Genomic DNA, 72,089 nt, shown 5'->3' with positions numbered 1-72,089 from the left:
TTCCACTATTTGTGAACTGTTGAATTAAGGGTGATTTTTACCAATGAAACCTGTCATGAGAACTGTAGTTTTTATGGCTTTAAGCCAGTATCAGAGTATACATTTGCTGTACATTGATTATTTTGAGCATGGTAACTCTGGTGTTATTAGAATAGATCTGATACAAATCATCTGATGTCAGCAATTTTTCAGTCAGATATCAGTTACCTAGTTTGGTTAAATGCTGCTATGGACTCTTTGCTTTACTTTATTATACTTTACAGCAGTGCATGCATACATAATTCAACAAACCATTAGTGATTTTGTTTTGAATTTTTGGTAATTTGCTCTGTACTTGTTGACTAGTTCATTATTGTGATTATATTTTTTTTAAATCAAAAGTTTATGGTGTTTATCTTGAAATTGTGTCTTTATATAGATATTGGCTATTGTGTTAACACCTAAACTTATTTGGACTAAAGCACTAACTACTCTTGGTGCACAGAGTAAGAAGGCTGTTATGGCATTGTACAGACGTCAAAAGAAGTTGAAAATAAACCATGTCAAGATTACTTGTGATATTTAATGCTGTGATTGTTCCTTCAGTATGTAATGGTGCAGAAGCATAGGGGGCCTCATACTGTAAAATTATTGAAGACGTATAGCATAAAATGTGTAAACGATTTCTCAAAACAGCAAACAATGTTATGGTTTGGGGCGAATGTGGCAGAACCCCTCTCGAACTTGTGCACACCACAGGCGCTATAAGGTATTGGTGCAGGCTACTGTATTTGGATGAATGCAAACTGCCTCGCCAATGCCGTACCTCAAATTAAATATATTCTTTTTAGACTCATTCATATTTAGAATATTCTGATTTGAATATGTGCGGTTAGCACAAGATGTGAAGATATTTATTCGCCTGATTCCTTCTATTAACATCGTTTTTAATCACTGTTAGATGTGGAAAAGAATCTTACACTCCATATCCCTGTACACCTAAGACTACCCATGGCTCTTTTCAGATGTAGTAGGTTTAAACTGCCAGTCGATTTTGGAAGATACACTGAATGACTGTAAATATTGTATATTAAGGGGAAGATATTTTGTTAAAGATGAGTTTCATATGCATGTATTGCTTGTATGTGAGCATTACTCAGCCATAAGAATTATGTATGGGTCTTAAACAATTATATATTAAGTCCCACACTGTAACATTTTTTATCAGATCGATGCTCATGCTGTTGATCTCTGGATTGCCTGGTCCAGACTCGATTATTTACAGACCGCCGCCATAAAGCTTGAATACAGCCGAGTGCAGCCTTAAACAACAAACCAACCAACATCTTTTATCGAAATTCTTTAATCTGATAACTTCGACAGACAGACAAGACAACTTTGATGTTGTATATAACTCATGTCTATATTTATATTAAACAGCTGAGGGAATTGTAATAGATTGCTTCATTGGCATGCGTGTTTCATGCAATCAAAGATAGTCTGTATTAAACTGTCTGTTTATTGTGATTGTAATACCAACAGGTTTCAAAACTGAATGTACCCCATTTCCCACCCCCCCTCCAACCCCAGATATAGCTACAGTGTTATTATGTAATAGGAAATGGACACATTATGAAATTTTAATAACTGTTTTTAACTAAACATGTCTTTAACGAACATGAGCCCCATCTGGGAGTATTGTGTATCAGTGTGTTTTATTAGTCGGCTCTTTCAAAACAAGCTAAAACACACACAGTTATGAATATTTCATTATGTGTCCCTTTTCCTATTATATACAAAACTGTAGCTATGTATGGGGTGGGGAATGGGGTACATGCAATGTTATATATTTAAAGGTCCGATGAGTAGTTAACTTCCCTGTAGAATCACGCAGATGTTGCCATACTATGACTATTTTAAAACTTTTTAAGATCAATGCCTATTGCATCACCGTGATCAGCCCAATTCAAAATGGAAGAACAGATATGGATCTTATATTGAAATGATATATCATGCCCAATGAATACAAATAATAAATAGGCCATATTCTTCTAACATTATTCCATTTTGAAAGCACATACATTGTTAAAAAAACATAGTTGAATGAATCATTTATGTGTTTCAAATGTATTAGAAATAATTATTATTAATTATATAAAGTGGTAACAACCATTTTCTAGTTACTATTACTGGGCGTTCAGTTTATTTCCAACACACAAAACAGGAGAAATGGGGGCCAAATTATCGAATTACACGTCATCATATTTGCTAAAATAAAGATGCTAACTATATTCAATCAGTGTGGTCGTTCAGATCCATGTTTTATGTGTACGATTTTGTGGCACTAGCGAGCTGACACGAAATATCAAAGCACATGTCGGTGATGAAAATACAGTCTGTGTCATTGTTTACATATCGCCCATGTAGCGACGATTTTCGTGTCTCGAAACTGAAAGTAACGATGGGTGTTGTTCTGGTGACGTATACTTTGCCATAGTATCGATGAAAATGCTATGAAAAAATTCTAACCACCCGTTCTCGAATTTTTCTACAGTGAATGTATGGCGATTCTCCCTGCAGTGAAGGCCGCCATTCGGCAGTGGTTGCCTGGGTCAGTGTCGGAGCGTTAGCGCAGGCGCAACAGACCCAGGGACCCAGGCTGAGACATTCCTTCCCAAACTCAGAATTGAACCCAGGAAATGGTGTCAAAAACGCAACCTGATTTTGGGAAATGGTATGGTGTTCTCCATGTTTTCCATGTAACTCATGCTGCACATGCTGTTCACAAGGACCAACCCTATAAAATGCACCCCCAAACCTGGTTGAAACATTCACATTACAATGTCAGCAGGATGTCGCGACTCATGACAGATCAGAGGAACCAGGCGCTAGGAAGACTTGAAGCTGGCCACACTGCACAAGCTGCTGCCAGTCACTTCCAGGTCAATGTTCGGACCATCTACAGGCTGCAGCAACTTTTCCAGGCCACCAACACCACAAATAGTCGCCCCCGTACTGGCAGACCAAGGGTGGCCACAAGTTGACAATACCGCCATGTTGTGCGACAGCATGTACAGAATCCCTTCATGCAGGCATCCGAAACAGCACGCCAGACAGTGGGAACACACAGGAGACCAATCAGTACTGATACAGTAAGCCGACGTCTTAACAGCGGGAATCTCCATTGCCATAGACCTTACCGTGGACCTATCCTCACCCTTGTCATCGGTGTGAACGTCTACAGTTTGCTCTACAACACCAAAACTGGCGATACAGGCAATGGAGAACTATTCTGTTCACAGATGAGAGTCGGTACTGCCTATCAACTGCAGATGGCAGAACAAGAATATGGAGACGACATGGCCAGCGTTACTCAGACCAATGTGTTATGGAAAGAGACTCATGGGGAGGTGCAAGCATCATGGTATGGGATGGAATAGGCCTGAACTGGAGAGTGGGTTCTGTGGTGTTCCAGAACCTTGGTCGAGGGAGAGGAAGCGGCATCACAGCAGTGCGCTACATCAACCAAGCTCTCAGACCCCACGTCATACCACATTTCTCACGTCACCGGAACAACATTTTCCAGCATGATAATGCCCGGGCCCATACTGCCAGAGCTACACAGGACTTCCTACAGCAGAACTGTGTCAACATTATGCAGTGGCCAGCCCTTAGTCCTGATTTAAACCCAATTGAACATCTTTGGGATTAATTTCAGAAGAGACTGAATAATGTCATACCAAGGCCGAACACAGCTGAGTTATTGCGCCAGGCCTTTCTCAGAGTGAGGTTCCAGGTGCCAATGGCCTTCATCAATCGATTGGTGCACTCTATGCATAGACGCTGTGCTGCAGTTATTGCCGCTCGTGGTGGTCACACTACATAAGTCAAGGGTATGAATGGACTGCAAACGTTCACGTAATGTCTTGAAATTGTGCTGGGTTATTCATTGATGTGTCAAGATATTGTACACAAAAAATGTTTTTGATCTGCTTATTATGTGCATTTTTGTAATGATTTGATTACAGTGCCTATCTAATTTTGAATTCATACTGACGTTTTTTTGCTGCTGAGTATAGAATGAAATGCTGAAAGAGTAGAGGGTAAACAAGTGGAAAAGTAAATTAAGAAGATGAGGTGAGACATGTACAACTCCTAACTAGCTTGATAAATGATTATGGTCATATGATGACGGATGGGAAAGTATCCTAGAGTATCCTAGAGTATCCGGTAAATCAGGTGCCAAGTTCAAGCTGTATTGCTTTGATGAGTATGATTACCGTATGTTATGGAGATGCTAATACACCCTTATGTTGCAGGGTACCTGGGATGATGATGTGTGCCACTGGGCTGTTGATGTTGTGTACTAGTGGGAAGTGATTACAGGACTAGTGTGTTGGCCACTTGAGTGGGGAAAGTAAGACTACCAACCGGTACACCTGTGGAGGTGTTTCCACGACCAATGAGATGTTGTGGGAGGTGTTTCCACGACCAATGAGATGTACACCTGTGGAGGTGTTTCCACGACCAATGAGAGTGTGGGAGGTGTTTCCACGACCAATGAGATGTACACCTGTGGGAGGTGTTTCCACGACCAATGAGATGTACACCTGTGGGAGGTGTTTCCACGACCAATGAGATGTACACCTGTGGGAGGTGTTTCCACGACCAATGAGATGTACACCTGTGGGAGGTGTTTCCACGAGATGTACACCTGATGTACACCTGTGGGAGGTGTTTCCACGACCAATGAGATGTACACCTGTAGGAGGTGTTTCCACGACCAATGAGATGTACACCTGTGGGGAGGTGTTTCCAACGACCAATGAGATGTACACCTGTGGGAGGTGTTTTGTACACCTGTGGGAGGTGTTTCCACGACCAATGAGATGTACACCTGTGGGAGGTGTTTCCACGACCAATGAGATGTACACCTGTGGGGAGGTGTTTCCACGACCAATGAGATGTACACCTGTGGGAGGTGTTTCCACGACCAATGAGATGAGATGTACACCTGTCCACGACCAATGAGGAGGTGTTTCCACGACCAATGAGATGTACACCTGTGGGAGGTGTTTCCACGACCAATGAGATGTACACCTGTGGGAGGTGTTTCCACGACCAATGAGATGTACACCTGTGGGAGGTGTTTCCACGACCAATGAGATGTACACCTGTGGGAGGTGTTTCCACGACCAATGAGATGTACACCTGTGGGAGGTGTTTCCACGACCAATGAGATGTACACCTGTGGGAGGTGTTTCCACGACCAATGAGATGCACACCTGTGGGAGGTGTTTCCACGACCAATGAGATGTACACCTGTGTGTTTCCACGACCAATGAGATGTACACCTGTGGGAGATGTTTCCACGACCAATGAGATGTACACCTGTGGGAGGTGTTTCCACGACCAATGGGAGGTGTTTCCACGACCAATGAGATGTACACCTGTGGGAGGTGTTTCCACGACCAATGAGATGTACACCTGTGTGTGGGAGGTGTTTCCACGACCAATGAGATGTACACCTGTGTGTGGGAGGTGTTTCCACGACCAATGAGATGTACACCTGTGGGAGGTGTTTCCACGACCAATGAGATGTACACCTGTGTGTGGGAAGTGGGAATATTCCCATGACCGACAGGCCGACCTGAGAGTATCAGCAGTATCTTATTATTGTGAATTTCTGCTTGCATTAATAAATGTGTATGTATAAGTTTATTGTGCTCTGTTCTGATTCAGGTGACACTTGGGGAATATCATCACTGGCCACATTGATACTTGTGCAATTGGTGGATGTTGGAGTATATAGGTGGGACAGAATGTAGTACCAGCCAAGATTCAAGAATTATTACCTTAAGTATAAGGACATCACATAGAAACAAACCACACTGATGAGTTCATAAAATGTTATTAGTGAGCACACTGGGCCTCATATTGGGTGATGTTATGACTGCTTACATATGGTTGGGGATGGATGGCTTGGACATTGCTTTGTTTGTGATAAGCTGACCAATATTGTAGATCTAAGTCATCACAAGGATATTATAAAAAGTATGTCAATACGTTTTGTACAATGGAGATGTTGTAGACACAAGGCATAGGCGGATCCAGGTGTGTGTGTGTGTGTGTGTGTGTGTGTGTGCGTGCGTGCGTGCGTGTGTGTGTGTGTGCGTGTGTGTGCGTGCGCCCCTCCGCCCCCCTTTCTCCTGAAAGTTTATTAAATGACCATTGAATCTCGGGTGAAAATGAAGTGTGCACCCTCCCTTTTCTCAATAGCGTGTAACCCTCCCTCCCTCCCTCCCCTCCCTTTCTCATAAAGCTGTATCCGCCCCTGCAAGGCATTTCAGTATTCTGTAGAGTTGGATGATTGGCTCTGTCAGCTATGTGGCTGGAGGTGACCTGTGCCTTGTGTAGTGCTGATGATGCTCATACTGACATGTTTCTGCTTGAAGCATATAGCACACATTAGTATACTTGAACTGTGGAAACATTTCAGCAAATTAAGAGGAAAGTGTTTTGTTAGGTCAGTTTAATAAGTTGTGACTCTGCGTATCTGTGAATGCCAACTGTGCCATAATGGAGTTGGGCATCACTATGTTTCATTAGTCCTGAGACATGGCAAACTTAAAAATAATTCTGACTCAGTACCCAGATTTGTACATAAGGGTGGGATTTGTTCAGTGAAATTGAGGATGAAGGTTTAATGCTGTTGTTCCAGGGTTGGCTGGTTGGATTGAAGTTTAATGTTACACTAAGCAATATTAGAGCTACTGCATTTAATACTGGAGGCTGTATGAGTATACATGTCACATGACAGATTCACTGACAGAGTTATGTTAGCCAAAAGTAAAACTGTTGAAACTTAAGTTAGGTGTTTATTCTTTGAGAAACAAATTATGGATGTGCCTCTGTTTAAATTATGTAAATTCATGTTATAAAGTTTAATGTAATTTGACAAAAATGGGAACATCATTTTGCCATAAATAAGGTAGTTTATATTAACATGATGTGATGATATATGAATGGTAAAGAATGATGTATGACAAAATCTGAGAGAAAATGGAAATTCATGAACAATTACTTACTTTTGTAATTAAATGTCAAAAGCTTGACTACGTACATACCAGAAGCAGTATGCGAAATAGCCTCTGGCCCACTAGCCCCTGGCTAGTAAAAATCCAGGTGGGCCAGTAAATGTACAATCATTGGCCCGACTGGCTGATGAATGTTCATGGGGTGATTTTGTAAATATATCACTGTCTCCGACTTGTTAAGATATAAAAAACTTCAAAATCATGCAAGATTATGGCCTGATAAAAATGTTCATCATATTAGCAGCTGAATGATGAAACCCATGTCTACATTCAAATTTCGGACTTGTAAATTATTTTGTTGGCTAGTAACTCTCAGGCACAGCTAGCCCGACTGGCTAGCAAAATTTGGAAACAATTTCGCACACTGACCAGAAGCAAACTTCATGGCACACTATGCACTGTTACCCACTGTGAGTGAGTGAGTGAGTTAATATTTAACGTCACACCGGCAATAGCTCAGCCATATCAGGATGAAAACAATTTATACAATAAAGCATTCTCTTCCCACAGAGGTTACTTGTCATATCATCCTACGAACCTCTATTCAAATACGGCCATATTTCCCGGTTCTCGTAAAATCCCCTAGCGGTAAAAGATCGCAACACGAATTATCTCCCTTCTTTCTATCCAATCAGAACACGTGTTACATCGACTTAGATTCAACTTGACTAACACAAGACAATGCGGGGCCACAAATATCCCCCAACTGCCGGGGAATTGTGTTGATGTTACACACAAGACATTTAATGGCTAGCTTGTCTGTTGTCAACGAGGGCGATGGAGACGCCTCTGATCCGCCATAACATGACTGAGTTCTGTCTAGAAGAAACGTTTGCGCATTGCGCAGGGGAAGAAATTTAGTTTTTCTCGAAGCATACGGAAATTACCGAGGCCTTGCGAATGATCACTTTTGAAACAACGTCGCTGATTGCACAACTAACTCTGATTGCCTCCAATCACGAGTCTTGAACGCTCACACCATGAAAGGGCCTTATTAGAACAGAGGTTACGTAGGAAGATATGACAGGAGTAACCTCTGTGGGAAGAGAATGACAATAAAGATGAAAACATTATGAAGATCTGTTTGATTGGCATTTAGAAGTTGGTGACTAATAAGAAAGTAAGAGAATTTATGGATAACAACTTCTTTATTATATATGATGCGACGTTTCGGTATGGATTCTTATACCGTTGTCAAGCAAGAGTGACAACGGTATAAGAATCCATACCGAAACGTCGCATCATATATAATAAAGAAGTTGTTATCCATAAATTCTCTTACTTTCTTAACATTATGAAGAGTAAAATTAGTCAACAATGGACAGTAAAAATAATACAGTATCACAGATATGAATATAACTAGCACGTAAAACTAAAACATTTTGATGAAAGAAGACACTACAATATAAAACACGGGCTATAGATTATTACCCACTGTATTAAGTCAGCAAGACAGACATACAATGCATGTAAATTCAGGATAATATATAACAATATAGCAAAGTTGACTGTTGTATGGTTTTAGCTTTGTGTATTTGCCTATTGCTTTGTTATTTAAAGAATTCATACAACAAACAAATTGCAAGGTTGGTATGGGGGGAACCATGATGTATAGGCAGGGCTCCAGACAAGAGCCGTATCGGCGTTTGTACAGATATAAAATAATCACGATACGGTAGGAAATAATTTAGAAAACATAGCAGATACGTACCACAGCAATGGTGTACGGTCTTAGAATCATTTACAGACGTGACCCGTGAAGATACGGGGTGGAATAGGTCTTCAGCAACCCATGTGCTTGCCATAAAAAGGCGACTATCTTGTCGTAAGAGGCGACTAACGGGATCGGGTGGCCAGTTTCGCTGACTTGGTTGACACATGTCATCGGTTCCCAATTGCGCAGATCGATGCTCACGCTGTTGATCACTGGATTGTCTGGTCCAGACTCGATTATTTACAGACCGCCGCCATATAGCTGGAATATTGCTGAGTGCGGCGTAAAACTGAACTCACTCACTCATTTACAGACGTATTTATCTGAAAAAGTATTGTTTTATTGTTTATTGACCTGTTTACACAAGAGTAGCAATGTTGTGGTGCATATATGAAACGAAACACAAGATTACTGATACTCCATTAAATTCCATTCAGTACTCTAAATGTACTCTTATTGTTTTCCTGTACTTCTATATTGAAAGAATAAGGAGTACGTACTTCTGATCATGAAACATTATCTGGAGCCCTGTATAGGTTGATAGTTTTTCTAAGCTATAAGCTGGCTATTGTGAACTAGTGATGGATTTTACACACACTATTCACAGATAAGTAAATTAACTGTAAAATATACTAAATTCAATATCTTCCTCTTACTCTTTGATGAAGTACTACCTTTAGAAACATACAGATATGTCAGTAAAATTGTTTTGATTTAATGATAGAGTACAGGGTAATGACAACAATTGACATATATAACAGGTGAAAACATAACAATAGGTTCCTGGCAGGCTGCTTTTTCTCCTTCAGTGAAGGATCTTGGCGTATGGCTAGAGTTTGATGTGTCCATGGATGTTCATATCGACAGACTGTGTAAAGCTTGCTAATTCATTTGCGCAGGATTGGAAACATACAGAAGTACATCACAAAACAAAGTGCGAAGATTCTACTCAGATGTATAATTTCCTACTGCAGTGGACTGCTTGTAGGTAATAACAGGGTTCAGCTTAAAAGCAGGGCTCCAGATAAAGGGTCATATCGGCGTATGTATGGATAAAAAATATGCATGATATAGTAGGAAATAATTTAGAAAACGTAGCAGATATGCACCACGACCATGGTGTACGGTATTAGAATTATTTTTCTGAAAAAGTATTGTTTTATTGTTTATTGACCTGTTTACACAAGAGTAGCAATGTTGTGGTGCATACATGAAACGAAACACAAGACTACTGATTCGCCATTAAATTCCATTTAGTACTCTAAATGTAAAAGTTTTTACCGTACTCCTGTATTGAAAAATTAAGGAGTACGTACTCCTCATGTTGAACCCTGTTAAAGAGTACAGAAAATACAGAATACTGCTACCTGCATCATTTCGTTATTAGTGCCGTGCTCATATGACCTCACTGGCTACAAAGGAAAGTTAAGTAGAGGAAGGGATACAACTCATGTGATCACACAAAACGTATTGACTGATAAATACAAGTTTGCACACCTTTAAAAACGTATTCATTCATTCTTCTAATAGGAAGTGATGTACATTTTCACAAGTATTGCCACAGTAACAAGAAGCAGCATCTGTCCTGTTGAAACGATGCAGATCATAATTTAACTGACTAGTCATATATCTCAACTTTGTGTGTATGATATTTAATTTTCTAATTCCAAACGAGTAATATGGTGGATCTACAGGTTGCTCGCACTTTAAGTACGACTTGAAACTTTGTAATGAAGGTCGATTTCTTTCGATATCAGAAATATTATTCCACATTCTTACAGTTGATGGAAAAAAGGAATCATATGAAAGTCTTAACCTTGCAGAAGGTAGAATAATATTGTTAGCATTCCTAAGGTTATATTATTTTTTGTTTGTTCATAAATATCTGTTCTCATGTTACATCTTGTTGTCACTATATCCTGGTACATCTCACCTGCTTATTCTTATATTTTGGTTCTAATGTAAATAATACCATCTCTCCAATTATATTTAACTACAATTCCTTCACTTTACAATTTGTCAGTATCATATGTGTGTTTGCTTTTGAATTCTCGGATTTACTTTATTGCTCTACTATATTCTCAATAAGCAATTTACACGTGAGTTATAATTTCTTCTGTTAAAAATCAGTGGTCTATAGTGACAGTGGAAATATTATGTTTGGGTGACCAATGTTTTCCACAATATAAAAACAAGCGGCAGTTATACTGGACTGATACAACACAACACGATTGTTTTATGAGATTAATAATTCTAACATTCACCCCCTAACTCCCCTTCCCGGCTAGCCCTAGACTAACAACTAGTCTCCGAAATGAACATATTTTGCTGAAAAAAGTTCATAGTAAAAAAATATAAAATATAATGAAAAGGAGCCCTGAGACTTTCTTCATTTTCAGAAGCTGAGGAAATCTAGACTTGCCACATTTTCTAGACTTGTGTGGGCTTTCTTGGATATATTTGCTTCAGGGTCTGTACGAGAGACTAGGCTAGCCCTTACCGCGACGCCTACGTGCGCAGTGCTTCTGATAGTAACCATACGCCCTGTCCCGTCAACACCTTAAAGCCTACTGATGACACCACATCTGTAATCTGAAACCTCATCTCCAAATAAACTCCAGTTGCTGCTGTCCGGCAATATATTCAGTGCGACAGACAGAAATTAGGCGAGCTATAAACGTGAAGCGTCACGAAAGAAATAGCTTGAAATATGGACGGCACATTTGGGAGCGGGGCATTTTTTGGATGGAAATACTTGAAAATACGGGTTGGAAATAACATTATTGTCTTCCTCAACCATTTGGCCATCTAATCAAGTAATACAAGTCACTGGCTATCCCCTCTTCAAGGCTAATGTGGATAGGTGCCCTACATGATGCCCTACATGATGGGGCGTTTTCTATGCAAAGCGTCACGAAAGAAATAGCTTGAAAAATGGACGGCACATTTGGGAGCGGGGCATTTTTCGCATCTGGAAATGTTTAGTGTCAAGCTGTCTGTTACATCTGCTGAGTTGTTGGTCATGATTCTTCGGACATTCGCATCATTAGTGAAATAGCCAAGGGGTCGTTGTTGGCACGGGTACTGATATTTACCCTGGCCATAATGAGAATACAGAAACGTACCCTAGGACGATTCCATTCCCATTGTGTCGTATTCTTGATCGGAACTATCATGCTGTTGTATTAGATACATTTGATTGCGTTATGTAAGTAATGAGAATACACAGTAACGGATATTTCGCGATGCATATGAATACCACTCGCAATCAGTTGAACGGGAATAAGTACATGCGGTTTCGGTTTTGGATTGCGGAATATGGACACGCCCGCCTTTTAGGGTACCGGGTACGTTTCTGTATTTTGATTTTTTTTAAGGTAAATATCTGTATACAGAAACGTACCTGGGGTACGTATCTGTAGTACCTGTGCCGACAACGCCCCTTCAGCCAAACTATGACACGGCGTAAAACCTTAGGTGGGGTGGGGTATATGGGTTCTTGGGCTGGGTTGTGAACTAGTATGGGTTCATGGCTTATGTATTCTGTCCGAAGCTGGGTTTGAGTTGACTTACAAGCACATGTAAACATAGTCTCTCGTACGGACCCTGAAGCAAATATCCAAGAAAGCCCACGCAAGTCTAGAAAATGTGGCAAGTCTAGATTTCCACAGCTATGAACTTTTGTTTCAGTAAAATATGTTCATTTCAGAGACTAGTTGTTAGTCTAATGTAAACATAGTTGTGTAGGATACAGATAGATATTTATCACAGGCTGCCAGAGCTGTCACTATTAATTACTTATTATAAATGTTGTTTACGAATTCCATCTGATAAGACCCCAGCCAAGTCTCCAGCCAAAGACCCCAGCCCCAGCCTATGACACTAGCAACATGAACTGTGGCATGCATCATTAAATCAGCCGACAGGAGACGTGCTAAGAAATAGCCAAAATGGTTAGTTGTCTTAAACAATTACTTTTCGACAGAACACCGCTTGTAACATTACCATTTAGTTAAACATGACCAGGGCAACGACGTACATTTCGCAATAGTGTCTCCCTGAGCAGCAGACTTTTATGGAGGACAGGGAAATATACAATACAACACCAGATCATGTCCAAAAAAAATATTCCTTGCAAGGTATGTACTAATTGTTGTTATTGTCGTGTAAGGCAGTTAGATTTTCTTTCTTCAAGTCAGTGAACAATTATGCACAATGTCACGGCTTTGCAATGTATATGGGTCGGTTTCCGTATATTATTATTGTCAGAATATTGTTGTTTTCATCATTCATATAATTTATACAGCTATACAAACTGAATGTATTTCTACACGAGGAGGGTCAAAACAAGGCATTCGTTAACACTGACTTTATATTTACTTAGTGAGACTCGGGTCTGTTAGTAACCCTTACTATCATAGTAACCTAATAATATATACCATTCAACAAAAGTTGGATATTGGATTTACAAGGTTGATAGAATGCAAATGATGAAGCTTTTACATAAGATACTCACAATTACTTCTCCGGAAGTGTAGCAGTTTATGTAATGCTATATTTGCACTTTACAACTATGGCCGATTCTGGCGTAAGTCATGAGGTGTGATATTGTAATGGTGCATTTGGATAATTTTATTCTGGAAACCCATTTGTCAAAACAATTCCGACCTGTGGCAAAATTAAATATGCTATTTCAATGTAATAAATAGCAAGCTTATATACCAGGGACAGGCCTATGAGCGAGGATGCTTCTCCTTGCTTAAAACTCATATTTCAGTGGCTGTGCCACATAACTGTTAGTGTTCAAGGTGTTTTTACTTCATTCAACAAATTCATAGTGGTAATATGTCTCCCAATGGTCATGTATTTTGGCCAATATGCGATTTTTTCAACACATTTTCCTTTCCTAAAAACGTACTTCTTGTTTATGCTAAATTACGACAAAAGGCTTAACAAAAGGTATCACCACCAACACTTCAACATTTATAATACTAAATGGAGCTCTCATTATGTTTCAAGCTATATGATCGTTTTGTTTATCAAATACATACCGTGTGATCCAACACGTCGGACGTCATGACAAGAAAGTGTAAAGAAGCGTTCAATAACGCGTTACAATTTTCCTTCAACAAGGTATGAAATCGTTAGATTGTGTTGTAAGTCTCACAAAAATGTTATTTCAATAGGCGTCCGTATTTAATTATGTGTTTCTCATCGCCTGACTGTTCCAACAATGGGGCGGGCGGGCGGGCAAAATTTTTAAAAAAGGCCAAAACAAAATGCTAGTCAATATTCAAATATGACTGAATACTCAAAAAATGCATTGGGAATCGCGGCAAAGACAATAAAGGTTTGCCCTAAAATTCCCTACCAGTGTGAATGTTCACTGGTAGAGAACTTGGTAGTCTCTCGTACAGACCCTGAAGCAAATATATCCAAGAAAGCCTACACAAGTCTAGAAAATGTGGCAAGTCTAGATTTCCTCAGCTTCTGAAAATGAAGAAAGTCTCAGGGCTCCTTTTCATTATATATATATGTTATTTTTTTTTACTATGAATTTTTTTCAGTAAAATATGTTCATTTCAGAGACTAGTTGTTAGTCTAAGAACTTGGTTACAGCAGGGATACTCTACAACAGGGATAGGTCACTCGCTTGCTTCTTGACCATTTGTACTAATTAGCGTGTGCCTCGTCATGCTCCAACGCACACAGTGACTTGGTTCATTCCCAGCGCAACTTCGGCTGCGTTTAACAGTACTTCAGCCAGTTTATTCTATCAGTCGGAATTGTACAATGAATGAATGAATGAATGAATAAATGAATTAAGAGCAAGAATTATATGTGAATGAATGAAAGAAATAAATAAAAAGAACAAAAGAAAGAAATACATATGTGAATGAATGAAAGAATACATGATACACCACGGCCATCCCTCCCCAAACATGTTAAAGAACGCAAAACTATCCCTAGAAAACATGTGCTACCATCAGCTGTCCTTTTTGTTTTTAAATCTACTTTTGAGACATGTTTTACATTAGTCAGATATCGTATTGCATGTGTGGAATGCCATGGACATTGACAGAGTGTTAACTGACACTGTCACACATCCCTCAAAAAAACAGAAAGTTTAGAACTATCACAAATCGTTGTAAACACCTTTCCAGTTTTGTCAAATACTAAGATCAACATGAAAGACAGACATGTTAGAACTATAACACTCAAGCATCACAAGCATCAATGGCGGATCAGAACAGATCGGCGATATGTCATATTTTGCGCACACCTCAAATACACCCTAACAAATTGTTTTAGTTATAAAGCTATCACTACTACTTGCAAACACATTTCAACTAAAGGCATATTTCCCTTCTAAAAATTAAACGAACATGTGAAAGAATTTTTTAACGATAGAATTTAGTCTTTCTTCGCTGTGTACCGAGAACTGAAGCACGTGACCTACAACTAGACTAACAACTAGTCTACTAGATTTCCGGTGACAAGCGAATACCCAAGAACCAGTTCTGGTGCCAAATTGCGCGACCGCCAAATATCACCTTACTAGACCCGACCAAGTGTACTACCATGCTTGACTGTCATAGCTGGTGATAGTCGGAATAATTGGATCAGTTGGGGACGATAAGATCGAAAAAATTATTATTCCTTCAAGGATTATCGGTTCCTTACTGACAACCGACAACCATGAGTCAATTCGAAAACATATGAGTACCTTTCTTTAGCTATAATATATTTTTGACAACCAGTGCAGTTCTATCGCTAAAGGTGTTATTCTCAGTATCGCGGACAGTGTTTGTCACAAAACATATTTCGGGAATCAATAACATGGTTAACGTAAAATGCATTTGAGTAATCTGTATTTATATTGAATTAATTAAACTATTAATTAATATACTGCTATTCATAAAACAGCCATCTGTTACCAACTTTATCAAGTTGATGTTCTATTCATATTTGGCCACATTGACTCTGTCATTTCCCTTTTCAATTAAAGTATGTAATTCCAAATTAGAATATTTGTGCTTGTTTAATTTGTTATTTATTTTCTAAATACATTTGTTATTCTGCAGCAATATTTTGTAACTATTTCAATCTTAAAACTACGCTTCCGCCATAGTGGCTACACTGGTCACGTGACGAGCCGAGGCATACGCTAAGGGGCATCGAGGAGTGACCACTCCCCGTTATATAGTCTCCCTGGTTACAGTGAGGGTGGAGTCAGTTCTCCAGTCTATATAACATTTTTAAGGAGTACCTGCAAGTGATCACGATTTCAAGTCACAATATCATTACCTCCCGAAATGGAACTCATTGACAATGCTTAACTCACGTTGTCTGTATAAAACATTTATTTTCAGAATAAGACAATTTAGCCAATATACATGATGATTGTGATGATGATTGTGATCTACACATTGTTGTAGATAATAATTATTGATGACTATCTGTCAATCATAAATAGACGTCAAAATGAAAAGAGTTGTCTCATGTAACACAATGTGCGAATAAACACTACAGGCTTGAGGAACAGACTGTAGTGTCACATCCCTGTTCAGGTGGCGATACATGGCTAGTTCAATCCCATAAGTGGATTCATTACATTGGTTTTTACTGAACTATGTATTTCCGGAATATTGAAGTCAATCTAAGCTTGGAGAAAAATATGCCCAAAAAGAAGGTATGACAGGTCTGCCTTACAACAATATTTATGCCAGGAGATTTTCATCCAAAGTGAACCGATTCTGCAAAATTTATATTTGAAGTAATTCACGCAATATTTAACCCTTCATGGTGGAATTAAAAGCATGGGGCAAATATGACCACATTGTTCTTGACCACTAATGATGTTCCAGTCAACATTGAATATCTACATGGAACAGATGAGAGACGAAATATAAAAATTTTACATTGAGTGTAAATCACCTCGAATTATAGCTTCAAGCATTCAGATGATCTTTAGACACCACAGATACATTAATAGAAACGTCCAATTCCGATTGATGAACAAGATTTTACAAATTGTGTCCCTTCAATTCCATTGTTGGGATTGTGAATTCTCTGTGACAAGGAATAAATTTTCCGTTACATCAATTTCATAATCGCAAATTTTCTGTCACTATAGAGCTATTCAGTGTATTAGATATTTGTATTCTTTTCGCTGATCAAACAGCACATGCTTCTTAATGTGGGCAATACACCCAATCATAACTGTGACTTTGCATGCTACAATAATTCATTCAATCATTTTTTCTAAAATATATCCGTTCATTATAAAGAAATTATGAAAATCTTAATTTATTACTTTACATGATTGTCAAGGGTTTTCAGAGTAATAAAGCTACATTCGTTCATGAAGGAACATAGCATTGAGGTAAACGTTGAATTAATTCCCTTATAAAGTTGATTTTGGACGTTGATTATTGTACCTTACCCTCGCCTTGCAGATACTATAATCACAGAGACTCTCACAAATCATAACGTTTCTGCCCCAAAGCTCACAAAGACTCCACTCTCACTGTAACCAAGTTCCGTACAAGTGATACACGATATTGTGGAGTTGACCGCCATATTTGTGCGTGAAAATCACCAACTCCTAACGCTATCGGATCATAAATATTAGTGGATGCCAATCCTAAATCGTGACAGCGAGTAAAGATGAAAGAGTTGCTTTACGTTGCATGTGACCTTTAAGAGTAACAAGGGCTATACGATAAGTCATATAAAGATATAGAGTGGTGAAATATCTCATTCAACTGTCATACCTCTTGATTTATAGGTGAGTTAGATCAAAGACTGTTAACAGTTTTAGAATATATACTGGCCACATAAAGAAACTGTGCTTTGTAAAAATATTATCCCAGTTGAAAAGTACGATAACAAAGGTACACATAAACGTTAATGGAGGGATCATGAGACCATAACAAATCGGGAGAATTTCAATTGAAAAGTCAATCACAATGACGTCACGAGTCCACAAGCGGGACAGGGGTCAAACGACCATGTCACAAGCTCAATAACGGGTATGTCCACCATTGGCATTGAGAACAGAACATCGACGACGCGAAGAGCTTATCAAACGTGGAAGGCTTGTGAGATGTCACGCCAGATTCTCTCAACCTCTGTTGCAAGGTCAAGGACGTTATCTGGCGGATGAGGAAGACGGCGTAGACGTCGATCCATCTCGTCCCAAACATGCTCTATCGGGGAATTATCCGGTGAATTTGCAGGCCAAGACAGTAAGTCAACGTTGTGGTGTTGCAAGAAATCCATAGCAACCCTTGCCGTATGAGGGCGGGCATTGTCCTGCTGGAATGTTAACCCAGGGCCATGACGTTGCAGAAAAGGAATTGCCACAGGTCGAAGAATCTCATCCCTGTAGCCCACACCAGTTAAGTTGCCCTGAACAATCACCAAAAGAGTTCTTTGGCATGCTCCTATTCCACCCCAAATCATCACGGAACTACCACCAAAGCGATTCCTCTCCAAGACACAGGCCTGTGCATAACGTTTCCTACGTCTGTAGGCACGTTGACGTCCATCACTATGGGAAATGTTGAACCTGGACTCATCTGTAAAAACAACATTTCTCCACCAAAACAAGGGTCTGCGGACATGATTTCGGCACCACATTCGGCGAGCTTGTCCATGACGTTGTGTCAGGATAGGCCGTAGGGCGGGACGTCGTGGTCTGATCCCGTGATGACGTAAACGTTGTCGAACTGTGTTTGGGTGGATACGGCGAAGTCCTGGATTGTGGCGAAGATGGGTCACCCTTATCCATATGTCCTGTCTTGGCGTTGTTACACGTGGACGTCCAGAACGTGACCGATCGATGACGTCATTTGTGTTCTTGTAGCGTCTCACCAGTGCAGAAATGGCGTTCCGGTGGCAGTGGAAACGTGCAGCCACTTGTCGTTGAGACATTCCCCCCACGGACCATCCGAATGGCCTCATGACGTTGTGCAGGCGTGAGGCTTGGCATGCTATGCGTTTCAATAGCTGTTTAATTTTTTGAACAATCGCAAGGGCAGGGGTTGAGCTTTCCAAAGTGACAGTATTGTGTGGCATTCATTTCCTGTTTCTCTTTCCCGGAATGCACGTGCAACAACGTAGTGCACGTCTCAAGGACGAACCCACTGACGTCACGGAACGTGGCACGTGCATGCATGTTGGATACATGTCACTTATTTCTGAGTTTGAATCCTTATGTGTCTACACAGGTTTGATAAGTTTAGATTTTAAATTTTTGTATGCACAGTTTCTTTATGTGCCTAGTATATTTGAATGAGTAATATTACAAACAGCTTGAAGAAAAGGCGGCTGCCCCCCTCATTAACGGTGTGGTAATATATACTGTATATATACACAGAGGGCCGACAGTGGCCAAATTTAAGGGCATGTGTACGTGTGCGTGTGAGTGTGCATGTGCATGAATGTGTTTTACAGACATTGATTTCAGTTCAAACTGCTTACACTGGTGCAGAAACAGATCAATATTGCCAATAATTTCGGTATTCCCTTAACTGTATTCATTTCTTGAATGGTATATGTTGTCTTTATTTTGCTTCTTCTAGGCATGGACGGTGTAATACAAACGTGAGTATTATAATCTACAGTAGTGATATGATTATGATATCACTGTGTAATTTCAGTAGTGTTACGATATTTCCTAAAGGCTTGTCCCATACAAATATTATCATACGATTCCTAAGTTAATGGATGGTAACATGCGCATTTTCTTATATGAACACATAAACGCAAAAAGGCTTGACATTAACGTCACCGAGAATACTTTACAGTCTCCTTGTTACAATGTTGATGTCAAACCTTCTATATTGCTCTACAGAATGAAAACATATGGCACACAAAAGATCTGAAGACATGTGTGAGTTTATTGGTGAATGTTGACGGGAGCTACCAATGTAAACTCTGTCCGGAATCAAGCTCACGGCGTCACAATGTCAGGGAAGGTCATATACACAGGCATACACGAAATGCTGTCAAAATTGGTGGTATGTACAAGTTAATATTGTTGGGTTGTTTAAACTAGTAATGGTATCTCAGTATTCATTCGGTTCTAAAGGTATCTATAACATAACCTCAAAGCCACAATGCTGATATGTTTTTTGACATAACTGTTGATACTCTAGTAATTTGTGTCTTTGCAGATGTTTGGGTGTTAAACTGTTTTTTGGAATGCATTCCAAAACAAGACAGGGGACATTACCACTGCCCATGTGGTAAAGTTTTCCGAAGAAAGTTCTCTCTTGTTCGACATAGGAACACCGTTTGCCCAATTGCTCAGGCAAAATCTGCAAATGTTCAAGAGAAAATGACTTCTTCCCAATCACAGAGCATCCAAAAAGTACAGCGAGACCAAGATCCGAAAGAGACATGTTTCATCTGTAATGCCCTGATCTCGAAAAAGAATATCAAAAGACATGCAAAGAAACACAATGCGCGGGATGACTTGATACACCATCGTGGGATTTGCGTTGATAAACAGCGCGGTCTGTTCATGATAAGCAAGTCAAGAACTGGTCCAGACTACCCACTGCATGTGCAAATGAACACTGTAACTCAACAGATGCAATGTGAACATGAACACTGCAATTTAGGTTTGGGTGTTGCAGCAAGAGGCAATGTAGGTACTTATCAGTGCCCCCATTTGCAATCAGTTATGTTTGCAAGTGCATGTCCCAAAGAAGTGCGTCTTCAGTCAGACTATGCAGAAAATCTTTGTCAACAGAAGGTAATAAATTCAGCGAGCATGGAAATTGCCAAGAAGCTCGTTAATACGGCCGAGAAACACAAAAGCCCTGTTGTCGTTTTATGGGAGCAGAAACACTCTGTAAACTGCCTTTATTTCTCTGTTTATGATGAAACGAAGGAATATTGGGCTAAACTCGGTCGCGCTGTAGTAACATTCACAAAGGAAAGAGGACAGCTAAATTGTGTTTGTTGCAAAACCACCAGATCTTGCGTACACAAGAATCTTGTCAAATGGTATTTGGCACAAGAACACCCAGAGTTGCTGAGCAGTACTGCTGAGAACAACACGGATATCACCGTGTGAAACTCTGGTCTGTTTTGAGTATCTCTTTTATCTAATTGTTCAACAGTAAAACAAATGGCAGGGACCTAGCACTCATGAAGAGTGAGTGATTGAGTGAGTTTGGGTTTACACTGCATTCAGTAATATTCCATATATGGCGGCGGTCTGTAAATAAGTCGAGTCTGGACCAGACAATCCAGTGGTCAACAGCATGAGCATCTACGCAATTGGGATACGATGACATGTGTCAACCAAGTCAGCAAGCCTGACCACCCGACCCCGTTAGTCGCCTTCTCATGAAGAACCAAATTCTAAAGGCACAGCATCTCGGAATTAAACCTGTTTACCTTCGTGATGTGATTGAGACATCCAAGATGAAATCTAGTGAGGATGATCTTGTATGTAGAAATACCCAGAACATCTTCAAGCGTAAGACAGATGCTGGCCTTTTCACTTCCATTGAACAGTTTGTTTAAAAAAAGGTGGTTATCTATATCCTCTTCCCATATTATACAAATGGAAACTTTTGAATTTGGCAGATAAGTTCAAATTCATAAATAATTTTGTTGGTGTTCCACACAGATCTTGCACCTTGGTCATCTAGTGTCCAAGTGACATTGTGGGCTGCAAGTTTCCCAACAGTAAAATGTTAGGCAGTAGGGGCACTTGACTGGCCCACATGAGGTGATGACAGCATGGAGATAGGACAGGGCTTAACAGGAAGGCCAATAAATATGCCTTTCACTTATAGCGTTATCTGATGGTTGTATGATGTGACTTCTAATTGATAATGACCCCAGCACGTGTAGCCTCAATGCAGATGTTCTTAGTCTCTGAATCTCTGGTCTCCCTAGGGCTCCTTTTCAATATAAATGGGCTTGTTTGTTACTATCAAAATTATATATATTCAGAGACTAAGCCTTAGTCTATACTGCTGAGAACAACACGGATATAGGCAGCGTAGATAAAGGGGTATCAGTTGACCATTACTCAAGCGAGGAACCAATACCATCATAACCATGGAAACCCGACCCTTACGAGCATCGGGAAGCAGGTTGTGCGAGGCATATCCACCGTCTGGACGTGGTGCACGCTTAATGGTAAATTACCTAACGTCTCAGAAGAAAATACCACCAGAATTCAAACTTCCGGAAAATACACAGTTAGGACCTGTAGAAAACTTGGCACCAATCGAAACACAATGTGCAATGTGTGGAAATGAAGACCTTGACCAGTATCTGGTAACCAGAAAAGGGAAAATATATGATAAAGATCATGTGTACACAGGTATGTATGCTGAAGTGAAATACTGAATTATGCAAACTATTAATGTTACCTCTAAACCACAAATAACAATACAATTATAAGAAGCCAGTAATTTTTCGACGGACGGTGTCGGTTGGGTGATGTGAGGCGATTATGCCTGGAAACCGTGCATTCTGGACTAAATAGAAATGATGTGAAGGATGTGAAGGTTCTCAGATTACATAAAATGTGGTCATATAAGTGTTATCAACCTTAAACAAATAATACATTTCCCGTTTTGCTGATAAAACGATATTTTTAACTAATAATTCTTAAAAACACATGATACATGTTTAACGAAGTGAAGAACATTGCAAAAGTTTTTCATTTCACGCAAGAAGTCGGCGCGAGATTTCTGTTGACAGCTGGTGAGATACGGGCGGGTCGAGTTACCTCCAGCCGCAGCCTGAGAATACAATGACGGAGACTGGCCGCCAGCCTAGGTAACCCAACCCTCCACAGGTTCTCGGTGACTGGCTCTTCACAGTGACTCCCGGCACACGGCACATGGGAGCCAACCCCCTATGTAAACATGATTTAGTTCCGAGTAGTAAATATTCCGGTTCGGAATAAATGCCGTGAAATTGAGAATGGATGACACGAATAAAAATTCCGCACATACGGCAAATATTCCATCGAACAGGAACAAATACCGTAGGCCTAACCTATTCCAGTCATTATTGAATGCAAAATGGACTCATCCAACTTGTCAACATCCGGGATGTCTACCAACTGTAACTTGGTTACATGTTGACTGTAACCTGGCTACTAACTGTAACTTGGTTACATGTTGACTGTAACCTGGCTACTGACTGTAACTTGGTTACATGTTGACTGTAACCTGGCTACTGACTGTAACTTGGTTACATGTCGACTGTAACATGGCTACTGACTAACTGTAACTTGGTTACATGTTGATTGTAATCTGGCTACTGACTAACTGTAACTAGGTTACATGTTCACTAACCTGGCTACTGACTGGCTGTAACTTGGTTGCATAGTGACTGTAACCTGGCTACCGACTAACTGTAACTTGGTTACATGTTGACTGTAATCCGGCTACTGACTGACTGTTAATTGGTTACATGTTGACTGTAACCTGGCTACTGACTAACTTGGTAACATGTTGACTTCAACCTGGCTACTGACTAACTGTAACTTGGTTACATGTTGACTGTAACCTGGCTACTGACTAACTGTAACTTGGTTACATGTTGACTGTAATCCGGCTACTGACTGACTGTTAATTGGTTACATGTTGACTGTAACCTGGCTACTGACTAACTTGGTAGCATGTTGACTGTAACCTGGCTACTGACTAACTGTAACTTGGTTACATATTGAATGTAACCGTGCTACTGACCAACTGTAACTTGGTCACATTATGACTGTAACCTGGCTACTGACTGACTGTAACTTGGTTACATGTTGACTGTAACCTGGCTACTGACTGTAACCTGATTAATGAAGGTAACTTGGTTACATAATAACAACTCTTTTTAACACAAGATTCATTTAGAATCATCAGTTCACATTCTAGGGAATTTACAATGTATTTTCATAAAAAAAATTAAGTAACTTTCACACGTGATAATTGCTTCTTGATAGCCACATGATTTGTTCCATATGTGTTTTTTCCTTTCCGTTCCCCCCCACGCCCCAATTTTTAAGACCACCCCAACAAACAAAACCCTCTTTTAGACACTTTATGATGTGTGTGGAAGTTCCTCTTTACCCGGAATAAATTCTGTGTGTGCGGAACGAAATAATTGTTCCGCTTGCACTATTACAGGAACAAATGTTGGAATGAAAAGTTCCGCCGGAACTCTTACTATGGGGGAACCAAATCTTTTTTACACCTACTCAAAATGATTTCCATTTGTGATTTATTTATGATAAGATAAAAGTGAAACGTTCAAACTAAAGAATAAAATAAAGCAGTTATACATAAAACAGTTTACTGTGTTAATAAAACAATGATACTAACTTTTCTTGAAGGCAAATGTAAAAAGACAAGAAACGTTTTTACATTAAAACGTTACCATAACCGTACGGTAGCTGGGTACTGTCTATTAAAGATGACAAGGATGTACGTATGGCAAGCGGCTTCACACATGACGCCCGCCACATTTATCCTATACACAGATAAACAACACAACACACAAAGGATATGATTACGGTTAGTGACACTGGAATACTGATGTTGACCACACTGGCACTGTGTGATTGATACAACTTTGCAACGCTAACTGACTGACAACAAAAACTTTGTAATATTACACGCGAGATCTGTCTGTTGGGGTGAATTGCCTCCCTTGAATATACTACAGTCGATAAAACGAACACATGCACACGCAACGTTTCCTGTTTTCTAAAACTGTAGATTCGTAATTAAATTTACCCAGATGAAAATGTCAGGCACATCCAGGTTAACCGAGAGGCCTAAGCCACCTACGGTAGACGAGATAATGTTAGATATTAAATCGGCAAAGGTGGACGACCCTGTGTTCACTTTCGGAGTGACAGGCATATCGAGAGGTAACAGCTTAGTGGGAGATGTTTTCGTTAAAATATTCTGGGGTGGGGTAGCCTTGTTGTTTAACCGTTTGCTTTTGTCACGCTGATGCGTGTTCAATTAACAAATTTTGTGAATACTGTGATTCTGTCTTGTGGCTCCTACATATTCAGGCAACAGAAAGGATTGTAAGCTTGTTCTGTCATGATCTATCCCGGCACGTAATGACGTGTATGCACAACAGTATGCCAATCAAGTATGGTCGTATGATAAAGTTTTCGGATGGCAGCGGTTACTTGGGGTGTTTCGTCACTCAGACATTTTGTTTGTGTTGCTGCAAACTGTCATAATATTTGTGTAATATTTCGATAGCACTAGCACTGTGGATAAGAACATATCTCAGTCCACCCTTACCTCGAGATATATATAGTTTGGCATGAAAGTGGACCTGTTTTTTTTGTAAATATCTCTTCATCCAATGACCCAATCGATCTCAAACTGTGAAAGTATGTGTTTTGTCAGTGACAGATTCTTTAATACAAATGCATAAAATTGGTGATTTGCAATGTGATTAGGTTGTCTGACAAAACATCCACTTGCACAGTTTGAGATCGATTGGATTATTGGATGAACTCATATTATCTAAAATACTGGGTCGACATCAGCTATGCCAAACTATCCAGTGTGAGATGCTTCCAAAATTGTGTGTGAGACTATGTAATGACTCATGATCTGAAAGACTTGAATACTTATCTAGGATACACTACACTATTTAACCACCATTCTCCCAGTCTAAAAAATAGAGCTTGACTGTGATGTAAACCTGTGAATGGAGTTAGGATCCAAACATGCACAGATTATGTGTCTAGGTTGGTTTTTAGCAACACATCTGCTCATGGGCGTCATCATCTGAATCGTGCATCACTTCAGGCTTTCCTTCAACATCAAGTTTCCGTCTTCATAGTGTTGGGAATTGGAAACCGAATCCATTATTGATTATGGGAGGACTTTTGGTGAATGATTATCGATTATAATCGAAATATATACATTTTTAATGTAATCAGCAATGTTAAGGGTTTTTCCCCAGGTTTTTTCTATATCTAAATTTTACTTTCTGCATACAAATTATTTATGTTTAATTGGGTTATACTAAAACAACAAAATTATGATTAGTGGAAAATAAGATTTTTGCAATCAATAAATTTTATTAATCCTTCTTTCGATTGATTTTTGATTATTTTTGATCATCGGAACACTACTACGTCTTCAGCAACCCATGCTTGTCGTAAGAGGCGCCTGGATCGGGTGGTCAGGCTCGTTTACTTGGTTGACACGTGTCATTGTATCCCAATTGTGTAGATCGATGCTCATGCTGTTGATCACTGGATTGTCTTGTCCAGACTTAGTTATTTACAGACTGCTGCAATACAGTTGTAATATTGCTGAGTGCAGTGTTAAACAACAACCAACCAACCAACCATCATCAAGGTGACACGTTATAATATGACTGAAATAATATTAAAAGTGGCACTCAATCCAACCCATTCACTCACTCACTCACTCACTCACTCACTCTTCCATATAGGGCTCAGTAATAATATATTTTATTCCATTCAGATTCGACGCCATTATCAAGTGTAGACACATCATTTGATATCGGCAGTCATGGTGAGAAGTCCATGGAGAGTGGTGACCACATCGGAAAATCACCAGAAATGCCCGATATTGGAACAACCTATCTAAAAACACTTCAACTCTTGAATACAACTGAACTTTTGAAATCCTCCTCAGAAAACTTAAAGGATCAGTTTGAGCAGCTGGAGAAGCTGGGTACAGAGGTCACAGAAGCCATCGCCGAGTTGAAGTCAGCAGCAAAGACGGTCAAAACCAAATCATGAGTCCTCTGGAATGGAATTCTAATGTTGCAATAGTTACATAATTTGAAGAAATTGGTACAGGTTATGTGTTGTTGGGAGTGTTCATTGGACATGGAGGGTCGAACTAGGGAATTCCGAGGCACGGGAGGCAGTGGGGAAACGTAGTGATTAAAACGTTCATCTGTAATGCTGCAGTGTAAACCACATGGGTAGACTGTGTGTGAAGCCTATTTTCGGGGTCCCGTGATATTGCTGTAATATTGCTGAAATGCTCCCTCCCTCAGATGGACAATAGCCAGCATACAAAGTGTGTACAGAGAGACACCTTTTTAGGGAGGCATGATTATATTTCCATCTGCTCATCAGTCAATATGTTGTCTGAAGGTAGCAGTGAAATTCCAAATTTGATTTACAAATTTTCCATTTCTTCAGCATTGTGAAAAAAAGAACTTAAATCAATTTTGAACAATATGATGCTTCTCCCAATTTGCCTCAGTTTTATTTTGGAATACTAGATAAATCCCATGCACAATTGCTTGATTAACATGGTAAGAGTGTGTGACATGAATGATTGTGTGCCATCCATTTTGTTCATGATTCATGTTCATGCTATCGACCACGTTCTTCTGGCCAAGGACTGATTATGTGCTAGATCTATTTTACTATGTGTTATGTAATGACTATAACAGGAACACTGCTGATTGTGGCTAAGTCAGATTTACGTCCGGGACATGGTTTTGTTGACCTAAGAATGGTCACTTGTTGTTTGTTTTGAATAAGAACATGCCATATTCACCATGTGTATATCATAAAATGTTTGTATATTTCTAGACTATTCTATGGCATGTGAATTTCTCAGTTTCAACAGGGTGCATGGTCACCAGATGGGCACAATCGCTGTGTAGAGTTGCTTCCCTTTGGGAGAGTTGCTTCCCTTGGGCATGCCTGAAACCAACTTTCACGGGTTCAGATCTTGGTTTGCCTTGTTTATGTGTCTAGGTTTGTCATACCCCAGATTTGGAGGGTAGTTGAAGTGGTAAACGCCTGACATGCATCACGCCTAGCTCTCCTCCAACAGTACCCGTGAAGATCCGGGTTAGAATTGATCTTCAGTAACCCATGAAGATCCGGGTTAGAATTGATCTTCAGTAACCCGTGAAGATCTGGGTTAGAATTGATCTTCAGTAACCCGTGAAGATCTGGGTTAGAATTGATCTTCAGTAACCCAAGCTTGTCGTAAGAGGCAACTAATGAGATCGGGGGGTAAGGCTCGCTGGCTTGGTTGACACATGTCATCGTATCCCAATTGCGTAGAACAATGTTCATGCTGTTGATCACTGGATTGTGTTGTCCAGACTCAATTATTTACAGACCGCCGCCATATAGCTGGAATACTGCTGAGTGCGGCGTAAAACTAAACTCACTCACTTTTCCAACAGTAGACAGTCACGTTGTCATATAACTGGCATATTGTTCAAACCAGTGCTAAATCCACCCAGTGACTCCTTGTCGAGTCCTGGTTTCAAATGCTCACTGTGAATATACATTTTCATGAACATACCTTTGTACTATTGTTCCTTGATCATCATCACTCATTTATTTGTTATATAATAATCAGATAAAAACTCTATATGATAATTCATATTTTTAACAAAATTAACCAATTATTCTGATCAGGTAATTAATGACATGTGATATTAACCCTGTGTCCTTTACTTCTACATTAAGCTGACTTGTCATAAGAGCCGATTAAAGGGATTGGGTGGTCAGACTCACTGACTTGGTTGACACATCTTCATATCCCAGTTGCGTAGAACGATGTTCAAGCTGTTGGGGCGATGGGGTAGCCCAGTGGTTAAAGCGTTGGCTCGTCACGCCGAAGACCCGGGTTCGAATCCCCACATGGGTTCAGTGTGTGAAGCCCATTTCTGGTGTCCCCGCCGTGATGTTGTTGGAATATTGCTTAAAGCGGCGTAAATCCAAACTCAGTCAGTCAGTCAGTCAGTTGTGAGTCATGACTTCATGATTTGACTATAATGGGATGACCTATGACCTTTATTTAGAGGTAGCGTGCATGATGAAGTGATTTTAATGAGATTGCCTTGTTATGTTTGTGTCTTGAATCAGTTTCTGTTTATGATTGAATTTTTTACATATAATTGGTGAAAAAAAAAGAAATTCAATTTGTTTTTGAAAGCAGTCATCGGATAGGTTCAAGAACCTCATTTAGCTGAGGGTACATTGCTATTGTTCACTAATTGCCCCTTCTGTAACCTCCATCGGCTTGTCCCGGAATAACAGGAGCACGTCATGAATGGGTTCACTGCCATTCGTCACCACTCGCCCATTCCTGTAACTAACCTCCATCGGGAAATCCCGGAATAACACGAGTGGATCATGAATGGGTTCACTGCCATTCACGTGTCCCGGATAACATGAGTTGGTTACGAATGCCAGACGTCACCACTTGCCCTTTTCAGTAACCTCCATCGGCTTGTTCCGGAATAACATGAGTGGGTCACGAATATGGGTTCATTTCCTGCTCCACACACAGAACGGTGTTGTATCAGAGTACAAGATCTGATGTTAATGATATTGAGCAGTGATGCACTAGAAGTGCATTTATAGCATTACAACCATGTACTGCAGTATAAAGTTATCAGAGTCTAGTCTGAATGTTTGATTGTTGTGATCAGAGACCATATATATATGGTCTCTGTTGTGAGAGAGTGACCTTTACAATTGTAAGTATTTATTATGCAGATTAAAAAGGATGTGGAGGAGGAACTGTTTCATTATTTATGAGCTATACACCAGAACAAAAGATGACCATAGCTTACTATTTGTTTTGTTTAAATAAGTGAGGTATTGAAATTGCCTCATGTTTTGTTTTTGTCAAAACACTTCTGTACAAAGTGTTTTTATGTCTCTTCCTGAAAGGGATGCAAGGCGTATTGTGTTTTGGATAGGTTCCGTGGACGTCAGTGTCTGTTTTCCCATCCTGTTCCAAGCCACAACTTGACAACATTTGTAATGGTTTTCAATGAAATTTAGCCCATTAACTTTAGTGGAACGTGTTACTGTTTTTAAACTTTTGGAAAGTATTTTCATGGAAGTAATGTTTACTTAGTCTCCAATGAGGGTAGGGTTGATTCTGGGGCTGTAACTTATTTCAACACAACTTATGAATTGCTCATCGGCATTTCGGTGCCAAGAGCTATTCTTTGCAAAGTTTTATTTTGTAATGTGTCTGTGGAAAATATTTTGACTTAGTCTCCAGGCTTTGTCCTCATGTCTTAACTTCTCTGGCGTGATAGAAATGGATTTCATGTGGTTCCATCTGATGAAGGTGGTGGTGCAGGAACAGCAGCAGCAGCATCAGAAGATGAAGAGTTCAGGGAGAGAGATGCACTATATATCAACTAATCATATGTTGATTGTGGATGTTGTCTTTAACAAAAAAGATATATTGATGGCTTAGAGTTCATCATGTCAAAACCGCCTCCGTGGTGTAGTGGTTAGAGCGTCCGCCCAGAGAGAGGAAGGTCACAGGTTCAATCCCCGACCGCGTCAAACCAAAAAGACGTTAAAATATGGTACTTGTTGGTCCCTGCCTGGCGCTCGGTATTAAAGGGTACAAGAAGGACTGGTCGGCTCGGAGTCAGTATAATGTGTCTAAGTGGGGTATTCATGCTTCACTGCGGCATGGTATCTCAGTGGGCTAGCACTATAAAACCAGCTTCAGTCTGGGCTAGTACAAGCAGCCGCACATACACATACACACGCATGCACACGTCGTCATATGAGCAAAATTATCTCAAGCACGACGTTAAACCCAATTTCACCTCACCTCATGATGTCAAAGATCGGATTCCATTTCCAGAGACAAAATCCAAGATCAGATCCTCTCAATTTTGTGCCTTAATTCCAATCTCTTGTTTTGGTTCTAACATATTCATTCAGGCAAGTTTCAAGCTTCTTGGCGTTAACTCACTCACACACCCGTACAAGTGCACACTACAAGCAATACAAAATGGTGCTCAAGAGTTCACTGGACACAAACACACCCCTAACACTAGAAACCAAAGCCAACTGAAAAACATTCCAACCATAGTCATATTTCTAATCAAAACCTGCCTGCTGGGACGCTAATAATCCCACATAACCTACTAGTACTAGTACGAGAGTCATCAGAAGATGTCATATCCCCCCCGGCCCCTACATATTTGAAAGAACAAATCATCTGACAGTTAATGTCTTTTTAGACCAAGTCCAAATCGTTTCCATGGAAATCATGAAAAATATAAATGCCAAAAATCTCCAAATAGCAAAAGGCACCACTTTAGCTTATGTTTGATATATCTACCAAGTCTTGAAGAAAGATATTGACCGGTTTTCGAGTTGTGCTCCGGAAACAAAGCTAACCCTCATTTCATTAAGTTCAAATCGTTTCCATGGAAACCCAAGAAAAATGAAAAACACAAAAATCTGTAAATAGCAAAAGGCACCACTTTAGGTTCTGTTTGATATATCTACCAATTTTTGTGGAAAAATATTGAAAGGTTTTTGAGTTATGCTCCGGAAACAAAATGATTACGGATGGACTGAGGGACGAGCCATCGACTATATCCCCCCGCATTACATGCCGGGGGGATAATAAAAACTGACATAACATGATAACAATAAGAAAGAAAAAGCTCCAAAATACCAACCTAACCCAGACACTTGATAACAGTGTTAGTAGCTACACCGAAACGTTGCTCATATAATAACAAGAAGACAAAGTCATCAATATCCACCGCTATGGCAAAATACTCTTCATGATTATGTCTACGAGTTATGATTATGTCAAATATTTAGGTGTGTATATAGAAAAGTGGAAGGAGAGTATTGAAAGGTTTTTAAAGTTCTGCTCCAGAAAGGAGCAGTATCACCAATTTCAGTCTATGTCAAACTTGTTGCCATGGAAATGCCAAAAATATTTTATTCAGAATTCCAAAACTACCAAAAGGCACCAGTACACCACCAGATCTATGTATGTGCCAAGTTTGGTGAAGAAACATTGAAGTTTTAGAGTTCTGCTCGAAAAGAGCACTACCACATTTCAGTTTTGTCAAACTTGTTGCCATGGAAATGCCAAAATATTTTATTCAGAATTCCAAAACTACCAAAGGCACCAGTAGAGTTCTGCCAAGTTTGGTGAAGAAACATTGAACGGTTTTAGAAAAAGAGCACTACCACTAATTTCAGTTTTAGTCAAACTTGTTGCCATGGAAATGCCAAAAATATTTTATTCAGAAATCCAAAACTACCAAAAGGCACCAGTACACCACCAGATCTATGTATGTGCCAAGTTTGGTGAAGAAACATTGAACGGTTTTAGAGTTCTGCTCCGGAAAAGAGCACTACCACCAATTTCAGTTTTAGTCAAACTTGTTGCCATGGAAATGCCAAAAATATTTTATTCAGAATTCCAAAACTACCAAAAGGCACCAGTACACCACCAGATCTATGTATGTGCCAAGTTTGGTGAAGAAATAGTGAACGGTTTTAGAGTTGTGCTCCGGAAAAGACAAAAGTGCACGGACGGACGCACCACGACGGAGTCAATTTTCATACCACCTGCAAAACGCGTTGCGGGGGATAATAAAGAAGTTGTATATCCATAGAACACTCCCCGTTGTTAATACAGTCGAGTTTCGGCCATGAAGTACATGGGTACAGGTCATCTGATGTGGGTATGAAGCATCCAAAATATTGTTAGTCCAAATTTGGTTACGGGTCGACCAAAAAAGGTACGACAAAAATTGGTAAGAATCTGATGAGAAATTTACGTACAAGTTAGCCATTTCTGTTGGGTACAAATTTCTGTGGGTACTGATGGTCTAGTATTGTTGCCAAATGTTATTTAAATCATATGAATCATTTAAAAAATGAACAAAATCTGGCATACTAGGACTCAACTGCAGGCTGTAATGGTGAGAGTGAGTTTAGTTTTAAGCCACACTCAGCAATATTCCAGCTATATGGCGGCAGTATGTAAATAAAAGAGTATGGACCAGACCATCCTGTGATCGACAGCATGGGCATCGGGTTGTCATGGTGATAGACTGCATCACTGCTTTACCTTAACTAACACTACTTTACTTGCTGTAATACTGTCAATACAGACTGTAAAATAGAATGATCTGACATGAAGGTAAAAAAACAACCATTGTTTTGTGAGTTTTGTGAACTCTCTGTAACTGTGTTACATGGATATTTATTTATTCAAACATACATGACCCATTCAACATATACCAACAGTGTCTTAACTGACACTAAACATTTATCACAGTCTACATTTGATCTAATTTGAGTGAAAAACTGAAACCTGTACCCAGTGTGCGAAATAGTCACTGGCCTGCTAGCCCATGGCTTGAGAAATCCGGTCGGGCCAGTAAATCTCCACAGTCACTGGCCCGACTGGCAAGTGAATTTTCATGGGGTCATATTTTACATATATCACTCTCTCCGACTTGTTAAGTTATAATACACTTTAAAAAAATGCAACATTATGGCCTCATAAATTATGGTATTTACATTTTTGTAATCTTTTGCTTAATTTCTACATTCAAATTTTGGGCTAGTGAATTATTTTGTGGGCTAGTAACTTTCAGGCATAGCTAGCCCGACTGGCAAGCAAAATTTGGAAACTATTTCAGCACGCTACCTGAACCATGCAATATTCCAGCTGTTCAATTTCAAAGTTCATCAAATTCACGTTTTGATGAATATTCTTCAAATTTTCAGTTATTATGTAAAAGGGCTGGCCAAAAAGATTGATAATCATAAATAAAGTCGATGGGAAGAATTATTAATGATTGTTGATATGAAAATTGTATTATCGATAATATCTTACATAGACTATTGTGATGAAATAAAGTTTAAAATTTAGACACAATGCACAAAGTTTGTCTTTATACCTGAAATTATGTTCAGAACACTGTTTTTGTAAGTAATCAATGCATAAATGTCTCACCACTTGCCATAAACATAAAATGTGTTGATTCATTCAGACTTTTTTTCATTTTTGTTAAAATTACCTTCCCGATAAGCATTGATAATTGATCAATATATAGTTCCCGATCATTGGCCAGCCCTAATCATGTGACTTGTTTCGGCACTGTTTCTGCTACTTTGTTCAGAGCCTGTGATATTTCTTTCACTTTCTCCATGATTTTGTCCTTGTCTGTGTCTAATAGCCTTTTCCCAAATTTCTGTGTGAATTTATCCGGATGCCATCGAATCTGCTGGTCCCTTAAATATTTCCGAAATTTCGCACTTGATTTGTCTGGTAAATCACAAAATAGCACCTCCGTGAAGTCATGTAGTGAGCCCCTACCTGGCCATGGTATATCACTGTAGCTCAACTGGTCATCGTTGTCTTTACGCAGTAAACACTCAAAATTCTTCTCATACAGACTTTTTCGTCTCTTTTTACGATTTTCCATGTCACATTTTTGACTTGCATCATATTTCCTTTTCAGTTCTTCTCGGATATTTCGTAACTTTTCTTCATCTAGGATTGCAGACTTTTTTGTTTCTGCTGCTTTTCTTTTGTGCCTGGCCTTTGCTTGTGATGGTGGTATGTCACGCCCTGTGCTCGTATTATGTATGTGTTTCCGTCTATAGTTTGAGTACACCTGATCTGCCCATTGGTCATAGGATTCCTGGGTGTGGTCTTCGTAATAATCTGAAATGAAACAAGAGTGAGTGAATGTTGAGTGAATGGGAGTGGTATTTGGGTGAATGAATGAGTGAGTGAGTTCAGTTTTATGCTACTTTTAGCAATATTCCAGCAATATCACTGTGGGGGACACCAGAAATGGGCTTCACACATTGTACCCATGTGGGGAATCGAACCCAAGTCTTCACTGTGACGAAAGGATGCTTTAACCACCAATCTACCCCACTGCCCTTGTGATAGTGGACTGAATGTGAGTGAATGAATATGTGTACCACAATCGCAATGTAGTGCAATACAATATATTTGCCAATATACAGCCCTACTGTTTAATGTGGATGATTTCAATGGTATGTACTGTCTGTATGAAAAGGATTTATATGTCAATAGGATTTGGCCATATGACAAAAGAAATGAAGTTTTTGAATAGCTTTTAGTTAGCTACTCATTATGAAGTCAAGAAATAATAAACTGCTTGTTACTGGGCGAGGTAGCAATTCATGCATTGGTGGATCCAGAGAGGGGTGGGGGTGGGTGTGTGTGTGGTGCGCACGACCCCTTTTGTCCTGAAACTTTATTAAATGACCATTGAAACTCTCATGAAAATCAAGTCTTTACCCCCTTTCTTAAAAAGCTGTGTCTGACACTGTCATGGTAGTGTGACATCATGTTTGAGGAAAGTTGTTCAACGAATATGCATACAAGGGAGACAATCCCCACTGCAAAACAAAAAATGCTATTATCTCCCTTTGGTTGTATGGATTCCCCTTGTTCCATTTATTCTTTAACACTGCAGCGTCAACATAGTTGAAGCTATCTCTATGGTTGTAATAAAACATATACACAATACATTAAATTAAAGCCAAACAAGCAACTTGACAAAATTCAATAAAATTTAAACCGAAGTTAAAACATACAGCAGAAAGTTTCGTATAGCATTTTTTCATGGTTTTTATGCTTTTAGAATAAGGGGGAAATGTATCTCAGTGTTATACAATTTCTTATTTGGAAATAAGGACTCCACCCGGACAGTGTTATAATCACAATCAATCGGACTCACCGTATTCGGTGTTGTATCTGCCTGTAAACTCCTCTTCTTCCCAGTTAAGTTCTTCTTCTAGCTTCTTTTCCCACGACTCTGATGCTGTTCTTTCTTGAGCTTCCTCCTAGATAAAGGAATCAGAACATAATGTTAGGTTTGCTTGATCAGGCTGTTTAACAGCATTATTCCTGGAGTACAATGGCCGAAGGGTCAACCCTGCATGAGTGAATGATACCCAATGTACAGACATTGCAAAGGTCTAGCAACTTAATAACAATACTCTCTTGTATATCTAGTGAAAATGAAAGACTAATATAGCTATATCACTAATGTCTGTAAATAATTGAGTCTGAATTGTGATAGATATCATAAGCAATCATCGAGCCAACAAAGATTTGGTTGGTTGGTTTGTTGTTCAGCACTCAGCAATATCCAGCTATGTGGTGGCGGTCTGTAATAATTGAGTATGACCAGACAATCCAGTGATCAACAGTATGAGCATCGATCGATGCAGTGGGGATATGATGGCATGTGTCAACCAAGATCAGTGAGCCTGACCACCCGATCCGATTAGTCGGCTCTTACGACAAGCATGGGTTGCTGAAGACCAATTCTAACCTGGATCTTCATGGGTCAATCAAAGAAACGTGATGTGCGATGAATATAGCATGCCTGACCAAGTCAGCTCAGACAACATCCGTACTTTGTAAATAATTACTGAAACATTTGAACTATGGCAGCAACATAAACTGAATAACTGACTCAGCATTGAATTTGAAAACACATATCACATCAAATGATGTTTCTAGACTTTATAACAAAACCTAAAACTAATCACTGCATGGTGCTGGGATTTGACCCATGATCATTATCAGGAGATAATAGTGTGTGAACACTGTTTAGTTTGTAGATTTTTATTGTTTCCAGATTTGGAAATGCAAGTAAAAGATTTGAGATGCAACAACAAAGAGTGAAATTGAAAAATTACAGTCAAACAACATTGTGTCGAAACTTTTGAACTCTTCGTTGTCTCAGTACAAGATTGGTCCTGGTGTAATCAAACCTCAGATAACTGGACTGACAGACTGAGTTTAGTTTTACGCAGCTTTTAGCAATATTTCAGCAATATCACGCGGGGGACACAAGAAATGGGCTTCACACATTGTGCCCATGTGGGGAATCGAACCCGGGTCTTCCGCATGATGAGCCAACGCTTTAACCACTAGGCTACCCCACCACCCCCAGATAACTGGAGGTATTGACACAAGTGTTTTGAACTTTAACACAACTCTGTTTGACCGCACACACACACAGAAATCAGATGAAGATGTTCTATTTGATGCACATTGACTCAGTGAAGAAGGTCCGGCACGCATGACAAAGACTAAAATATGTGTATCATGGTTAAAAACAGATTGGTTTAAATGACCATTTTTTTAGCATCCCATGGAATTTCATTCTCTTCCCACAGAGGTTACTTGTCATATCTTCCTACGAACCTCTGTTCTAATACGGCCATATCTCCCGGTTCTCGTAAAGTCCCCTAGCGACAAAAAATCGTAACACGACTTATCTCCCTTCTTTCTATCCAATTAGAACATGTGTTACATCGACTTAGATCCAACTTGACTAATACAAGCAAATTTTGGGCCACAAATATCCCTCCTCTGCCGGAGACTTGTGTTGATGTGACACACAAGACATTTAATGGCTAGCTTGTCCGTTGTCAGTGAGGGCGATTGCACAACTAAATCTGATTGCAACCAATCACAAATCCAGTGAAATGAGGTTTGTAGGAAGATATCACAAGTAGCCTCTTTGGGAAGAGAATGATGGAATCTCTGAAACTAACTATTTGTTAGCTTTTCAAAAGAAATCAATATTTGAACTCTGTAAAACCCTGCTGATCATATTGATGTTGGGAAGGTTACCTCCTGTCGATTCCTGTTGACTAACTGGTCCAGCAGCTGGCGACAGGTCACTCCTTTATGGTTCCTCACCTCCAGAGTTTCTGGCACCGTCTCCAACAGTGGTAGCACCAGGTCGTTGTAAGCTACAACATCAACACAGTTGTATAACGTCATGTAGTGCCTATACAGAGCTCCAGATAAGATTTAGCTCATGTGGGTACTGTACCCACTGTATTTTTTTGGAGTGGGTATTATGAATGGTGAGTGGGTATTTCATTTTCCGTTACCCACTGCTTTCAAATATGTGCGTATTTCAGTCATTTTACTCACCTAAGTATTATGTCATTGAGTAAGTTTACTAAGCAGGTATGTTCTACCTTATGTCATACCTAATCAAAACTAACTTAAATATAATGGAAATGATTTCATAAAAAATCACTCATCCTATACTGACAGTACAACACTTGTCCTATACTAACAGTACAACTTGATAACAATCGATGTCTTTTTCATAACGCAGTTTATTTTATAAATACATTCCGCGACGCATTTAAACTTTTAAACTGTGATTCAACATTTTTAAATGCATAATTGGTACACAAGAATTATTTTTCAACGCGTAATTGGAAATTTTCTATGCGCATTTTACCCGGATATGCAGCTTATCTGGGCCTCTGCCTATATATAACAATATTCCAGTTATTCCATCTATGCAATTTGGATACAGTGACATGTGTCAACCAAGTCAGCAAGACTGACCACCCAATCCCGCTCGGATTGCTGAAGACCAATTCTAACCCGGGTCCTCAAGGGTGCTTATCAAAGAAAATGTCAACTTGCTAAACACTCCTAACGCAGAGGATCCACATATCCGGACTGCATTTCTCACTCTTAGTGTTTCTGTCTACAGGTAGATGAAGACTGACAAAGTGACACAAACAGTTACACACTTTTCACCAGGGCTGGGTATTGCAGAGAATTTTCATATTGCAATACATTGCGATGCGAAAGCATGTATTGCGATATGTATTGTAAACATTTTTATTTAACATGCTTTATTATATTAGTGATATGTATTGCAATAAGTATTTTTGTTAAAAAGAACTTCTGCAATATTTTGCAACACAACAAAAACGATCGCAATATATTACTTATGCAAAAATCGAAGTTCTTTTAACAAAAAATAGTATAATGCTTGATTTATAAAGCAAAAACACAACAAAATCACCATGCTTGATTAAGCTTTAATAAAAACTTTTAATCATGACAAAATAAAAATGTAAATAATATTTGGCACAAATAAAAAAAGGAAAGGAACAATTTATAAAACGGAAATATCCGAAGATTTCCGAGTGTTACGAAGTCTTTTTGAATGCATGTCAAAATACCGGTTTTCAATCAGCGTATTGCAATATGTATCGTTTTCATGTCTGAACCGGTATATACCTGTAAAGCGGTTATATTGTGCAGCCATACTTTTCACTGATATCCTAATTACATGTATGTTAGTACAGACCAGGTGACATTTGTCACAAACCTTCTCTGGAGTGCTGTGGGTCAAGATCAAGTGCTTGCTTTAAGATGACATGAAGAGGGAGGTCTCCACCATTGTCTGGCTCAACAGCACTCACACCTTCCTTCAACAGGTACCTGCCAGTAACAACATACAACACGCAGAATTGGTACCACATTTGCAAATGCAAAAACACCTGGTTTAGTAATTCATGTATGATACACGAGAATCATGCATCACATTGTCATAATTTGTTTGGATACAAGAACATTCTACTAATTCCATATGAGATGTATTTAAATAAAGGCTGGTGAATCAGAAGGATCTACAGCAGACATAGCCGAGAGCTGCGATGCAGTCCTATACAGTCAAGGCATCACCCTGTATCGCGACACCTCTACAGCGACAACTGGAATCGCGATGCAGGGTCATGTCTTGACTGTATAGGACTGCATCGCGGCTCTCGGCTACAGCAGACAGTGTGCCCATTGATGATAAATTCACCTGTTGATGATAAATTAACCAAGTTAATTTCTCCAAGTGATTTACGACATTGCCTTATCAGTCAATGAGCATTATCATGGAGATATATCGGCACATGTATCATAGTTTTTGGACGAAAGTTTTAACATGGGTTGTAAAAAAGGGCGTTGCGTTGAACAGATACATGATTTGTAAACTCTTGATGGTGCCTTGTGTTTAAGGTAATGTTCTACAATCGTTCCTGCAATAATCAAGACAACAATGGATGCTCTTAAGTGTCCGAAAACTCATAAAACGAAGATATGTATAATAATACTAATGATAATATGTTAAATTACCTCAAGACACCTCCTGATCCTTGTTGACAACAATAATGGAGAAGTGATCTTCCCTTTGTTAATTCCACATCTTTTAAGTAAATTCTATGCTTCTTGGTGTAAGATTTAAGTTTGGAGGGTCTGTCATCTTTGATGTATTTCTTCAGTTTTTTAACTTTGTTTTCGTCAAGCATATCGATTTACTGTGTGATTGTTGCTTGAAGAATGCATAACATATTCCGTTACTAGGGTGATTTCTCAGTGAATCAGCTGAACTCAAGACAGATTGAAACAAAGCGCTTCGAGAAAGATTCTAAATTCTCAAAACGTTAAACGTTGTCTGCATGAACCGGAAGTTTTGTAAAGGGAGATAATAATTTGAATGTTGTAAAAGTATAACTAATCTATGAGTCCATTTATTAGACACACCACCCTTCATTCAAACCTTGCGTTTTATTTCCAATATTTAGAATGGGTAGTTCATTTCTTCCACATCGATTAAAACGTTTAACACATTTGTTTGTCCCTTAAAATTAATTATTTCATACAAATCATATTTCGTTTTATTGCATTACTCGCACCTGCACGACTGGGTTCTGTCTACCCATAATTATTGTTACGCCATGTCAACAGCGCAACCTAGTAGCAATACTTGTTATAACATTCACGAGTTCTCATATTAAAATTTACACTTGTCACAGATTCAGTGTGAAAGAAATTACGCTGAAGTTTAGTTCAAGAGTACAAGTCTGAAACAGAGAGAGAGAAATAGTATTTATCAGAGTCCACGACATGTGTCACGCTGTTTTGTTGTTCTCTTTATTTTGTTTTCTCGTTGCCATGATACGTCTAAACATGTTGATAGTGAGTGAATGCATTTCTAAGATTTTGGCAAGTTGCCACACGTCGATGCTCACGATTGGCACGAGTTACGAGTGTATTTGGATTCCGTCCGGTAGATATCATTCCATCCTCCATCGCCATTTGAGTAAGTGTTTATTATTCTTTGATTTCCGTTACAGATTTTACTTGCGTTTCGCATAACCAAGCAGTACAGACCCATCTGAATCTAGTTTTTGACATAATGACTTATGCCACATCTTGATGTTGACATCTACTTTTACATATGACCAAAATTCACGTGGAATGGCATTTGTTTTGTTAGTTATTGATTTTAAAATATCAAGATGCGTGAGAGTATGCCTAAGTATATGTTAATTGTTGTTAACGTTTTAAAAGTGCATGCATATATCACTAAATAGAAATAAAAAATGAAAACAAATTCCAACTTGTTTATAAGACTGTTAATTAACATGATTAAACTGTGTTGTGATGTGAAGGTTTCATTTTGATATTGCAATTTTTACCCAAGCACTTTTACAGAAAATGCTACATTAAAAAAATATGAAAGATTAACATTGTTTGGACAGCATGTTGTGGGATCAGGTAAATATAATGCAGTGAGATTTCAACCTGTAATGTTTAATGTGTTTTCTCATAAACATCACACATTTTATTTGTTGATGAATTTACATCAAGGCAAACAATGTGTACAATTAAGGGATATGTTATGTCTGAGTGGGGTATTCATGTTAAACTGAGGTCTAGATTCTAAAAGGGCTAACTCGGTAAAGACTGGTCCAGACTGGTTCCAGCAGCTCACTCACACGTGCAAATTGATATGTTAAAGTGCAGTAATCTTGAACACAATGTGTCGACTCCATTTCAAATCACCTTCACTTCTAGCAGTGTTTAAGTGCCCATGTATGTAATAGAATAGGTAAGTACTATGGAAGATAAACTGTTGAATACTGATCTGTCAGAGACGTAACGTGTACGTGAGACTGCCTATCGTCTCTTGTATGGGAGACGGGTGCACTCTGCGGTACTAACTGCTGATACAATCAGACACTGTTATGTTGAACCTTGATGGGTGGAACGCATGGCTGAGTCAAATTTAAAAGCTTGGTCCCTTCGTGTTCAGGCTCGCTGACTTGGTTGACACATGTCATAATGTCCCAATTGCATAGACTGATGCTTATGATTTTGATCATTGGATTGTCTGGTCCAGACTCTATTATTTACAGACTGCCACCATATAGGTGTAATATTGCTGAGTGCGGCATTAAACAACAAACCAACCAATAGTATTCTGTCTTTTTTCGTCTGGAGAGTGTGAAGTATTTACTAAGGTCCCATCAACTTCAACATAATCAAAATATACAATAAACTACTGTTCTAACAAATTCAACAATGCTCAAACTACTTTTGGTTCATTATAACCATAGTTCATGATGCACATTTTGACCGATGCACGGGGCAGTGGGGTAGCCTAATGGTTAAAGCGTTGGCTCGTCACGCTGAAGACCCCGGGTTCGAATCCCCACATAGGCACAATGTGTGAAGCCCATTTCTGGTGCCCCCCGCCGTGATGTTGCTGGAATATTGCTAAAAGCGGCGTAAAACCAAACTCAGTCAGTCAGTCAGTCAGTGACCGATGCACACTGCAAGTGTTTGTAGATCTGTCAGTTCATTACAAACCTGTTCGTTGTAAAGGTAGTTTATGGTATATCCTTGCATGATGCCCTCACATAGCTAACTGGTGTACTTTTAATTTATGATTGTTTAACGTTTATCTTTTAATTTGATTGTTAACAGATCTATGGAACAAATCATGGCATCAGAAACACCAGACATTCCTTTGGGAACATTGGAGTTGGAATCGCTTCCAGGAAAGCCTGATATCCCCCCTGAAGGTGAAGAATGTCAGAAAACAGAGACTATTCTGGGAGAAGAAAACCTGGCATTTGAGGGAGCCGAAACACTACAGGGAGAGTTAACTCCCCTTACCTATGTCGATTTCATGCCAAGATGTCTGGGAACTGACTATCTAAAAGGACAAATACCTGAATTTGCTGAATTTGGGTATGTTTGTTGTATCTTAATGGATCTTAACACTCCTTAAAAAATCTGAAAACTGTGCAGGAAGTAATATTTCTATTTATGAATAGAAACAATGAATTATATTAGTGACATTAATGGCCTAAATAAGAACAAGTGAATGGCTGTAAATGTGAATGAGGGAATGGCCTGAAATGTGAGTGACTAGTTGTAAATATGAATGAGTGAATGGCCCATAGATGAGAGTGAATGGCCATAAATGTGAATGAGTGAATGGCCCATAGATGAGAGTGAATGGCCATAAATGTGAATGAGTGAATGGCCCATAGATGAGAGTGAATGGCCATAAATGTGAATAAGTGAATGGCCAAAGGTATGAGTGAATGCCTGTAAATGTGAATGAGTGAATAACCTGAGATTTGAGTGAATGGCCATAGATGTGAATGAGTGAGTGACCTGAGATTTGAGTGAATGCCTGTAGTTGTGTATGACTTAAACAGCTGTATATGTTTATTGTTGTCATACAGGACGGTAGTGGAGCAGGCCAACCAATGGCTGGAGTCGATGCCTCAGTATACAGTGTGGAAGTGTGAGACGGTGGGGAAGAAGCTCAACAACAGTGACTACCAGCTTGACAACGATGCTGTTTTCATCCACATGTCCAGTCACGGCAACAACGCCTTCCTCATGGGACTAAGGTCAGACTAAACCCACACTACCAAGACTTGCCAAACCACAACTCCATTTCAAACTCCAAGTTTATTTGTTTCTTGAAAAATCACCACGAACAGGCAGATCATAATGGCAATAATAAAGGCTGTGCATAGTATTTTTGTGCATTTATACGTGTCATGCTAATGATGCACTCCTTCACCAAGACCAATCAACTGTATTATAGTGTTGGGAATTGTAAATCTCATAATTGATGATTGGTTCATTACAACCGATCAATCATCGAAAATAATTGGTTAGCATCATTTATCAAATTTTCCTGGTTATCTTTGTTAATGCACAAAAAATAAAGAAAAAACATGTAGTTCTTTTGGTGTTTTTTTCAAACTGCACAAAATGCATTTGCAAATTTCACATCTTTAAATGATGACTAGTGTGTTAGGAACAAATTTCCAATTGTGACTTGGAACGAGCTTGTAGTGCTCATTAAATGTAACTGACAAAACCAACCATGTGAAAAATATCGTTAATGCAAACAAGTGCTCCAAAATTGTTTGTGTTCGATTATGAGAAAACATGATCGATTGCTTGGTCGTTTAGTCACTGCGACCAATCTTTGATTATTTCAATTAATCGGACCACCACTACTGTATAAACATCTCCTTCTGAAACTACCCCTTTCATTTGTACATCTTCTGGCTTCCACGCCTTTCCTTTTTTAACTCACAGGCTTTATCAGCTTACTCAGCAGCCTAGCCAATTATGTTGTTTTCTTTGTTACGCGGTACATTCAGTAAATATACATCCCCTCCTCTTCATGTTACATCCCTGCTTGACAACGATACAAGAATCTGTATCAAAGTGGCTCACTCACGAAATATAGAAGCTGCTATCCATACAGTTTGTCTGTATTGAACTGACATGTTTTCATTTTGACTGAATTTGAGGTGACCTGTGATGATCCAGGTTAAAATTGATCTTCAGTAACCCATGCTAGTCGTAAGAGGCGCCTAATGGGATCGGGTGGTCAGGCTCGCTGACTTGGTTGACACATGTCATCGTATCCCAATTGCGTAGATCAATGCTCATGATGTTGATCACTGGATTATCTGGTCCAGACTTGATTGTTTACAAACCCGTGCCATATTGATGGAATATTGCTGAGTGCAACATAAAACTAAACTCACTCACTCACTCCTTTTGAGTGGTTGCCAGATCTTCACTGTGAGAAGTACATTTATGAAAGATCTGATTTTAATGAGATTGTGATAAATGCACAATAGAAACTACAATGAAAATATTCAGTTTTCCCCAAATGAATTTCGAATTTTTTCTCTAGCATTGAAAAGGCTTTTGATATGTTGAATGCCCTAGTTAGTGAATGTAACTGTTGTCTGTTCAGGTTGTGGCTAACTCCGAAGATGAACCCAGATGCCCCCGTACAGAAGTTGTCGTACGTGACCGTGTTGCCGGAGGAGAACACCCAGGGAGGGGGCAGTGTCGCTGACGTCATCTCGAATCTCCTCAACCAGCAGACGGGATACCGCTTTGGTGGCACACAGTTGTTTACACAGTTCAACTCGCTGAGCAAGACTATTGAGAAACTCTCCAGACAGTTGCAGTTGAACCCTATTGCTGGTGAGCTTGGTCTGGTTGAAGATCTTGTGCTTGGTTGCTCTATAGACATTTAGCCTTACATCTGCTGCATGTAGTAGGCATGTCTGAAACCTAGGTGGGCTTACAGTTCCCTGATTGTGTGTTTAGGTTTGTCTCTCATATTCAAAATGTGTTGCTAGGATGAGATCAGATGTAGTTCAAAGTTAGTAGTATGAGATCAGCTGTAGATCAAAGTTAGTAGTGTGAGATCAGCTGTAGTTCAAGGTTGCTAGTGTGAGATCAGCTGTAGTTCACAGCTGCTAATATGATATCATCTGTAGTTCAAATTTACTAGTGTGAGATCAGCTATAGTTCAAGGCTACTAGTGTGAGATCAGCTTTAGTTCAAAGTTAGTGGTATGAGATCAGCTATAGGTCAAAGCTGCTAATATGAGATCATCTGTAGTTCAAATTTACTAGTGTGAGATCAGCTTTAGTGCAAGGTTCCCTATGTGAGATCAGCTACAGTTCAAGGCTACTAGTGTGAGATCAGCTATAGTTCAAGGCTACTAGTGTGAGATCAGCTATAGTTCAAAGTTAGTAGTGTGAGATCAGCTATAGTTCAAAGTTAGTAGTGTGAGATCAGCTATAGTTCAAGGCTACTAGTGTGAGATCAGCTATAGTGCAAGGTTCCCTATGTGAGATCAGCTATAGTTCAAGTCTACTAGTGTGAGATCAGCTATAGTTCAAGGCTACTAGTGTGAGATCAGCTATAGTTCAAGGCTACTAGTGTGAGATCAGCTATAGTTCAAGGCAACTAGTGTGAGATCAGCTTTAGTGCATGGTTCCCTATGTGAGATCAGCTATAGTTCAAGGCTACTAGTGTGAGATCAGCTATAGTTCAAGGCTACTAGTGTGAGATCAGCTATAGTTCAAGGCAACTAGTGTGAGATCAGCTTTAGTGCAAGGTTCCCTATGTGAGATCAGCTATAGTTCAAGGCTACTTGTGTGAGATCAGCTATAGTTCAAGGCAACTAGTGTGAGATCAGCTTTAGTGCAAGGTTCCCTATGTGAGATCAGCTATAGTTCAAGGCTACTAGTGTAAGATCAGCTATAGTTCAAGGCTACTAGTGTGAGATCAGCTATAGTTCAAGGCTACTAGTGTGAGATCAGCTATAGGTCAAGGATCCCTATGTGAGATCAGGTGTAATTTAAGGTTACTAGTGTCAGATATGCCCTACCTATTAAGCATTATAATTTGTCATTTAGATCAGATTCAGTGGCTACAAGATTGGAATGGGTCCAGGGGCCTTATTGTCATCAAGTAAACTCTGTCTTCTTTTGTCAGGCGAGATTCTGAATGCTGAGACAATTAAACTGCTGCTGTCAGACAGCAAACCGAACCCGGAAACCACATGCTGGGTGGAGACAGGCAAAACCAACCGGCTATTTGTGTTCGCTCTGAGGATATTCTACATCATTGGAGAACCAGCATTTGAGACACTAGGTGAGATAGCTAAACAAAATTCAGCATGAATGAGTGAGTTCAGTTATATTCCGCTTTTAGCAATAATCGTGCAATGGTCTTCATACATAGTACCAGATTTGGAAATGCAAGTAAAAGATTGAGATGCCAACAACAAATAGTGAAATTTGAAAAAATACAGTCAAACAGCATTGTGTCGAAACTTTTGAACTCTTCGTTGTCTCAGTACAAGATTGGTCCTGGTGTAATCAGACCTCAGATAACTGGACTGACTGACTGAGTTTAGTTTTACGCCGCTTTTAGCAATATTCCAGCAATATCATGGCGGGGGACACCAAAAATGGGCTCCACACATTGTGCCCATGTGGGGAATCGAACCCTGTCTTCGACATGACAAGCAAACGCTGTAACCACTAGGCCACCCCACCGCCCCTAAATCCTGCATGAACGTAAGTACCAAAACTATTACATACTTGTGATTTGGGTATTAGTTTACCCGATGATGACCCTTTATAAAGCAGCATGTGTTGTCCAGGGTCCAAGGACATCATCCCAACACACGCCTGTAACACCGAGGGGATGATCCAGAGGTTGAAGTTCGCCACATACAGGTCAACAGTGCAGAAAGCTTCTGATTGGCTGAAGAAACAGCAGGTTTGTTGTCATCATTAGAGCTGTTTTGTAAATTGACTGTCACGCTGTGAAATGGAACAGCTGTTAGATGACACACAGAGCTCCAGATAAGATTTAGCTCATGTGGGTACTGTACCCACTGTATTTTTTGGAGTGGGTATTATGAATGTTGAGTGGGTATTTCATTTTCCGTTACCCACTGCTTTCAAATATGTGCGTATTTCAGTCATTTTACTCACCTAAGTATTATGTCATTGAGTAAGTTTACTAAACAGGTATGTTTTGCCTTATGTCATACCTAATCAAAACTAACTTAAATATAATGGAAATGATTTCATAAAAAAATCACTCATCCTATACTGACAGTACATCACTTGTCCTATACTAACAGTACAAATTGATAGCAATCGATGTCTTTTTCATAACGCAAGCGATTTTTATAAATATATTCCGTACACATTTGTTTTAAACTTTTTGCGTATCTAACATTTTAAATGCGTAATTGGTACGCAACAATTATTTTTCAATGCGTAAATGGAAATTTTCTATGCATATTTTACCCGGATACGCAGCTTATCTGGGCCTCTGGACACAGATGACACGATTTTTTGATTGTGATAGTGATGAAATCATCCATGCTAATTTTTACATACTGTCTCAACTACGGCTGGGAATGCCTGGCGGCAGACAGTCCTCCTACTTACACAGTCAAATAATGTTGTGGCAAACTTTGACTTGTTAATGTTACAATTATCTAGAAGTATTAAAGCCTGGTCTCTGTGTATTCCATGTTGATCATCAGTTTGTGGTTGACAAGAACCAGTGCTGGAGGGATTGATCAAATAATCGGTCAATCGATCGATCTTGCCTGCTTCGGCGATTATTGATGGGCTCAAACTAATTGACATTAAAAAAAATGAAACATCAAATTAAACTTTAGAAAGTATGTTTCTTATTGTTGTGTAAGACATAAACAACTTCTACAGTTTTTTTTACTTGTAAAACTGCAACATAATCTCGTGGGTGTCTCAACAGGAAGTGGCCTTGATCGTCTTATTAATCGACGCCTGTTTCGTTGGCATAATGTTAGGATTGTGTCCCGTTATTGCCTGTGGTGTTTTTTACGATAATGAGCTACAACATGTTTAGCTATATTCTAACCTCTATTGTAGAAAACGAACGAACGAATGAACAATATTTATCAACAGGTGAACACTGTTTCAGGGCATCAAGGTGGTGAACGTGCAGACTATCGATGTCAAAGTGTTCAAGCTTCCCAATGGTAGGTATCTGTTCTGTATGCACTCACTTGTACCAATATACACTGATGGGGAGACCTGTGAAGATCCGGGGTAGAATTGGTCTTCAGCAACCCATGCTTGCCACAACAGGCGACTATGCTTGTCGTAAGAGGCGACTAACGGGATCGGGTGGTCAGGCTCGCTGACTTGGTGTGTCATCGATGCTTATGCTGTTGATCACTGGATTGTCTGGTCCAGACTTGATTATTTACAGACCGCCGCCATATAGCTGGAATATTGCTGAGTGCGGCGTAAAACTAAACTCACTCACTCACTCACTGATGGGGATACCACTAAATGTTGAACATGCAGTTTGGGGACGTTTTAAGACTTGAAACAGTGCAAGTACTGCTTGATACAGACATAAAATCACATCTTGTACAGCTTCACCAAATCATGTGGTGAAATTTGGTGATGCTTCAGGCATTTAGCAGCGATTTAGCAGCAAGCCTTGTGTTAATGAGTTAGATACCTGAATCAGGGACTGGTTATTTATTGTATGGCGGGTGGGTTGGTTAGATTGGAAGGATGGATTGTGTGTATGTGTGTGTGGACGGGGGGTGGGGAAATGGGGTGAGGGTGTGGGTGGGTAGTAAGGGGTTTGAATAAAATTGCACTGTTATGTTTTTAACTTTGTTTTTTTTTAACATTGTTTAAGGACTGGTCACTTATTCCGGGACTTAAAAGGACCAAAATATTAATTGCTTGACCCGCTGTGCAGATTCTAGGGAAGAATATGTCCTACATACCTGGGGACTCTATGGCAGAATAGACACTCACTGCTTCACTCCCTTTGGGGAATGTATGGCAGATGAAGTCTCAGATACCTGATGCTTGACAAATGTTGGATTTGTGGGACAGAATAGGTCATTGACATCCAATGCTTGACTGTCTGTGGGGGTTTAGGGAAAGAACACTCAGTGCTTGACTCCCACTGGGATTCTGAAGACAAGACCCTGCAAATGGAATCTGTGATTACGACTTGTCTAATCACACCAATCATGGTCATTCATGCTATCAATCTTCTGGATCATGGATTTATTGACCGGTTATCATGACATGACCAGAAATACCAGCACCCAACAACATTCATACATCCACGTCTCTCTTCCAGGCAACATAGAGTTTGACTCTGATTCTTCTGGCTATGGTGAGATGGCATTCGAGGACAGCTGCCAGTTCTTGAAGGTTCTTCGTATCTACTATGTGAGGAAACAGAAGGTGACCCCACTGGACGCCACGCCCCCTTCGAACATGACCAGCAGGCTGTTTGTCCCCGTCCGCAAGAACCAGACAGGAAAAGTCTTTGAGTGTTTCTCCAAGACCATGCAGAGAGTCATAGCCTGGCTCAATGTCACACGTTAGTAGTCGTTGTTGTCAGTAATACCATATTTTGTTGAGTATAGTTCGCACTCAAGCATACACCCAAAACTTTCAAAGTGAAATTTTCTCGTACCAAGTTTTTAAACGTAGTATTTTTGTTCTTTTAAATGTCGGCTAAATTATCTTACAATCGCCAGCGGCTGAAGGGATGGTATAAATCCAGCTAGGCTCCATGCAGGTAGCAAAAGTAATGTAAGTCCCCATGGTTCCTAGATTGGTGATCTACCTTCAGTTGTTCGCGATCTATAGCCCGTGTTTTATATTGTATTGACTTCTTTAATTAAAATGTTTGAGCTTTGTTTGCTAGTTTTATATTATATCTATGATTATCTAGTATTTTTACTGTCCATCGTCTACAGGTTTTAATCTTCAAAATATTTTCACTTTTTATTGTATAAATTGTTTTCGTCACGATATGGCTGAGATATTGCTGATGTGACGTTAAATATTCACTTCACTCACTCACTCACTCACTCACTCACTCACTCACTCACTCACGCACTCAAGCATACACCCCTACTAAGGATTCAGTATTTGGGAAAAAAACATTTCCAGTTTTGTTTCCATGGTTACAGAGACCCCACTGCTCAGTATGGAGTCTGTCCAGTACATGGTGAACCCAGAGAGTTGGGGAACTGGGGTTGCTGAGGACAGAGTGGATACTATCAAGAACCAGTCCAGTGGGAGATATCAGCTCACCTGTATCAGGTATGTTCCATGCAGAATAGGTCTCAAGTAACCAATTCTTGACTCCCATGGGAATTTCATGCAGAATAGTTCTCATGTAACCAATTCTTGACTCTCATGGGAATTCCATGCAGAATAGGGCTCAAGTAACTCCCCTTTGAGTATGAAATTCTCCAGGGTTGACTTTGCTGGGAATTCCATGCAAAGTCGTAACTGACCACGTGGCCTTAAGAATATATAGGTTGCTAGGGGCAACAGGGAATTCTCAGAGGTAAGGATTTTCTCCCTATGCAACCTGTATTTATGGTAAGAGGTGACTCAAAAGATTGGGTGGTGGGGCGGGGTCACAAGGTTGATAATGTTTCATTGTGCCTCAGGGGTGGTGGGGTAGCCTAGTGGTTAAAGCGTTGGCTTGTCATGCTGAAGACCCGGGTTCGTATCCCCATATGGGTACAATATGTGAAGCCCATTTCTGGTGTCCCCCACGGTGATATTGCTGGAATATTGCTAAAAGCGGCGTAAAACCAAACTCAGTCAGTCAGTCATTGTGCCTCAAGGGTGTGGACAGATACCCACAATACCTCGTAGTGTAATGATCCTGCAATACAGTATATGGCGTTATGAGGTGAGGTGAAATTGGGTTTAAGGTCGTGCTTGAGAATATTTAGCTCATATGACGACGTGCATGCGTGTGTATGTGTATGTGGGGCTGCTTGTACTAGCCCAGACTTAAGATGGTTTTATAGTGCTAGCCCACTGAGATACCATGCCGCAGTGAAGCATGAATACCCCACCCAGACACTGACTCCGAGCCGACCAGTCCTTGTTGTACCCATAAATGCCGAGCTCCAGGCAGGGACCAACAAGTACCATATTTTAACGTCTTTTGGTATGACGCGGTCGGGGATCGAACCCGCGACCTTCCGCTCTCCAGGTGGACGCTCTAACCACTACACCACGGAGGCGGTCATATGGCATTATGAGGCTTAGTATACAACATTGATTACAACTCCTGTATCGCAATACATATGATACATTACATTGTATTGATGCAAAATGTGAACAATAACAAACACTATTCAAGAACCAGTTTATGCAGATTCTCCAGTATTTCCTTGATGTCTATAAATAGAATAATGTACACAGTGCCCCAAGCTTATGTGTCTCTCCAATACAATATCCCATCTTAGCTATCGGAAATTTGAAAACAAATGGTTCAGGATAGTGATTCACTTGCCAAATGGGAGAGAATATGGGCTTAGCAAATAATAGTACTTAATTATGATACAAATCATATGGTACAGATATTATCAGGATACGCATCGTATCGTGACCTCACCATGTCATTATGACTCTTATAATATCAACCACTGGTTTGACGTGCTCATAAAGCATTGCTTTCGTCACGCTGAAGACCTGGGTTCGATGCCCCACATGGGTACAATCGCGTGAAGCCCATTTCTGGTGTCCCCCGCTGTGATATTGCTGGAACATTGCTAAAAGAAGCGTAAAACTAAACTCACTCACTCACTCACTCTTGCTCATTAAAGGGATGATGTCATGAAGGTGGATTATTGCTACATGCAGTGTGTAACAATAACAATAACAAACTGACCAATCAGATATTTCTATTGTAGGTTGTACTTCCCGCAAGACTTCGAGGAGCCCTCTCCAGATCTGTTGCCCCCCACGAAGGAGGATGAGGAGGGTTGGATGTGCGTTATATCTTAGGATGGAGGCCATATCTAGACCATATGTTTCATGTGGGAACATCAACATTGTATATAGCTGTGGACAACAGTTGTGTGGGGATTATCAGAATGAATGTGTCATGGAATTTACATCCTGGAGTACTGAGTACTAGTCTTCTAGATGCATACATCGCACACAGACAGATAGACACCCAGTCCACAGCCTGGCAACCACAACAACAACCACAACTAAACACACAGAAACAGCCACAGACACAACCACAGACACAACAACCACAGACACAGACACAACAACCACAGACACAGACACAACAACCACAGACACAGACACAGACACAGACACACAACCACAGACACAGACACAACAACCACAGACACAGCCACAGAAACAGACACAGCCACAGACACAGCCATATATCGCGGACAGACAGACACCCCATCCACAAACACATTCACCACTGACACACACACCCAGACACAAACAGTGACAGACAGACAGAAAGATATATCTACACACATTCACAACAGACACAAAGAGAGAGACACACACTCACACACACACAGATGTACACACATGCCCCATCTCGCCTTCCTCCCCCCAACACACTCAAATTTGATTTGTCAATTTTTGGCAGTGGACAAAATATGTCTTATTGTACATATGGTAAAAGAAATATTGATATATTCATCTAATTCACTGATGAGCACTGCTATGCCATTTAAAGCTATATATCATGATATATCCTGAGATTACGTTTGGGTGTGAGAGGAGCTTGTTTTGTGAAAGGATGACGTCCTTGCTTGTATCTCATGACATCTTTGTTTGTTATTGACCGTTATGCTTGTCAGTATTACAATTGAACCCATGCCAACCTCTTGTGATAAGCACTTTTGTTTCATGTCCGCAGATCTCAATAAAGCATTTTCCATGTCCATTTGTTCCTTGATCGTGAGGGTTTCAATAGTGCTAATAATGTTACGCACGTCAGTCATCACCATGCCATTCATCATAAGTGGACACAACGTGAAAGACAGATGAACCTTGTTCCATGTCCAGTTGACTACCTATGTCACAGGATATCTCTTCCAGTCGCGTAGCTGGTCCATTATACTGTATTTCTTTGAAGGAGTTGTTCTGTGAAATAGTGTTTACGAGATAGATTTGTCCATTATCCATGAAAACTGGAAATATTTGTTTCCGAATGGGATTTATTCCATGCGGAACTGATCAACGTTGTCACAGGCTTGGACCAGGCATTTCTGCAACGATGGTCCCCATTTTGATTTATCCCAAGACGTTCTAAAATGTTCAGAAATGCATGATTTTTACATTTTAATTTTAATCTGTTCCATTGCTACATGCGTATCATTATATGGATTGTTTGATGATGATGATGATGATGATGATGATGATGATGATGATGATGATGCAAGAAATTGATTTCAATGACTATTTATAGTTTCACAATGTCAAGTTCATCTTTTGTTTTCATTGATGTTTCACAAGTCAGTATCTCCAGACTGATATAAAACTACACTACTCAAAAGCAAAACTGGTGTTTATTTCATTTGTTTTGCTGTCAGTCATTACCATTTTATGTGAAGTACAAATTTCAGTTTACATTAGGGCAGCTCTCTTTAGTTATTTAGTCACTATGCAAACTGATTTATGCAGGAACTATTTTGCTGTAAAATGTCTTGCTAATTAAGGCAGTTCTGTTTGATAGGATGTGGTTTTGACATATCTTAGGTTCATTGCAGGTTTGAAAGCCTATTTGTGTGGACCCTGTGAATCTGGAGTTTGTGGACAGTTGAAAGTCTGTGACAGTCAATAGGGACATTGCTATCTGTTCAGTAGGGTAGCCCAGTAGTGAAAGCGTATGCTCACATGGGGACAACCCTGTGTCTATTGACACAAGGTTTCTCTCCGAGTTTCTCATGTCAAACTACAAGTGATAGTTGATGAAGTGAATTACCAATAGTGATATTTGGTACACTTTCAAGTATCAAGCCAAATTGTATGTATATAGTATTTATAGGTTAACTGAACTGTAAACACGCCACAGATAACTGATCATTTTCAAGACCTGTTTTAGAAGATGTTGTGTTCTTATTGAATAACCCACAAGATGTTAATGATCAAGGAGAATATGTAACATGTGAAATTGAAGCGTTTGAAGTTCTGAGCATAATGGATCCCTTCCCTGAAAGTTGTTAAGTCCTTTTTTTGGTAATTACTTGGTTTATGGATGTTTAAAAAAATTATTAGGTCGGTAGGGAGGAAAAAGAAATAAAAGGGAATCTGGAGATGCTATTTGCACACTTAAGTATATGGTGGTGTTATGAGTTCTGACGATGTGTGTAACTGTCTTTTGTAAAGTATGAAATAGTTTCAGAGAATATTTGAAAGGTATAATTTGCTATTTTGTTGTTTTATTTATTTTTCACTTTCTTTGTTTTTTTTGTCAGGTCGGTTGCATATAATGGCAAAGAAAAATGTAAAGCAATTATTTTTTTACCATTTTCTTCACATTTCGGATCGGCGGATCAGTAAACCAAGTAATAAAAAACAATGCCTAAGTGTGGAATGAAAACTGTTTAGAAAATAGACTGTTAAAATATTCAGTAATATAACATACACAGAATATTCAGATCATGGGAAGATAATTGTTCCTTTGATTTTCTCCATAGAAAAATGATTTGCGTGTAGTTCATATTGACAGTGGATTTATAGAAATTTTACAGGGAAAATGTTTTAGGATTTGGATTAAATAGACTATGGATGTGTATTTTTCATGTCATCATGTCAAAGATGTCATACCAGAGAAGATGTCATAATGATATCCTACTGGAGATGATGTCATACCAGAAATGTCATGATGATGTCTTACAGGAGATGATGTTATGACGATGTCATACCTTATGTGACATGACGATGTCATACCATCTTCACATCTTCATGTTAAATCCTTATGCCTCAGTTTGGTTCTGATTTGACCAATGTTAGGGTCAGTTTGATATTATTTTATGTGAACATCGAAAAGAGCTAAATTGTATATGTTACATCTAAAGATTGTAAATCTCTGTCATGTTTTGTGACTGCTGGATATTAAAACACTGCTGAGACATGAACTGTGTGATGTGTTTTGCAACATAACCAAAGCTGGATATTGTCAGTGGTCATTTTCATTCATTTACTTGAAACATTTCTTCAACGAAACATAAAACACCACATTAAAGTTAGAATTTTCAAGTAATTGTCTTGAGGGGGTTTCCAGTGGGCTTTGTTGCTGGCATTTGCAGTGAGGAATTCAGAAGTGGTGGGGTAGCCTAGTGGTTAAAGCATTCGCTCATCTCACCGGGTTCGATTCCTCATATGGGTAGAATGTGTGAAGTTCATTTCTGGCGTCCCCAGCCATGATATTGCTGGAATATTGTTAAAAGAGCCGTAAAACTAAACTCACTCACTCACTCAGAAGTGAAGGCCAAAACATTAAATGTCAGCTGGGCCCTTATTCTCGAAGCGTTCGTAGCCCTAAGAATTCTTAACTTTGATCGTAGCCAATGTGTTAAGAATGGGCTTAAAGAAGTTCGTAGGGCTACGGACGTTTCGAGAATAGCTAGCCAGATTCATAAGTTTGTAAGATTCCGACTTTAACATGAGCATGTGTTCGTGAACCATTAACAAATAGTGATGATATCAAGTTTTTCCGAGAACTTGAACATGTCAACCCCACCGGTGGCGCCCGTCATACATGCAAAGGCAAGTCAACTATCCGCCTAAAAACACATATGCTAAAAGTAAAACACCATGGATTAAAGGTTTAATGTGTTCATCAATCATTAACAAATACTGCCGATACCAAGTGTTTACCAAGGTGACCGTCTTTAATGGTTCTGGGTTCTTGTAAAGACGGACCGCCTCCATGGTGTAGTGGTTAGAGCGTCCGCCCGGAGAGCGGATGGTCGCGGGTTCGATCCCCGGCCGCGTTATACCAAAAAGAATATGGTACTTGTTGGTCCCTGCCTGGCGCACGGCATTTATGGGTACAACAAGGACTGGTCGGCTCGGAGTCAGTATAATGTGTCTGAGTGGGGTATTCATGCTTAACTGCGGCATGGTATCTCAGTTAGCTGGCACTATAAAACCAGCTTAAGTCTGGGCTAGTACAAGCAGCCGCACATACACACGCATGCACGTCGTCAAATGAGCGAAATATTCTCAAGCACGACGTTAAACCCCATTTCACCTCACCTCTTGTAAAGACCGTAGACGCGTTAAGCATCTTTAAGATGTAATTTGATAACTTGATCTATAAGATGATTACATCCTTGACCATGTCTCCAGCTGAAGTGATGTCACTGATATACTCATCGTCATTAGAACTTGATGACTAAGAAGACCCTCAACGTCAGGGTACCCGCGTTACCTTTGAGTGAGTGAGTATGTTTACGCCGTTTTTAGCAATATTCCAGCAATATCACGGCGGGGGACACCAGACATGGGCTTCATACACTGTACCCATGTAGGGAATCGAACCCGGGTCTTTGGCGTGACGAGCTGACCCTTTAACCATGAGGCCACCACCGCCTCGTTGCCTTTGAGGTCACGTCAGGTGTGATGGGTCCGCGGCCATAGCAGGAGTCGGATATTTATAAATAGACAATATAGCTGCGATGTGTGTGCGGATCTTCACTGTGTGAGTGAGTCATAGTTTTACACCTTTTTTTAGCAATAGTCCAGCAATATCACGCCGGGGGCACCAGAAATGGGGTAGCCTAGTGGTTAAAGCGTTCGCTCGTCACGCCGAAGACCTGGGTTCGATTCCCCACATGGGTACAGTGTGTGAAGCCCATTTCTGGTGTCCCCCGCCGTGATATTGCTGAAATATTGCTAAAAGCGGCGTAAAACTAAAACTCACTCACTCATTGCCGTGTGGAGCACGCCGTCTACATCTATACCCATCCAAACAGTTGAACCTATGTTGACATAATCTTAGGCATGCATGCAGTAGTCTAGATACGAGGAAAGCCTTAAATCTCCAAAATGAAAGCTGAATCGACGCATTTGGACATGGCGCTGATCATGGTTTTGGCATTTTCAACCAGGATGGAGTCCCATGACGACCACGTTTTCATACAAAAAAGAAGAAGAAAAACACCAGAAGAAATATTTACCCCATTAGTATATCATTTGAGTACTTTACATGAGAATGGCAGGTATCCACAATCGTCACTCCCAAAATTACTTTCCGAAGTTGGTTTCAATCAGGTTGTTGAATTCTGGAACAAAATCCAAATCTGTTTTAAAGAATAAATCAATTTGCCCCATGCTAATTTCTCCACGGTGCATTTGAGAGCGTTTATAACAATCATGACATGTTCAAATTTACTTTTTATGAAGTTACTTTTGCTTTGGATTATTTAAACAAATTACCCGTGAAGATCCGTGTTAGAATTTGTCTTCAGCAACCCATGCTTGTTGTAAGAGGCGACTAACGGGATCGGGTGGTCAGGCTCGCTGACTTGGTTGACACATGTCATCGTATCTCCTATTGCGTAGATTGATGCTCATGCTGTTGATCACTGGATTGTCTGGTCCAGACTCGATTATTTACAGACTGCCGCCATATAGCTGGAACATTGCCAACAAAAGACAAAGAAATATAAACATATTACCTTCAGCGGACAATACTCTATCGTGGTTCCTGTCTGCCCGCCTCATCTTCCATCGGATACGGCGTCTGGGAATTCCGAAGATGGCCGACATTATCACCGAAACGATCCTCATCTCGCGCCGGTCCAAGACGCCGTCATGGTTCCAGTCAAACGTTGAGATAAGCATAGGTTCAGAGCTTCTCTTCATCCGTACTGTTAAATGCGAAAGATAACATTATGACCAGCACTGAATGGGTACCCGGTAGGAGGAAATGGTGATGTGACTGTTAACCTTCTAGTTCCTCGGTTGTAATTGTTAATGTGATTCTTTGATGTAATTACATGACGACGACGACGACGACGACGACGATGATGATGATGATGATGATGATCCTGATCCTGTATGTATGGTAATCATGGAAATGATTGCAACTCTCTTCTTAATACTGGTAATGACAACGTGTTATTTAAACTATCACTATTGTTAAACCATAAATACGCCTAAGAGAAAAAACACCTGCATATAATGTCAGAAACCTATAGGTTTTCCCAAACACCTGCTGTTTTGTTTGCTAAGATATTTACACTTCATTGTCAACGTAGCGCTGCAAATATGTACAAACGGATTGTTCACGTGTTGTACTGTTGGCCTTTAGGCCACATATACGAATAACCCTGTCTGTCTGTTTGTCCGTCCGTCCATCCGTAATCATTTTGTTTCCGGAGCATAACTTAAAAACCGTTCAATATTTTTCAACAAAAACTGGTAGATATATCAAACAGTACCTAAAGTGGTGCCTTATGCTATTTACAGATTTTTGTGATTTCTTATTTTCTCGGTTTCCATGGAAACGATTCGGACTTTGTCTCAAAAAGGAGGGGTGGGTTTTGTTTCCGGGGCACAACTCGAAAACTTCTTAATATCTTTCAGCAGAACTTGGCAGATATGTTGGGCATGTAATGCGGGGGGATATAGTCGACACCTTGTCCGCCTGTCCGTCCGTCCGTCCGTCTGTCCGTCCATCTGTCTGTCTGTCTGTCTACCTGTCTTGTCATAAAGCAGGCTGCTTGGAGACTCAACATAGCTTTGTATTACAATGAACTACAATGCACGATGCACAACATGCATGTAACGTTTAACTGCAAAGTTGTTTTGTATGTTTTTTTACTTCATTATTGGCACACAAAGCTGACAAACCAGACTTGTTCCGGGTGAGGAAGTAATACACAGGTCTCCTGACGAATACACAAACAACCTGGGTGTATTTCTTCTTGCAGGGAGCGGTGGGGAAGCCTAGTGGTTCAAGCGTTCAATCGTCACGCCGAAGACCCGGTTTCGATTCTCCACATGGGTACAGTGTGTGAAGCTCATTTCTGGTGTCCCCTGCCGTGATATAGCTGGAATATTGCTAAAAGCGGCGTAAAAACATTCTCACTCACTCACTCACTCTTCTTGCAGCTTTGTCACTGAAACTTTGGCTATAGTTCAATCTGAGTTGATCCCTGGATTGTCTGGTCCAGATCCGATTATTCACAGACCGCCGCCATATAGCTGACATATTGTTGAGTGCGGCGTAAAACTAAAGTCACTCACTCACTCACTTCAATCTGAAATTGTGTAAGTCTTTGCTATAGGTTAGGCTGAATGTTTGTGAAACATTGGCTATAGTTCAGTCGTAAGTTTTGTGAAACCGTTGCTATAGTAGAGGCTGAATTATTGTGCTTCACGTAAACGGGAAAAAGCCAATGCTACCTGTTTGTAAAAATATGAAGCAAACTTACATGAAGCTGCAACTGCTATTAACAAGCTGATGATGATGACGATCTTCATCTTGATTACAGAGGTATCCTTCTTATACAGAATCAAACCGAGGGTCAACTTGTACACATCTGCCTCTCCCAGCTCGTTGACAGCGCAGTAAACTGTAACAGGACCCGTTAGGGATGACTGTAAATGTACGCATCCGCCGGAAATATAACTTGCTGCGTAGACGCTCCTGAGGATGTCGCAATGACCACGTGGTGATGTCGTTGAGGCGAGATCACTATAATTGTCATGTAATGATCAGATTGGATTACCCCTGAAGTGAAGAGCATGGTAGAGTAAATACATCGAGTGTAATGGGTGTACCAGAAAATGGATGTACCAATACAATGTGTGTCAGAAGCAAGTATCGTCCCTACCAATGAGTGGGTAAGGCAACGGGTGTTCAAGACAAATGTCTCAATATATATTGGGCGTTCAAGACGTTCTCCCTGACAACCAATATCTCAGGGTACGCGAGTCCAAGCAACGGGTGTCTCAATGCTGTGGGAAGCCCAAGCAACGAGTGTCTCAATGCAATGTGAATCCCAAGCAACGGGTGTCTCAATGCAATGGGAATCCCAAGCAACGAGTGTCTCAATGCAATGGGAATCCCAAGCAACGGGTGTCTCAATGCAATGGGGATCCCAAGCAACGAGTGTCTCAATGCAATGTGAATCCCAAGCAACGAGTGTCTCAATGCAATGAGAATCCAAAGCAACGGGTGTCTCAATGCAATGTGAATCCCAAGCAACGAGTGTCTCAATGCAATGAGAATCCAAAGCAACGGGTGTCTCAATGCAATGAGAATCCCAAACAACGGGTGTCTCAATACAATGGGAATCCAAAGCAACGGGTGTCTCATTGCAACGAGCATCCTAAGCAACGAGTGTTCCAATGCAATGAGAATCCTAAGCAACGGGTGTGTCAGTGCAATGGGAATCCCAAGCAACGGGTGTATCAGTGCAACGGGAATCCCAAGCAACGAGTGTTCCAATGCAATGAGAATCCCAAGCAACGAGTGTGTCAGTGCAATGGGAATCCCAAGCAACGAGTGTGTCAGTGCAATGGGAATCCCAAGCAACGAGTGTTCCAATGCAATGAGAATCCCAAGCAACGAGTGTGTCAGTGCAATGGGAATCCCAAGCAACGAGTGTTCCAATGCAATGAGAATCCCAAGCAACGGGTGTATCAGTGCAATGGGAATCCCAAGCAACGAGTGTTCCAATGCAATGAGAATCCTAAGCAACGGGTGTGTCAGTGCAATGGGAATCCCAAGCAACGGGTGTATCAGTGCAATGGGAATCCCAAGCAACGAGTGTTCCAATGAAATGAGAATCCCAAGCAACGAGTGTTCCAATACAATGAGAATCCCAAGCAACGGGTGTCTCAGGGGAATGGGAATCCCAAGCAACGGGAGTTCCAGTGCAATGAGAATTTCAAGCCGCTAGTGTTCCAATGCAATGAGAATCCCAAGCAGCTAGTGACTCCGTGCTATGAGTATCCCAAGCCACAGGTGCCCCAATACAATGACAATCCCAAGCAACGAGTTTCCGAGGGCAATGAGTATTTCGTGCGCCGAATGTCTCAGGCAACCGATATATCTGGTGTGCAAGACACCCAATGTCTCAGGATACGACCACCCAAGTAGCGCGTGTCGTCCCAGTACAATGCCAATATGCCAATCCCAATAAGTGATTGTCCTCGGAGGCTAAGGTCAAAAGGAAGCGAATGTTGCATGACCCACGTGTATGTATGTATTAGAGTGGAGATTCCTAAGCTTGGGGAAGAGCTTGATATAATTATGATGAAGATGGCTCAAATGTCAGCTGGTAGACTAATAAACACATTTTACAGAGAAAAAAACCGCTTTCTAAATTAAGGTCATATTGATAAAACGGAGACCAGAGACGTTCCTCAATTTCAGAAACTGTGGTAATCCAGATATTGCATGGGGTCCGGGTTAGAATTGATCCTGAGTAATCCATGCTTCTGGTAATAGGCAACTAACGGGATCGGGTGGTCAGGCTCGCTGACTTAGCTGACACATGTCATCGGTTCCCAATTGTGTGGATCGATGCTCATGATGCCAATCACTGGATTGTCTGGTCCAGACTCGATTATTTACAGGAATATTGCTGAGTGCGGCGTAAAACTAAACTCACTCACTCACTTGGTTAAAACGTTGCTACAGACACATTCACAACGTACAAATGACATAGAAACTCAATCCAGGCCTCGTTCAATTAACAACCCTGACTGCTGTCAGCTGAACTAAACGTATGGCCATTTTAGCTGCATTGTCAGTAGGGGGTATCTTGTTATACGCTTAAGTTACAGGAATTACTATTTGCCAACAAATTGACCTAGATGGTGTGAAGCGATTCATTATTTCTACGTGTCAACTGTGAAAATGACCATATGCTATACACGGATTAGGGTATAGGTAACACGTAATTTGCACATTTCACATGACAATTGTTGAAAGGGCTGTGGGCGATGCTCTTTGCCACTCGCGTCACTTCAGATGACCTATGTGTACTCACAGGCCCTCGTGTCTTTGCGAGGATAACAGATTAAAAAAGGGGCGTTGGGGTAGCCTTGTGGTTAAAGCGTTGGCTCGTCACGCCGAAGACCCGGGTTCGATTCCCCACATGGGCACAATATGTGAAGCCCATTTCTGGAGTCCCCCGCCGTGATATTGCTGGAATATTGCTAAAAGCGGCGTAAAACTAAACTCAGTCAGTAAAGATTAAAATAATATTATCATATTATCAACCAACCAGAGGGCTTGCTTCGACCACACACCCGTTTTGTGCGGATATATTGTCAGCCATTTGTGTCAAGACCGTTTAGTTGAGAGTCAAAATCGGGTTTCAACCGACTTGCAGAAATAACAATAAAGAATTGCTATAGGTGTCATGAGTGGTGCTCGATAGGCCAATCATCCATGATTATGTTTCCATTAAGTTTTAATTGATTGCATGCGATGGTAGCAATCGGCAAAGTAGGCGGGTAGGGTACACCGAAGTGTCCGCCCTTGTCATAATGTATTATACTGTGAAGCATTTCGAGTCGGGGGTCATCTCAAAAACAATATTTTTTAAATCTTTAATCCTCTCAAAGAGACGAGTGCCTGTGGCTACAACAGGTACTGAAATGGTCGACAATGGTGGTTCATAGAAACACAACAACCATTACTTGACAACTGTGTGACAATCAGACCGGTGGCTCAGTCACGGTGACATACTTTCCGACATTGTTGATATTTATGTTTTTGTGTATTCCTCTCAGATTTCAAGTAAGCTGTTACCAAATGTCAGTTGTGTTTCTGTTTTAATCACAACGATATGTTACCGCTGCCCTATTAACACGCGTCTGGTATTCAAAGCTTATAGAACGACGTGTAGTGTTTTTTGCTACTTATCATATAGACTGACTGACTGAGTTTGGTTTTACGCCGCTTTTAGCAATATTCCAGCAATATCACGGCGGGGGACACCAGAAATGGGCTTCACTTATTGTACCCATGTGGGGATTCGAACCCGGGTCTTCGGCGTGACGAGCCAACGCTTTAACCACTAGGCTACCACACCGCCCTTATCATATAGAAGAGAGGGTGGTGCTTGATTAAGGTTCATGTCGTTTGTTTAAGAGATGTTTTGTTTGTTTGTTTGTTTGTTGTTTAACGCCGCAGGAGTGAGTGAGTGAGTTTAGTTTTACTCCGCACTCAGCAATATTCCAGCTATATGGCGGCGGTCTGTAAATAATCGAGTCTGGACCAGACAATCCAGTGATCAACAGCATGAGCATCATTACGAGATGTAGGCAAGATGGAGGCGTGTATCGGTACCATTTCGGATCCTCTTCTTGTTGATCTCTTCTTACTGAATATGAAGCTGAATTTTAGCTCGGAATGGCGAAATCGAAATTATCTAATCTAGTCAAGATGTTTGGCTTCAGATATCTTGAAGATCTGGTAACATTCAATAATGACCAAGCAACCAATTCTCTTCCACTGATTTATTAACCTGAACAAGAAACCAAAGACAACTCATACCATTGTCGGAAATCATCTGATTCATTATTTAGATCATCCGTGAAGGTCCGGGTTAGAATTGGTCTACAAATGGGATCGGGTGGTCAGGCTCGCTGAATTAGTTCACACATGTCATTTTATCCAAGTTGCGAAGATTGATGCTGCGAAGATTTACAGACCGCTTCCATTTAGCTGGAATAATGCTGGGTGCGGCGTTAAATATATACCGTCAGTGCACAGGAATAACCAGCCTTTATGATTGTCGTCAGAAATAGGTTCCATTTTGTGCAATGGGCAACAGGGCTTGAAAAAAAATGCATGGGTCAAGAAAGATAGTGATGGCACCGGGTGTCCGTCAACAATTATATTCTCATCCCATCCCCCCCCCTCTCTCTCTCTCTCTCTCTCTCTCTCTCTCTCTCTCTCACACACACACACACACAAACACAAAGGCACACATAAACAGAATTATTTCATACACTGCGTATTTAATTGACATATCTGTTTCGTCCTGTCACGAGCAGTCTTCTTGACGGATTGAAGAACCTCACACTTCGAGACATAACGAGAAGCACAATGAGCTATCGCCGTCCTAGCTTCTTCTGTGGAACATCTGGAAAAAGTTTCATGTAAAATCTCAATGATATATTTAGGCACACAACTTAAAACAACTGACATGGCTGTCGCCTGAGAAACGTGATCAGGATTACTGCAGCTATTTCTCTATCTTCTTCTCAGAAGACTGACTGACTGAGTTTGGTTTTACGCCGCTTTTAGCAATATTCCAGCAACATCACGGCGGGGGACACCAGAAATGGGCTTCACACATTGTACCCATGTGGGGATTCGAACCCGGGTCTTCGGCGTGACGAGCCAACGCTTTAACCACTAGGCTACCCCACCGCCCCTTCTTCTCAGAAGAAAAAACACTATGAACCACCACGACATCTACGATCTGCAGACCTTTGTCTCCTCTGTGTGCCAAAGCCAAAGCTTAGATGGTTTGGGAAAAGATCCTTTGCAGCAACATTGTGGAATAAACTGGCTTGTGACTTGAAAAGAATTGAAAATCTCAGCACTTTTAAAAGGGCTTTAAAGACCTACCTGTTTAAACAGCTTTACAACACTGTCTAACCTACAAATTACAAACTTTGTAAATACCAGTGGAGATTGTTAGCGCTATGAGCATTCACCCAGTGAATGGAGTTTAGCGCATTATAAATGCACTTATTATTATTATTCTCTCTGTTCCTCCTTCTCCCCTCTATATTTCTCCTCTCTCTCTCTTTCTCTCTCTCTGTGGTGTACTCACACTCTTCAAATAATACCGCCTCCGTGGTGTAGTGGTTAGAGCGTCCGCCGGGGAGCGAAAGGTCGCGGGTTCAATCCCCGACCGCGTCATACCAAAAAGACGTTAAAATATGGTACTTGTTGGTCCCTGCCTGGCGCTCGGCATTAATGGGTACAACAAGGACTGGTCGGCTCGGAGTCAGTATAATGTGTCTGAGTTTGGTATTCATGCTTCACTGCGGCATGGTATCTCAGTGGGCTAGCACAATAAAACCAGCTTCAGTCTGGGCTAGTACAAGCAGCCGCACCTACACATACACTTATGCACGTCGTCATATGAGCGAAATATTCTCAAGCACGACGTTAAACCCAATTTCACCTCACCTCACGTCACCTCACCCGGACAAATAATAGTAGTATGGGGCTAGTCTACTCAGATACCATGGCACAGTTTGTCGGAAATAGCAAGGTAATGTAACAATAAACAAGCACTTCAAGTATTAATGGTGGAGTGAGTGGTCTTAGCAATATTCCAGCAATATCACGGCGGGGGGCACCTGAAATGGGCTTCACACATTGTACCCATGTGATTACTGGTATCGAACCCGGATCTTCGGCGCGATGAGAAAACGCTTTAAGCTCGAGATTATCCCACCACAATTAGTACACAAATCGGTTCATTTACGTCACTCTAAAAATGTATATTTTTTACCGTTCATGACGACGCATTTGCAGTGTTGTTTTCTTGTCCTCAGGTACATCCTCCCCGCTGAACATCTAGTACCACACTGCGTCCACATTCCCTGGGGAAATATCGCCATTACATAAACCTACACTATATTGACAAAATTATATAATAATGATAATAATTGTGCATATGTATACTACCCATCAAAAGTTTAGACTCACTAGTGTAAATGTAGCCACTTACTTCAGTCAACTGTTCTAAACTAGATTTTGCAAAATATTCCATACTGTTTAAGGTACCGTTTACACATGAACTGATGTATTGTAAAACAAATTCGTAACGTTGAAAAGATTATTGTCACGAGTTCAATAAATGATGAAACTCGGTGAAAATTGGCGAATTCTTAACAAAACTTTACACCAAAACGCAGTTGTTCACATGCACGATATTTGCACATGCATTTCAGCAATTTGATGTATGATCATCGTGCAATTCATCTACATACAGTTTGCAGTTGGTTCCCCCAAGTTAGTGGAGGAATTCATCTTCGATGTAACCATATATATATATATATATATATATATATATATATATACACACAACTTATAGTGAGTGCTTTAAGTGAGTCTAAATTTTTGATGGGTAGTAAATAATCCGAATCCACATCGTAAAAAGGATCAAAGCACATTACATTCTTTTAACAGAAAAAGGAAGGGGACAAAATGTAACAAAAATATTGTATTTTGAACCAAAGCATTGGAATCTACAAACAAGGACTTCAATTTTATCTATCAAGGCGTTTACCTGATCCATATTTGGGTTCCGAGAGAATCCTGACGATTTCCTATGTATGACGTTTCTTGAGTTGTACAACCTGCAGGAGAGATTATATGTGAAGTACGTGAAGGCTTGACACGCGCCTATCTTTCTGCACAGGTCGTCACACATCCTAACGCCAATAGCGTTTAAATCAAGGAAAGAAGCTTTCCTTATTGTGACACTCGATCTAAAAGCAGTTGTGTGAGATACACCATAAGATGTGACACAGAAACACACGATGATAACGGCCTTGAACATGTTTCCAAGACTGGTGTAAAGGACAAAATGGTTCGGAAAGCTAGAAGATACATTCACAAAAACTCAATATCAGGACCATAAATTAAATCCTTCTGAATACGCGTACAATCAAATCGGTCATTGTTCGTGGAACAGCTCTGTGATAACATTGTATGTACCGGAATTGACAATAACGCAGATCTCTCGACCCAATGATGTCAAGTGAGTGAGTGAGTTTAGTTTTACGCCGCAATACGCAACAATATTCCAGCTATATGGCGGCACTCTGTAAATAATCGAGTCTGGACCAGACAATCCAGTGATCAACAGCATGAACATCGATCTACGCAGTTGGGAACCGATGACATGTGTCAACCAAGTCAGCGAGCCTGACCACCCGATCCCGGAATGTCAAGACATTAGTTATAAAATAGTTGAGGCTATTATCGTCGTATCCAAGCTTGTAGATCGATGCTCTTGATATCAACCACTAGATTGTCTTTTGCAGAATCTTACTCATAGGTGTACTGTTGCGAATGTGGCGCAAATCAACAAACATATTTTTTTTGTAGGTTAAGGCATAAACAAACTATCCACAAGACTGTCAAGGGGGAAACTTAATCTTGCTAAAATTATTATTATACCTTTTGAGGTACAATCCAACACAATTTAAGAAGTGAGTGAGTGAGTTTAGTTTGACGCCGCTTTTAGCAATATTCCAGCAATATCACGGCGGGGACACCAGAAATGGGCTTCACACAATGTGCCCATGTGGGGAATCGAACCTGGGTCTACGGCGTGACGAGCGAACGCCTTAACCACTAAACTAGCCCACCGCCCCCACATTTTAAGAAGACTTCTAAGAGCGTCACACCAGACTTTCTCAAATGTTTGAGCACGGTTGCAACATTCAAGTGAAAACAAATTTGGAACAAACAAGTGGAGCACATTTCGAAATTTGTGATAAAAGTAACTATTGACTTTGCGACAATTCCTAATTTATGGCTGGTGTGTGTGTGGGGGGGGGGAGGAGGTGATGGTGATTTTTCTGGAGAAGCACTTACAATGTGAATGCCCCCTCCCCACCTAAATGTTATGGACAAAGTAAGAGACAAAATCAATGACAACATACTTCTTATCCACATTGAAAGTTCAGATTCCCTTACTTTTTGTGAAGAGTATACTAATGCACGTAGAATATTCACCTCAACCCGACACTTCATTGATGCAAATAACCGTTAACTATGAATATCTCAGGAACCGTATCAGTACATGACAAGAACATACATTATACATATCTACACATAAGTCAGTCCACTGATGCCGGTGATAAAGTATACAAATCGTTCAAATACTACATGCCTGACACCCAAATCAGTAATATATAGTATATCTATGTTCCAATATAGTTTTCAGTACAACTATGATAAGGAAAACGCAGAAACGATGTTCCACTTTTAGATCCAGAACAAAGAGAGGCTTTATAGGAATAGGGCAATCTCTCGATATCTCATCATTGATTAATTGTTGTGTAAAGATTTCTCGAAACTGAAGAAATAACCTCAATTAATATTTTCGAAGCTGTTCTTGAGAAGGCTGGGAAACAATTAGCGAATTTACAAAAAACAAACAAACAATTTCTCCAGTGGGCACGGTTGATGTCCTGGCAGCTAGAATGAAACAAATAATATGGTGATGTATTAGATAAGTATATTTTTGTTTGTGCTTACAAAAACCCAAAAACCAAAAAAACAAAAACAAAAACAAAAACAAAAACAAAAGAAATGAAGAATTTCAAGGACAATTGTTAAATTTCGGAATTATTGTTTTCTTTCACAGGTTATATGATCTCAGGATCTCCACAAAAGATACCTGAAATATGAAGTAGTTTATATTATTAAGCTTAAATATTAAGGAAATGTTAAGTAAGTAACTCTACACTCCCCCGAGTGAATAAATATACTCATGCCAATAATGGCTGTCACCCCCTCCCCATCCCAACCCCCTAACCTCACTCCCCAGCCCCTCTCCAATTAAGAAAATTGAAGGGGGTCACAACCAGTATTGGCATGAGTATATTAGGGGGTTTTTTTTATTCGAAGTGAGCAGTACAAAGAACCAGAGTATTCGAACGTTTCGTTGTAATAAAAAAGCAGAAGAATCTGTTTAGACGGAACCTCTTGACACTATGGATAATGTGTGGTCCAGACAATATAAGCCATTGACAACATGAGCATCGATCTACGCAACTGGGAACCGATGACATGTGTCAACCAAGTCAGCGAGCCTGACCACCCGATCCCGTTAGTCGCCTCTTGACGACAAGCATGGGTTACTGAAGACCAGTTCTAACCCAGATCTTCACGGGTGGCATAGAAGAAGCCATTGTTTCATGTTTTCATGAACGTGTCCCTGAGCTGTTGCAATGGAGTGATCAGCCTGAACCAGCGTACACGTATGTTTAGTGAAAGATGTCAATATCATTGTTATTTGTTTGTATAAAATGTTGAAAAATGCAACAAAATAAAAAACTATAAAAAAAATTAAAAAATAATAATAATAAAAAAATTATTTCCAGAGTAAAATCAAATGAAGGGGAAGAGATGTCGGTTTACAGAAATCAGTTCTGTTGATGAAGGTGAAACCCTGGATTGTGATCATGTCATTCAGAATGGAAAAAAGTGACATGAATGGATAAGCTTGGGTTCCTGAACCCGGAAATGGAAAAAAAAGCATTGCTTTTATGCCCAAGTTCAGATCCAAACAGTAGAGATATTTGCCGGTATAACCTAGCTCTGAAGATCAAATGGTGTCCTCTGAAATATGCTCTCGGGCATAGACTCTTTGGCAAACAAGTCCCTGGGGTGTTGCTGGAATCTTGCCAAAAGAGAGCGGCGTAGAACCCAACTCACTCACTCACCCAGTCCCTGAGACACAAAAGCCCCAACGGTAATATACTCGAATTGCTCAAATGGACAAGAAACAGCTTTGAAAACTAGGTACGTCAGGGTCAAGCGTATTCATGCCAATACGCTTAAAATAAAATTTCCAAATGTTAAACTTATTTAATTTTTCAAACGGGTTTAAACATTGCTGTTTCAATGATACATACCGCCATTTTTTTAATCAGAAAGTCATATGCCAGAGATAACAGATACGGTAAATTAAAACGCCAATCAACTTTCTACTTCCATAAAACATCTCTGCTAAATGCAGTGTCGATTGTTCAGTTCCGACCTTATCACGTGTTAATGAATCACTATCAAAGAGTACTGATAACACTCATTATCGAACCTTTAAAACCGATTCTAAAGCTGAGAACAACAGGTGCTGTTATAAACCGCTCTGCCTCTGGCGTGACCTTTCTGCGTTCAATGTGGACAAGAAAAAGATCAATACTCCAAGAAGTCACGCACAACAAGCCTCATGTAAAAGAAGCGTTTTAATAGGAGGATTCTTTCAAAGCATGAGAGAAACGAGTATTTACATTGCCTCTCATAATCACGTGTTAGTCATCGGTTGTTTATTCATATTAAGTGCTGAACAGCAGTTTCTATAAGTCTGATAAACTACTCTAATATTTGCGAACCGTCACCTATTGACCATCCACCCGGCCCTAGCTAGTTAGGCTCCTCTTATAAGCTCCTTTCTTTTGAAATATTCTGTTACTTTATTGCTACTAAATATTGTCTGATGTTCTATTGTAAATGTGTCAAAGTAAGATAATTAGGTTTTCTACATTTCAGTGTCGTTTCTGAAATGTTTCATTAATCGATGTGAAATGGAAGATACGGTACTATTTGCTTGGTTTTAATTTGCCCAATACTCCTTTCCACTGTAATGTCATTTCGTTTCACCTAATTGGTCAATTATACGAATTATAATTACGAATTAAATTTCGCATTGAATTAGATGTGCGTAATACGACCATGAATTTTCAAACATTCAAGCACTCCAGGAGGAACAAATATGAGTCTCCCAATGGCGATTGGAGAGAGTCTATCTCACTCTTCTTGCAGGGCCTGGCCAAGTTCAGCCATGGCGATGCCAGTGACGCGCAAGTATTCCTGTAATGTTCCTGGCGTTATCAGTGATGGGAATGCGGGAGCTCATTATTGCCCATGGCATTCGGTTGCTGTTCAGAATGAGCATTGACGATTTGTCCACGGTGAGCACGGGCGGTGTTGTCCTGAAGGTCAAAACGTCGTCCTACATGCCTTGCAATCAGCACAACCATTTTCATAGGTGACAGCATGAGCTTCACTAATCCTTCCTTGCATAGTAGTGCCATCATAACCGAACCAACACCAAATCTGCCATGTTGCAGGATGACACTGGCTTGACGTTCATGTTGACGTTGCCAGATACGACCACACATGTCAGTTAGTTGCAGAGATAATCAGGAATCATCTGAAGACATGACACGTGACCACTTACGATTTCCCAACTTTCGACGCTGTGTAAACTGACGGCTTTTGGCAATATGCCCGTTTGTTGGGAGGGGGCGGTGGGGTAGCCTACGGTTCGAATCCCCACATGGGTACAATGTGTGAAGCCCATTTCTGGTGTCCCCCTGTCGTGATAATGCTGGAGTATTGCTGAAAGCGGCGTAAACCTTACTTACCGTTTGCAAGGGACCGTAGTGTTACGACCTATCGCAACTCACTACTTCATCATAGGCTTACGAATGGCGTAGCGTTACGAACGCTTTGTGGACAGGGGCCAACGTTACAGTATAGGAGGTACCACTGCTACGAGAAAAGTTACGAGATCTTAGGTCTACGAGAGCTTTGTGAAACTAGGCCCTGACCCGTAACCCGTACTCGTTCCATTAGCCTGATGAAAGGTTTGTGTCAGTTTGGTTATGCCTGGTTTCGAGTCAATTAATTCTGTACTCTAGTAGCTAACCTGGGGCGACTTTGTGGTTTGTTAGTATTGATTTTCAGTAACCCATGCTTGTCGTAAAAGGCGACTAACGTGATCGGGTGGTCAGGCTCGCTGACTTGGTTGACACATGTCATCGTATCCCAGTTGCTTAGATCGATGCTCATGCTGCTGATCACTGGATTGTCTGGTCCAGACCGCCACCATATAGCTGGAATATTGCTGAGGGCAGCGTAAAACTGAACTCACTCACTCACTCATCTTTACTGACGCGTCACAACCAGGAACGACACCCCAGACACGTTAGATGTGTATATGGTGCTGGGTTTTTAAATAATGACATCAACGCTATTCCTTAGGATGATAGTCAACACTCTTGTCTTTCCATCAACATTCATACGGGGCGGTGGGGTAGTCTAGTGGTTAAAGCGTTGGCTCGTCGCGCCGAAGACCCGGGTTCGAATCCCCACATGGGTACAATGTGTGAAGCCCATTTCTGGTGTCCCCCGCCGTGATGTTGCTGGAATATTGCTAAAAGCGGCGTAAAACCAAACTCAGTCAGTCAGTCAGTCAACATTCATATTTAAAAATCCCTACCTTTTCCCAAAAAATATACATGCATCAAAAAAGCCCAGTTTCCATGAAAGTGTACTACTGTATGCTCAACGAACAGTGAAATGAAGACATAAGTGGTATGTTAAAAGGGTGGAGTAAACTAGTACACGAGAAAGGCCCTCTTGTACTATTGTACT

General features: G+C 40.3%; 3 protein-coding genes across 3 annotated transcripts; 2 read left to right on the top strand and 1 right to left on the bottom strand.

Annotated features, from left to right (window-relative positions):
- The first annotated feature begins 24,510 nt into the window (after nt 1–24,510).
- Nucleotides 24,511–27,384, top strand: LOC124261291 (UPF0449 protein C19orf25-like). Its single transcript, XM_046695597.1, has 2 exons — nt 24,511–24,703; nt 26,298–27,384. Exons 1-2 carry the CDS (start codon nt 24,571–24,573, stop codon nt 26,576–26,578), a joined length of 414 nt encoding a protein of 137 aa, XP_046551553.1. The 5' UTR covers nt 24,511–24,570; the 3' UTR covers nt 26,579–27,384.
- Nucleotides 27,385–32,550: 5,166 nt separating this feature from the next.
- Nucleotides 32,551–39,909, bottom strand: LOC124261290 (NF-kappa-B inhibitor-like protein 1). Its single transcript, XM_046695596.1, has 5 exons — nt 39,570–39,909; nt 38,773–38,885; nt 37,257–37,378; nt 35,344–35,449; nt 32,551–34,292 (listed from the first exon to the last, which is right to left on the bottom strand). Exons 1-5 carry the CDS (start codon nt 39,740–39,742, stop codon nt 33,703–33,705), a joined length of 1,104 nt encoding a protein of 367 aa, XP_046551552.1. The 5' UTR covers nt 39,743–39,909; the 3' UTR covers nt 32,551–33,702.
- A 318-nt stretch (nt 39,910–40,227) lies between these two features.
- Nucleotides 40,228–52,218, top strand: LOC124261289. Its single transcript, XM_046695595.1, has 10 exons — nt 40,228–40,536; nt 42,207–42,473; nt 42,977–43,147; nt 44,524–44,759; nt 46,065–46,223; nt 46,738–46,856; nt 48,060–48,117; nt 49,251–49,496; nt 50,095–50,227; nt 51,844–52,218. Exons 2-10 carry the CDS (start codon nt 42,211–42,213, stop codon nt 51,935–51,937), a joined length of 1,479 nt encoding a protein of 492 aa, XP_046551551.1. The 5' UTR covers nt 40,228–40,536; nt 42,207–42,210; the 3' UTR covers nt 51,938–52,218.
- The last annotated feature ends 19,871 nt before the right edge of the window (nt 52,219–72,089 follow it).

This window comes from Haliotis rubra, unplaced genomic scaffold (assembly GCF_003918875.1).
Source record: "Haliotis rubra isolate DU_JTF1 unplaced genomic scaffold, ASM391887v1 Scf795, whole genome shotgun sequence".
In the NCBI taxonomy this organism is placed as follows: Eukaryota; Metazoa; Mollusca; class Gastropoda; order Lepetellida; family Haliotidae; genus Haliotis; species Haliotis rubra.
Note: the sequence above shows the minus strand (reverse complement) of the source record. Positions and strands in the feature narration are given on the sequence as shown.

Excerpts from the sequence above, each read along its gene's own strand:
- LOC124261291 (XM_046695597.1), top strand. The coding sequence starts at position 24,571 with ATGAAAATGTCAGGCACATCCAGGTTAACCGAGAGGCCTAAGCCACCT. Across the intron at positions 24,704-26,297 it reads AGTGACAGGCATATCGAGAG|ATTCGACGCCATTATCAAGT; the intron begins GTAACAGCTTAG and ends TATTCCATTCAG.
- LOC124261290 (XM_046695596.1), bottom strand. The coding sequence starts at position 39,742 with ATGCTTGACGAAAACAAAGTTAAAAAACTGAAGAAATACATCAAAGAT. Across the intron at positions 38,886-39,569 it reads GGATCAGGAGGTGTCTTGAG|GTACCTGTTGAAGGAAGGTG; the intron begins GTAATTTAACAT and ends TGTTACTGGCAG. Across the intron at positions 34,293-35,343 it reads CAGATACAACACCGAATACG|ATTATTACGAAGACCACACC; the intron begins GTGAGTCCGATT and ends GTTTCATTTCAG.
- LOC124261289 (XM_046695595.1), top strand. The coding sequence starts at position 42,211 with ATGGAACAAATCATGGCATCAGAAACACCAGACATTCCTTTGGGAACA. Across the intron at positions 46,857-48,059 it reads ATTGGCTGAAGAAACAGCAG|GGCATCAAGGTGGTGAACGT; the intron begins GTTTGTTGTCAT and ends ACACTGTTTCAG. Across the intron at positions 49,497-50,094 it reads AGCCTGGCTCAATGTCACAC|AGACCCCACTGCTCAGTATG; the intron begins GTTAGTAGTCGT and ends CCATGGTTACAG.